The sequence below is a fragment of the Tympanuchus pallidicinctus genome, unplaced genomic scaffold (genome assembly GCF_026119805.1).
Source record: "Tympanuchus pallidicinctus isolate F22 unplaced genomic scaffold, pur_lepc_1.0 scaffold169, whole genome shotgun sequence".
Lineage (NCBI taxonomy): Eukaryota > Metazoa > Chordata > Aves > Galliformes > Phasianidae > Tympanuchus > Tympanuchus pallidicinctus.
Genome location: NW_026294689.1, coordinates 1 through 60,421, shown reverse-complemented (window position 1 = coordinate 60,421; position 60,421 = coordinate 1). Strand labels below are relative to the sequence as shown.

The 60,421-nt window shown below is 29.1% G+C and overlaps 1 long non-coding RNA gene across 38 annotated transcripts; it reads right to left on the bottom strand.

The window, feature by feature from the left end:
• Positions 1-804: 804 nt before the first annotated feature.
• LOC128078273 (uncharacterized) lies at positions 805-59,334 on the bottom strand. 38 transcript variants are annotated; one of them, XR_008205555.1, is made up of 16 exons: positions 59,158-59,334; positions 57,306-57,346; positions 54,307-54,388; positions 53,606-53,646; positions 39,046-39,414; positions 35,928-36,009; positions 32,497-32,537; positions 24,852-24,974; positions 20,704-20,785; positions 16,889-16,970; positions 10,571-10,816; positions 5,184-5,265; positions 4,198-4,279; positions 3,138-3,178; positions 1,496-1,536; positions 805-961 (listed from the first exon to the last, which is right to left on the bottom strand). It is a non-coding gene; the product is annotated as an uncharacterized LOC128078273 (long non-coding RNA). The 38 variants fall into 38 exon arrangements; XR_008205519.1 differs by lacking the exons at positions 805-961; positions 1,496-1,536; positions 3,138-3,178; ... (2 more) ...; positions 32,497-32,537; positions 35,928-36,009 and adding exons at positions 2,960-3,055; positions 4,938-5,019 and having other exon boundaries at positions 24,852-25,015; positions 39,333-39,414; positions 59,158-59,320; XR_008205518.1 differs by lacking the exons at positions 805-961; positions 1,496-1,536; positions 3,138-3,178; ... (2 more) ...; positions 32,497-32,537; positions 35,928-36,009 and adding exons at positions 2,960-3,055; positions 4,938-5,019 and having other exon boundaries at positions 39,333-39,414; positions 59,158-59,320.
• Between the last annotated feature and the right edge of the window lie 1,087 nt (positions 59,335-60,421).

Sequence of the window (60,421 nt, the reverse complement as noted above, 5' to 3'; positions counted from 1 at the left end):
AGAAATCCCTGTTTTTAACCTTAAATATCGCTTATTTTCATAGAAATCCCTGTTTTTCCCCTTAAATATCGCTTATTTTCATAGAAATCCCTGTTTTTAACCTAAAATATCGCTTATTTCCATAGAAATCCCTGTTTTTAACCTAAAATATCGCTTATTTCATAGAAATCCCTGTTTTTAACCTAAAATATCGCTTATTTTCATAGAAATCCCTGTTTTTAACCTCAAATATCGCTTATTTCCATAGAAATCCCTGTTTTTAACCTCAAATATCGCTTATTTTCATAGAAATCCCTGTTTTTAACCTCAAATATCGCTTATTTCCATAGAAATCCCTGTTTTTCCCCTCAAATATCGCTTATTTTCATAGAAATCCCTGTTTTTAACCTAAAATATCGCTTATTTCCATAGAAATCCCTGTTTTTCCCCTAAAATATCGCTTATTTTCATAGAAATCCCTGTTTTTAACCTCAAATATCGCTTATTTTCATAGAAATCCCAGTTTTTAACCTCAAATATCGCTTATTTCCATGGAAATCCCTGTTTTTAACATAAAAAATCACTTATTTTCATAGAAATCCCTGTTTTTAACCTCAAATATCGCTTATTTTCATAGAAATCCCTGTTTTTCCCCTTAAATATCGCTTATTTTCATAGAAATCCCTGTTTTTCCCCTTAAATATCGCTTATTTTCATAGAAATCCCTGTTTTTAACCTCAAATATCGCTTATTTCCATAGAAATCCCTGTTTTTCCCCTTAAATATCGCTTATTTTCATAGAAATCCCTGTTTTTAACCTCAAATATCGCTTATTTTCATAGAAATCCCTGTTTTTAACCTCAAATATCGCTTATTTTCATAGAAATCCCAGTTTTTCCCCTTAAATATCGCTTATTTTCATAGAAATCCCTGTTTTTCCCCTTAAATATCGCTTATTTTCATAGAAATCCCTGTTTTTATCCTCAAATATCGCTTATTTTCATAGAAATCCCTGTTTTTAACCTAAAATATCGCTTATTTTCATAGAAATCCCTGTTTTTAACCTAAAATATCGCTTATTTTCATAGAAATCCCTGTTTTTATCATCAAAATATCGCTTATTTTCGTAGAAATCCCTGTTTTTCCCTCAAATATCGCTTATTTTCATAGAAATCCCTGTTTTTCCCCTTAAATATCGCTTATTTTCATAGAAATCCCTGTTTTTAACCTAAAATATCGCTTATTTTCATAGAAATCCCAGTTTTCAACCTAAAATATCGCTTATTTTCATAGAAATCCCTGTTTTTCCCCTTAAATATCGCTTATTTTCCTAGAAATCCCTGTTTTTAACCTAAGATATCGCTTATTTTCCTAGAAATCCCTGTTTTTAACCTAAGATATCGCTTATTTTCATAGAAATCCCTGTTTTTATCCTAAGATATCGCTTATTTTCCATAGAAATCCCTGTTTTTAACCTCAAATATCGCTTATTTTCATAGAAATCCCTGTTTTTAACCTAAAATATCGCTTATTTTCATAGAAATCCCTGTTTTTATCCTAAGATATCGCTTATTTTCCATAGAAATCCCTGTTTTTAACCTCAAATATCGCTTTATTTTCATAGAAATCCCTGTTTTTAACCTCAAATATCGCTTATTTTCATAGAAATCCCTGTTTTTAACCTAAAATATCGCTTATTTCCATAGAAATCCCTGTTTTTAACCTAAAATATCGCTTATTTTCCTAGAAATCCCTGTTTTTCCACTTAAATATCGCTTACTTTCATAGAAATCCCTGTTTTTCCCCTTAAATATCGCTTATTTTCCTAGAAATCCCAGTTTTTAACCTAAAATATCGCTTATTTTCATAGAAATCCCTGTTTTTAACCTGAAATATTGCTTATTTCCATAGAAATCCCTGTTTTTAACCTCAAATATCGCTTATTTTCATAGAAATCCCTGTTTTTCCACTTAAATATCGCTTATTTTCATAGAAATCCCAGTTTTTAACCTCAAATATCGCTTATTTTCCTAGAAATCCCTGTTTTTAACCTCAAATATCACTTATTTTCATAGAAATCCCTGTTTTTAACCTAAAATATCGCTTATTTTCATAGAAATCCCTTTTTTTCCCCTTAAATATCGCTTATTTTCATAGAAATCCCTGTTTTTAACCTAAAATATCGCTTATTTTCATAGAAATCCCTGTTTTTAACCTAAAATATCGCTTATTTTCATAGAAATCCCAGGTTTTACCCTCAAATATCGCTTATTTTCATAGAAATCCCTGTTTTTAACCTCAAATATCGCTTATTTTCATAGAAATCCCTGTTTTTCCCCTTAAATATCGCTTATTTTCCTAGAAATCCCTGTTTTTCCCCTTAAATATCGCTTATTTTCATAGAAATCCCTGTTTTTAACCTAAAATATCGCTTATTTTCATAGAAATCCCTGTTTTTAACCTTAAATATCGCTTATTTTCATAGAAATCCCTGTTTTTCCCCTTAAATATCGCTTATTTTCATAGAAATCCCTGTTTTTAACCTCAAATATCGCTTATTTTCATAGAAATCCCTGTTTTTAACCTTAAATATCGCTTATTTTCATAGAAATCCCAGTTTTTAACCTAAAATATCGCTTATTTTCGTAGAAATCCCTGTTTTTAACCTAAAATATCGCTTATTTTCGTAGAAATCCCTGTTTTTAACCTCAAATATCGCTTATTTTCATAGAAATCCCTGTTTTTAACCTAAAATATCGCTTATTTTCATAGAAATCCCTGTTTTTCCCCTTAAATATCGCTTATTTCCATAGAAATCCCTGTTTTTAACCTCAAATATCGCTTATTTTCATAGAAATCCCTGTTTTTAACCTAAAATATCGCTTATTTCCATAGAAATCCCTGTTTTTAACCTTAAATATCACTTATTTTCATAGAAATCCCTGTTTTTAACCTAAAATATCGCTTATTTTCATAGAAATCCCTGTTTTTAACCTAAAATATCGCTTATTTTCCTAGAAATCCCTGTTTTTAACCTCAAATATCACTTATTTTCATAGAAATCCCTGTTTTTCCCCTTAAATATCCCTTATTTTCATAGAAATTCCTGTTTTTAACCTCAAATATCGCTTATTTTCATAGAAATCCCAGTTTTTAACCTGAAATATCGCTTATTTTCATAGAAATCCCTGTTTTTAACCTCAAATATCGCTTATTTTCATAGAAATCCCTGTTTTTAACCTCAAATATCGCTTATTTTCCTAGAAATCCCTGTTTTTAACCTTAAATATCGCTTATTTTCATAGAAATCCCTGTTTTTAACCTCAAATATCGCTTATTTTCATAGAAATCCCTGTTTTTAACCTCAAATATCGCTTATTTTCATAGAAATCCCTGTTTTTAACCTCAAATATCGCTTATTTTCATAGAAATCCCTGTTTTTCCCCTTAAATATCGCTTATTTCCATAGAAATCCCTGTTTTTAACCTAAAATATCGCTTATTTTCATAGAAATCCCTGTTTTTAACCTAAAATATCGCTTATTTTCATAGAAATCCCTGTTTTTCCCCTTAAATATCGCTTATTTTCATAGAAATCCCTGTTTTTAACCTAAATATCGCTTATTTTCATAGAAATCCCTGTTTTTAACCTCAAATATCGCTTATTTTCATAGAAATCCCTGTTTTTAACCTAAATATCGCTTATTTTCATAGAAATCCCTGTTTTTCCCCTTAAATATCGCTTATTTTCATAGAAATCCCTGTTTTTAACCTCAAATATCGCTTATTTTCATAGAAATCCCTGTTTTTAACCTAAATATCGCTTATTTTCATAGAAATCCCTGTTTTTAACCTAAAATATCGCTTATTTTCATAGAAATCCCTGTTTTTAACCTCAAATATCGCTTATTTTCATAGAAATCCCTGTTTTTAACCTAAAATATCGCTTATTTTCCTAGAAATCCCTGTTTTTCCCCTTAAATATCGCTTATTTTCCTAGAAATCCCTGTTTTTCCTAAATATCGCTTATTTTCATAGAAATCCCTGTTTTTAACCTCAAATATCGCTTATTTTCATAGAAATCCCTGTTTTTAACCTTAAATATCGCTTATTTTCATAGAAATCCCTGTTTTTCCCCTTAAATATCGCTTATTTTCATAGAAATCCCTGTTTTTAACCTCAAATATCGCTTATTTTCATAGAAATCCCTGTTTTTAACCTTAAATATCGCTTATTTTCATAGAAATCCCTGTTTTTAACCTTAAATATCGCTTATTTTCATAGAAATCCCTGTTTTTAACCTAAAATATCGCTTATTTTCATAGAAATCCCAGTTTTTATCCTCAAATATCGCTTATTTTCATAGAAATCCCTGTTTTTAACCTTAAATATCGCTTATTTTCATAGAAATCCCAGTTTTTCCCCTTAAATATCGCTTATTTTCATAGAAATCCCTGTTTTTAACCTAAAATATCGCTTATTTTCATAGAAATCCCTGTTTTTCCCCTTAAATATCGCTTATTTTCATAGAAATCCCTGTTTTTAACCTTAAATATCGCTTATTTTCATAGAAATCCCTGTTTTTAACCTAAAATATCGCTTATTTCCATAGAAATCCCTGTTTTTAACCTCAAATATCGCTTATTTTCATAGAAATCCCTGTTTTTCCCCTTAAATATCGCTTATTTTCATAGAAATCCCTGTTTTTAACATCTAAATATCGCTTATTTTCATAGAAATCCCTGTTTTTAACCTAAATATCGCTTATTTTCATAGAAATCCCTGTTTTTAACCTCAAATATCGCTTATTTTCATAGAAATCCCTGTTTTTAACCTTAAATATCGCTTATTTTCATAGAAATCCCTGTTTTTAACCTAAAATATCGCTTATTTTCATAGAAATCCCTGTTTTTAACCCCTTAAATATCGCTTATTTTCCTAGAAATCCCTGTTTTTAACCTCAAATATCGCTTATTTTCATAGAAATCCCTGTTTTTCCCCTTAAATATCCCTTATTTTCATAGAAATCCCTGTTTTTAACCTCAAATATCGCTTATTTTCATAGAAATCCCAGTTTTTAACCTTAAATATCGCTTATTTTCATAGAAATCCCTGTTTTTAACCTAAAATATCGCTTATTTTCCTAGAAATCCCTGTTTTTAACCTCAAATATCGCTTATTTTCATAGAAATCCCTGTTTTTAACCTTAAATATCGCTTATTTTCATAGAAATCCCTGTTTTTAACCTTAAATATCGCTTATTTTCATAGAAATCCCTGTTTTCAACCTAAAATATCGCTTATTTCCATAGAAATCCCTGTTTTTAACCTAAAATATCGCTTATTTTCATAGAAATCCCTGTTTTTAACCTCAAATATCGCTTATTTTCATAGAAATCCCTGTTTTTAACCTTAAAATATCGCTTATTTTCATAGAAATCCCTGTTTTTAACCTTAAATATCGCTTATTTTCATAGAAATCCCTGTTTTTAACCTAAAATATCGCTTATTTTCATAGAAATCCCTGTTTTTAACCTAAAATATCGCTTATTTTCATAGAAATCCCTGTTTTTAACCTCAAATATCGCTTATTTTCATAGAAATCCCTGTTTTTAACCTTAAATATCGCTTATTTTCATAGAAATCCCTGTTTTTCCCCTTAAATATCGCTTATTTTCATAGAAATCCCTGTTTTTAACCTAAATATCGCTTATTTTCATAGAAATCCCTGTTTTTAACCTAAAATATCGCTTATTTTCATAGAAATCCCTGTTTTTAACCTCAAATATCGCTTATTTTCATAGAAATCCCTGTTTTTAACCTTAAATATCGCTTATTTTCATAGAAATCCCTGTTTTTAACCTCAAATATCGCTTATTTTCATAGAAATCCCTGTTTTTAACCTAAAATATCGCTTATTTTCATAGAAATCCCTGTTTTTAACCTTAAAATATCGCTTATTTTCATAGAAATCCCTGTTTTTAACCTCAAATATCGCTTATTTTCATAGAAATCCCTGTTTTTCCCCTTAAATATCGCTTATTTTCATAGAAATCCCTGTTTTTAACCTCAAATATCGCTTATTTTCATAGAAATCCCTGTTTTTAACCTAAAATATCGCTTATTTTCATAGAAATCCCTGTTTTTAACCTTAAATATCGCTTATTTTCATAGAAATCCCTGTTTTTAACCTCAAATATCGCTTATTTTCATAGAAATCCCTGTTTTTCCCCTTAAATATCGCTTATTTTCATAGAAATCCCTGTTTTTAACCTCAAATATCGCTTATTTTCATAGAAATCCCTGTTTTTCCCCTTAAATATCGCTTATTTTCATAGAAATCCCTGTTTTTAACCTCAAATATCGCTTATTTTCATAGAAATCCCAGTTTTTAACCTTAAATATCGCTTATTTTCATAGAAATCCCTGTTTTTAACCTAAAATATCGCTTATTTTCATAGAAATCCCTGTTTTTAACCTCAAATATCGCTTATTTTCATAGAAATCCCTGTTTTTAACCTCAAATATCGCTTATTTTCATAGAAATCCCTGTTTTTAACCTTAAAATATCGCTTATTTTCATAGAAATCCCTGTTTTTAACCTTAAAATATCGCTTATTTTCATAGAAATCCCTGTTTTTAACCTAAAATATCGCTTATTTTCATAGAAATCCCAGTTTTTAACCTCAAATATCGCTTATTTTCATAGAAATCCCTGTTTTTCCCCTTAAATATCGCTTATTTTCATAGAAATCCCTGTTTTTCCCCTTAAATATCGCTTATTTTCATAGAAATCCCTGTTTTTAACCTCAAATATCGCTTATTTTCATAGAAATCCCTGTTTTTAACCTAAAATATCGCTTATTTTCATAGAAATCCCTGTTTTTAACCTCAAATATCGCTTATTTTCATAGAAATCCCTGTTTTTAACCTTAAAATATCGCTTATTTTCATAGAAATCCCTGTTTTTAACCTAAATATCGCTTATTTTCATAGAAATCCCTGTTTTTAACCCCTTAAATATCGCTTATTTTCATAGAAATCCCTGTTTTTAACCTAAAATATCGCTTATTTTCATAGAAATCCCTGTTTTTAACCTCAAATATCGCTTATTTTCATAGAAATCCCTGTTTTTAACCTAAAATATCGCTTATTTTCATAGAAATCCCTGTTTTTAACCTAAAATATCGCTTATTTTCATAGAAATCCCTGTTTTTAACCTAAAATATCGCTTATTTTCATAGAAATCCCTGTTTTTAACCTAAAATATCGCTTATTTTCATAGAAATCCCTGTTTTTAACCTCAAATATCGCTTATTTTCATAGAAATCCCTGTTTTTAACCTAAAATATCGCTTATTTTCATAGAAATCCCTGTTTTTCCCCTTAAATATCGCTTATTTTCATAGAAATCCCTGTTTTTAACCTAAAATATCGCTTATTTTCATAGAAATCCCTGTTTTTAACCTCAAATATCGCTTATTTTCATAGAAATCCCTGTTTTTAACCTTAAATATCGCTTATTTTCATAGAAATCCCTGTTTTTAACCTCAAATATCGCTTATTTTCATAGAAATCCCTGTTTTTAACCTCAAATATCGCTTATTTTCATAGAAATCCCTGTTTTTAACCTCAAATATCGCTTATTTTCATAGAAATCCCTGTTTTTAACCTTAAATATCGCTTATTTTCATAGAAATCCCTGTTTTTAACCTCAAATATCGCTTATTTTCATAGAAATCCCTGTTTTTAACCTAAAATATCGCTTATTTTCATAGAAATCCCTGTTTTTAACCCCTTAAATATCGCTTATTTTCATAGAAATCCCTGTTTTTAACCTAAATATCGCTTATTTTCATAGAAATCCCTGTTTTTCCCCTTAAATATCGCTTATTTTCATAGAAATCCCTGTTTTTAACCTCAAATATCGCTTATTTTCATAGAAATCCCTGTTTTTAACCTAAAATATCGCTTATTTTCATAGAAATCCCTGTTTTTAACCTCAAATATCGCTTATTTTCATAGAAATCCCTGTTTTTAACCTCAAATATCGCTTATTTTCATAGAAATCCCTGTTTTTAACCCCTTAAATATCGCTTATTTTCATAGAAATCCCTGTTTTTAACCTCAAATATCGCTTATTTTCATAGAAATCCCTGTTTTTCCCCTTAAATATCGCTTATTTTCATAGAAATCCCTGTTTTTAACCTCAAATATCGCTTATTTTCATAGAAATCCCTGTTTTTAACCTAAAATATCGCTTATTTTCATAGAAATCCCTGTTTTTAACCTAAAATATCGCTTATTTTCATAGAAATCCCTGTTTTTAACCTCAAATATCGCTTATTTTCATAGAAATCCCTGTTTTTAACCTCAAATATCGCTTATTTTCATAGAAATCCCTGTTTTTAACCTCAAATATCGCTTATTTTCATAGAAATCCCTGTTTTTAACCTAAAATATCGCTTATTTTCCATAGAAATCCCTGTTTTTAACCTAAAATATCGCTTATTTTCATAGAAATCCCTGTTTTTAACCTAAAATATCGCTTATTTTCATAGAAATCCCTGTTTTTCCCCTTAAATATCGCTTATTTTCATAGAAATCCCTGTTTTTCCCCTTAAATATCGCTTATTTTCATAGAAATCCCTGTTTTTAACCTCAAATATCGCTTATTTTCATAGAAATCCCTGTTTTTAACCTCAAATATCGCTTATTTTCATAGAAATCCCTGTTTTTAACCTCAAATATCGCTTATTTTCATAGAAATCCCTGTTTTTAACCTCAAATATCGCTTATTTTCATAGAAATCCCTGTTTTTAACCTCAAATATCGCTTATTTTCATAGAAATCCCTGTTTTTAACCTCAAATATCGCTTATTTTCATAGAAATCCCTGTTTTTAACCTTAAATATCGCTTATTTTCATAGAAATCCCAGTTTTTAACCTCAAATATCGCTTATTTTCATAGAAATCCCTGTTTTTAACCTTAAATATCGCTTATTTTCATAGAAATCCCTGTTTTTAACCTCAAATATCGCTTATTTTCATAGAAATCCCTGTTTTTAACCTAAAATATCGCTTATTTTCATAGAAATCCCTGTTTTTAACCAAAAATATCGCTTATTTTCATAGAAATCCCTGTTTTTAACCTAAAATATCGCTTATTTTCATAGAAATCCCTGTTTTTAACCTAAAATATCGCTTATTTTCATAGAAATCCCTGTTTTTAACCCCTTAAATATCGCTTATTTTCATAGAAATCCCTGTTTTTAACCTAAAATATCGCTTATTTTCATAGAAATCCCTGTTTTTAACCTAAAATATCGCTTATTTTCATAGAAATCCCTGTTTTTAACCCCTTAAATATCGCTTATTTTCATAGAAATCCCTGTTTTTCCCCTTAAATATCGCTTATTTTCATAGAAATCCCTGTTTTTAACCTCAAATATCGCTTATTTTCATAGAAATCCCTGTTTTTAACCTAAAATATCGCTTATTTTCATAGAAATCCCTGTTTTTAACCCCTTAAATATCGCTTATTTTCATAGAAATCCCTGTTTTTAACCTAAAATATCGCTTATTTTCATAGAAATCCCTGTTTTTAACCTCAAATATCGCTTATTTTCATAGAAATCCCTGTTTTTAACCTAAAATATCGCTTATTTTCATAGAAATCCCTGTTTTTAACCTCAAATATCGCTTATTTTCATAGAAATCCCTGTTTTTAACCTTAAAATATCGCTTATTTTCATAGAAATCCCTGTTTTTAACCTAAAATATCGCTTATTTTCATAGAAATCCCTGTTTTTAACCTAAAATATCGCTTATTTTCATAGAAATCCCTGTTTTTAACCTAAAATATCGCTTATTTTCATAGAAATCCCTGTTTTTAACCTCAAATATCGCTTATTTTCATAGAAATCCCTGTTTTTAACCTTAAATATCGCTTATTTTCATAGAAATCCCTGTTTTTCCCCTTAAATATCGCTTATTTTCATAGAAATCCCTGTTTTTAACCTAAAATATCGCTTATTTTCATAGAAATCCCTGTTTTTAACCTCAAATATCGCTTATTTTCATAGAAATCCCTGTTTTTCCCCTTAAATATCGCTTATTTTCATAGAAATCCCTGTTTTTAACCTCAAATATCGCTTATTTTCATAGAAATCCCTGTTTTTAACCTTAAATATCGCTTATTTTCATAGAAATCCCTGTTTTTAACCTCAAATATCGCTTATTTTCATAGAAATCCCTGTTTTTAACCTCAAATATCGCTTATTTTCATAGAAATCCCTGTTTTTAACCTTAAATATCGCTTATTTTCATAGAAATCCCTGTTTTTCCCCTTAAATATCGCTTATTTTCATAGAAATCCCTGTTTTTAACCTCAAATATCGCTTATTTTCATAGAAATCCCTGTTTTTAACCTAAAATATCGCTTATTTTCATAGAAATCCCTGTTTTTAACCTTAAATATCGCTTATTTTCATAGAAATCCCTGTTTTTAACCTAAAATATCGCTTATTTTCATAGAAATCCCTGTTTTTAACCTCAAATATCGCTTATTTTCATAGAAATCCCTGTTTTTAACCTCAAATATCGCTTATTTTCATAGAAATCCCTGTTTTTCCCCTTAAATATCCCTTATTTTCATAGAAATCCCTGTTTTTAACCTCAAATATCGCTTATTTTCATAGAAATCCCTGTTTTTAACCTGAAATATCGCTTATTTTCATAGAAATCCCTGTTTTTAACCTTAAATATCGCTTATTTTCATAGAAATCCCTGTTTTTAACCTCAAATATCGCTTATTTTCATAGAAATCCCTGTTTTTAACCTAAAATATCGCTTATTTTCATAGAAATCCCTGTTTTTAACCTCAAATATCGCTTATTTTCATAGAAATCCCTGTTTTTAACCTAAAATATCGCTTATTTTCATAGAAATCCCTGTTTTTAACCTCAAATATCGCTTATTTTCATAGAAATCCCTGTTTTTAACCTAAAATATCGCTTATTTTCATAGAAATCCCTGTTTTTAACCTAAAATATCGCTTATTTTCATAGAAATCCCTGTTTTTAACCTCAAATATCGCTTATTTTCATAGAAATCCCTGTTTTTCCCCTTAAATATCGCTTATTTTCATAGAAATCCCTGTTTTTAACCTCAAATATCGCTTATTTTCATAGAAATCCCTGTTTTTCCCCTTAAATATCGCTTATTTTCATAGAAATCCCTGTTTTTAACCTCAAATATCGCTTATTTTCATAGAAATCCCTGTTTTTAACCTAAAATATCGCTTATTTCCATAGAAATCCCTGTTTTTTTTACCTAAAATATCGCTTATTTTCATAGAAATCCCTGTTTTTAACCTAAAATATCGCTTATTTTCATAGAAATCCCTGTTTTTAACCTAAAATATCGCTTATTTTCATAGAAATCCCTGTTTTTAACCTCAAATATCGCTTATTTTCATAGAAATCCCTGTTTTTAACCTCAAATATCGCTTATTTTCATAGAAATCCCTGTTTTTCCCCTTAAATATCGCTTATTTTCATAGAAATCCCTGTTTTTAACCTTAAAATATCGCTTATTTTCATAGAAATCCCTGTTTTTAACCTCAAATATCGCTTATTTTCATAGAAATCCCTGTTTTTCCCCTTAAATATCGCTTATTTTCATAGAAATCCCTGTTTTTAACCTCAAATATCGCTTATTTTCATAGAAATCCCTGTTTTTAACCTAAAATATCGCTTATTTTCATAGAAATCCCTGTTTTTAACCTCAAATATCGCTTATTTTCATAGAAATCCCTGTTTTTCCCCTTAAATATCGCTTATTTTCATAGAAATCCCTGTTTTTAACCTCAAATATCGCTTATTTTCATAGAAATCCCTGTTTTTAACCTCAAATATCGCTTATTTTCATAGAAATCCCTGTTTTTAACCTAAAATATCGCTTATTTTCATAGAAATCCCTGTTTTTAACCTCAAATATCGCTTATTTTCATAGAAATCCCTGTTTTTAACCTCAAATATCGCTTATTTTCATAGAAATCCCTGTTTTTAACCTAAAATATCGCTTATTTTCATAGAAATCCCTGTTTTTCCCCTTAAATATCGCTTATTTCCATAGAAATCCCTGTTTTTAACCTAAAATATCGCTTATTTTCATAGAAATCCCTGTTTTTAACCTAAAATATCGCTTATTTTCATAGAAATCCCTGTTTTTAACCTAAAATATCGCTTATTTTCATAGAAATCCCTGTTTTTAACCTAAAATATCGCTTATTTTCATAGAAATCCCTGTTTTTAACCTCAAATATCGCTTATTTTCATAGAAATCCCTGTTTTTAACCTCAAATATCGCTTATTTTCATAGAAATCCCTGTTTTTAACCTCAAATATCGCTTATTTTCATAGAAATCCCTGTTTTTAACCTCAAATATCGCTTATTTTCATAGAAATCCCTGTTTTTAACCTCAAATATCGCTTATTTTCATAGAAATCCCTGTTTTTAACCTCAAATATCGCTTATTTTCATAGAAATCCCTGTTTTTAACCTCAAATATCGCTTATTTCCATAGAAATCCCTGTTTTTAACCTAAAATATCGCTTATTTTCATAGAAATCCCTGTTTTTAACCTCAAATATCGCTTATTTTCATAGAAATCCCTGTTTTTAACCTCAAATATCGCTTATTTTCATAGAAATCCCTGTTTTTAACCTTAAAATATCGCTTATTTTCATAGAAATCCCTGTTTTTAACCTCAAATATCGCTTATTTTCATAGAAATCCCTGTTTTTAACCTAAAATATCGCTTATTTTCCTAGAAATCCCTGTTTTTAACCTCAAATATCGCTTATTTTCATAGAAATCCCTGTTTTTCCCCTTAAATATCGCTTATTTTCATAGAAATCCCTGTTTTTAACCTCAAATATCGCTTATTTTCATAGAAATCCCTGTTTTTAACCTAAAATATCGCTTATTTTCATAGAAATCCCTGTTTTTAACCTCAAATATCGCTTATTTTCATAGAAATCCCTGTTTTTAACCTCAAATATCGCTTATTTTCATAGAAATCCCTGTTTTTAACCTCAAATATCGCTTATTTTCATAGAAATCCCTGTTTTTAACCTAAAATATCGCTTATTTTCATAGAAATCCCTGTTTTTAACCTCAAATATCGCTTATTTTCATAGAAATCCCTGTTTTTAACCTAAAATATCGCTTATTTTCATAGAAATCCCTGTTTTTAACCTCAAATATCGCTTATTTTCATAGAAATCCCTGTTTTTCCCCTTAAATATCGCTTATTTTCATAGAAATCCCTGTTTTTAACCTCAAATATCGCTTATTTTCATAGAAATCCCTGTTTTTAACCTAAAATATCGCTTATTTTCATAGAAATCCCTGTTTTTAACCTCAAATATCGCTTATTTTCATAGAAATCCCTGTTTTTAACCTCAAATATCGCTTATTTTCATAGAAATCCCTGTTTTTAACCTCAAATATCGCTTATTTTCATAGAAATCCCTGTTTTTCCCCTTAAATATCGCTTATTTTCATAGAAATCCCTGTTTTTAACCTAAATATCGCTTATTTTCATAGAAATCCCTGTTTTTAACCTAAAATATCGCTTATTTTCATAGAAATCCCTGTTTTTAACCTCAAATATCGCTTATTTTCATAGAAATCCCTGTTTTTAACCTCAAATATCGCTTATTTTCATAGAAATCCCTGTTTTTAACCTCAAATATCGCTTATTTTCATAGAAATCCCTGTTTTTCCCCTTAAATATCGCTTATTTTCATAGAAATCCCTGTTTTTAACCTCAAATATCGCTTATTTTCATAGAAATCCCTGTTTTTAACCTAAAATATCGCTTATTTTCATAGAAATCCCTGTTTTTAACCTAAAATATCGCTTATTTTCATAGAAATCCCTGTTTTTAACCTCAAATATCGCTTATTTTCATAGAAATCCCTGTTTTTAACCTAAAATATCGCTTATTTTCATAGAAATCCCTGTTTTTAACCTAAAATATCGCTTATTTTCATAGAAATCCCTGTTTTTAACCTAAAATATCGCTTATTTTCATAGAAATCCCTGTTTTTAACCTAAAATATCGCTTATTTTCATAGAAATCCCTGTTTTTAACCTCAAATATCGCTTATTTTCATAGAAATCCCTGTTTTTCCCCTTAAATATCGCTTATTTTCATAGAAATCCCTGTTTTTCCCCTTAAATATCGCTTATTTTCATAGAAATCCCTGTTTTTAACCTCAAATATCGCTTATTTTCATAGAAATCCCTGTTTTTAACCTCAAATATCGCTTATTTTCATAGAAATCCCTGTTTTTAACCTCAAATATCGCTTATTTTCATAGAAATCCCTGTTTTTAACCTCAAATATCGCTTATTTTCATAGAAATCCCTGTTTTTAACCTCAAATATCGCTTATTTTCATAGAAATCCCTGTTTTTCCCCTTAAATATCGCTTATTTTCATAGAAATCCCTGTTTTTAACCTAAATATCGCTTATTTTCATAGAAATCCCTGTTTTTAACCTCAAATATCGCTTATTTTCATAGAAATCCCTGTTTTTAACCTTAAATATCGCTTATTTTCATAGAAATCCCTGTTTTTAACCTAAAATATCGCTTATTTTCATAGAAATCCCTGTTTTTAACCTAAAATATCGCTTATTTTCGTAGAAATCCCTGTTTTTAACCTAAAATATCGCTTATTTTCATAGAAATCCCTGTTTTTAACCTCAAATATCGCTTATTTTCATAGAAATCCCTGTTTTTAACCTAAAATATCGCTTATTTTCATAGAAATCCCTGTTTTTAACCTCAAATATCGCTTATTTTCATAGAAATCCCTGTTTTTAACCTAAAATATCGCTTATTTTCATAGAAATCCCTGTTTTTAACCTAAAATATCGCTTATTTTCATAGAAATCCCTGTTTTTAACCTCAAATATCGCTTATTTTCATAGAAATCCCTGTTTTTCCCCTTAAATATCGCTTATTTTCATAGAAATCCCTGTTTTTAACCTCAAATATCGCTTATTTTCATAGAAATCCCTGTTTTTAACCTCAAATATCGCTTATTTTCATAGAAATCCCTGTTTTTCCCCTTAAATATCGCTTATTTTCATAGAAATCCCTGTTTTTAACCTCAAATATCGCTTATTTTCATAGAAATCCCTGTTTTTAACCTCAAATATCGCTTATTTTCATAGAAATCCCTGTTTTTAACCTAAAATATCGCTTATTTTCATAGAAATCCCTGTTTTTAACCTCAAATATCGCTTATTTTCATAGAAATCCCTGTTTTTAACCTCAAATATCGCTTATTTTCATAGAAATCCCTGTTTTTAACCTCAAATATCGCTTATTTTCATAGAAATCCCTGTTTTTAACCTAAAATATCGCTTATTTTCATAGAAATCCCTGTTTTTCCCCTTAAATATCGCTTATTTTCATAGAAATCCCTGTTTTTAACCTAAAATATCGCTTATTTTCATAGAAATCCCTGTTTTTAACCTCAAATATCGCTTATTTTCATAGAAATCCCTGTTTTTAACCCCTTAAAATATCGCTTATTTCCATAGAAATCCCTGTTTTTAACCTCAAATATCGCTTATTTTCATAGAAATCCCTGTTTTTAACCTCAAATATCGCTTATTTTCATAGAAATCCCTGTTTTTAACCTAAAATATCGCTTATTTTCATAGAAATCCCTGTTTTTAACCTCAAATATCGCTTATTTTCATAGAAATCCCTGTTTTTAACCTCAAATATCGCTTATTTTCATAGAAATCCCTGTTTTTCCCCTTAAATATCGCTTATTTTCATAGAAATCCCTGTTTTTAACCTAAAATATCGCTTATTTTCATAGAAATCCCTGTTTTTAACCTAAAATATCGCTTATTTTCATAGAAATCCCTGTTTTTAACCTCAAATATCGCTTATTTTCATAGAAATCCCTGTTTTTAACCTCAAATATCGCTTATTTTCATAGAAATCCCTGTTTTTAACCTCAAATATCGCTTATTTTCATAGAAATCCCTGTTTTTAACCTCAAATATCGCTTATTTTCATAGAAATCCCTGTTTTTAACCTAAAATATCGCTTATTTTCATAGAAATCCCTGTTTTTAACCTAAAATATCGCTTATTTTCATAGAAATCCCTGTTTTTAACCTCAAATATCGCTTATTTTCATAGAAATCCCTGTTTTTAACCTAAAATATCGCTTATTTTCATAGAAATCCCTGTTTTTAACCTCAAATATCGCTTATTTTCATAGAAATCCCTGTTTTTAACCTTAAAATATCGCTTATTTTCATAGAAATCCCTGTTTTTAACCTCAAATATCGCTTATTTTCATAGAAATCCCTGTTTTTAACCTCAAATATCGCTTATTTTCATAGAAATCCCTGTTTTTAACCTAAAATATCGCTTATTTTCATAGAAATCCCTGTTTTTCCCCTTAAATATCGCTTATTTTCATAGAAATCCCTGTTTTTAACCTTAAATATCGCTTATTTTCATAGAAATCCCTGTTTTTAACCTAAAATATCGCTTATTTTCATAGAAATCCCTGTTTTTAACCTCAAATATCGCTTATTTTCATAGAAATCCCTGTTTTTAACCTAAATATCGCTTATTTTCATAGAAATCCCTGTTTTTCCCCTTAAATATCGCTTATTTTCATAGAAATCCCTGTTTTTAACCTAAATATCGCTTATTTTCATAGAAATCCCTGTTTTTAACCTCAAATATCGCTTATTTTCATAGAAATCCCTGTTTTTAACCTAAAATATCGCTTATTTTCATAGAAATCCCAGTTTTTAACCTCAAATATCGCTTATTTTCATAGAAATCCCTGTTTTTAACCTTAAATATCGCTTATTTTCATAGAAATCCCTGTTTTTATCCTCAAATATCGCTTATTTTCATAGAAATCCCTGTTTTTAACCTAAAATATCGCTTATTTTCATAGAAATCCCTGTTTTTCCCCTTAAATATCGCTTATTTTCATAGAAATCCCTGTTTTTCCCCTTAAATATCGCTTATTTTCATAGAAATCCCTGTTTTTAACCTAAAATATCGCTTATTTTCCTAGAAATCCCTGTTTTTAACCTCAAATATCGCTTATTTTCATAGAAATCCCTGTTTTTCCCCTTAAATATCGCTTATTTTCATAGAAATCCCTGTTTTTAACCTCAAATATCGCTTATTTTCATAGAAATCCCTGTTTTTCCCCTTAAATATCGCTTATTTTCATAGAAATCCCTGTTTTTCCCCTTAAATATCGCTTATTTTCATAGAAATCCCTGTTTTTAACCTAAAATATCGCTTATTTCCATAGAAATCCCTGTTTTTAACCTAAAATATCGCTTATTTTCATAGAAATCCCTGTTTTTAACCTAAAATATCGCTTATTTTCATAGAAATCCCTGTTTTTAACCTAAAATATCGCTTATTTTCATAGAAATCCCTGTTTTTAACCTCAAATATCGCTTATTTTCATAGAAATCCCTGTTTTTAACCTCAAATATCGCTTATTTTCATAGAAATCCCTGTTTTTCCCCTTAAATATCGCTTATTTTCATAGAAATCCCTGTTTTTAACCTAAAATATCGCTTATTTTCATAGAAATCCCTGTTTTTAACCTCAAATATCGCTTATTTTCATAGAAATCCCTGTTTTTCCCCTTAAATATCGCTTATTTTCATAGAAATCCCTGTTTTTAACCTCAAATATCGCTTATTTTCATAGAAATCCCTGTTTTTAACCTAAAATATCGCTTATTTTCATAGAAATCCCTGTTTTTAACCTCAAATATCGCTTATTTTCATAGAAATCCCTGTTTTTAACCTTAAATATCGCTTATTTTCATAGAAATCCCTGTTTTTAACCTAAAATATCGCTTATTTTCATAGAAATCCCTGTTTTTAACCTAAAATATCGCTTATTTTCATAGAAATCCCTGTTTTTAACCTTAAAATATCGCTTATTTCCATAGAAATCCCTGTTTTTAACCTCAAATATCGCTTATTTTCATAGAAATCCCTGTTTTTAACCTAAAATATCGCTTATTTTCCTAGAAATCCCTGTTTTTAACCTCAAATATCGCTTATTTTCATAGAAATCCCTGTTTTTAACCTAAAATATCGCTTATTTTCATAGAAATCCCTGTTTTTAACCTCAAATATCGCTTATTTTCATAGAAATCCCTGTTTTTAACCTTAAATATCGCTTATTTTCATAGAAATCCCTGTTTTTAACCTAAAATATCGCTTATTTTCATAGAAATCCCTGTTTTTCCCCTTAAATATCGCTTATTTTCATAGAAATCCCTGTTTTTAACCTAAAATATCGCTTATTTTCATAGAAATCCCTGTTTTTAACCTAAAATATCGCTTATTTTCATAGAAATCCCTGTTTTTAACCTCAAATATCGCTTATTTTCATAGAAATCCCTGTTTTTAACCTCAAATATCGCTTATTTTCATAGAAATCCCTGTTTTTAACCTCAAATATCGCTTATTTTCATAGAAATCCCTGTTTTTAACCTAAAATATCGCTTATTTTCATAGAAATCCCTGTTTTTAACCTAAAATATCGCTTATTTTCATAGAAATCCCTGTTTTTAACCTCAAATATCGCTTATTTTCATAGAAATCCCTGTTTTTAACCTAAAATATCGCTTATTTTCCTAGAAATCCCTGTTTTTAACCTCAAATATCGCTTATTTTCATAGAAATCCCTGTTTTTCCCCTTAAATATCGCTTATTTTCATAGAAATCCCTGTTTTTAACCTCAAATATCGCTTATTTTCATAGAAATCCCTGTTTTTAACCTCAAATATCGCTTATTTTCATAGAAATCCCTGTTTTTAACCTCAAATATCGCTTATTTTCATAGAAATCCCTGTTTTTAACCTAAAATATCGCTTATTTTCATAGAAATCCCTGTTTTTAACCTCAAATATCGCTTATTTTCATAGAAATCCCTGTTTTTAACCTAAAATATCGCTTATTTTCATAGAAATCCCTGTTTTTAACCTCAAATATCGCTTATTTTCATAGAAATCCCTGTTTTTAACCTAAAATATCGCTTATTTTCATAGAAATCCCTGTTTTTAACCTCAAATATCGCTTATTTTCATAGAAATCCCTGTTTTTCCCCTTAAATATCGCTTATTTTCATAGAAATCCCTGTTTTTAACCTCAAATATCGCTTATTTTCATAGAAATCCCTGTTTTTAACCTTAAATATCGCTTATTTTCATAGAAATCCCTGTTTTTAACCTAAAATATCGCTTATTTTCATAGAAATCCCTGTTTTTAACCTCAAATATCGCTTATTTTCATAGAAATCCCTGTTTTTAACCTTAAATATCGCTTATTTTCATAGAAATCCCTGTTTTTCCCCTTAAATATCGCTTATTTTCATAGAAATCCCTGTTTTCCCCTTAAATATCGCTTATTTCCATAGAAATCCCTGTTTTTAACCTAAAATATCGCTTATTTTCCTAGAAATCCCTGTTTTTAACCTCAAATATCGCTTATTTTCATAGAAATCCCTGTTTTTAACCTCAAATATCGCTTATTTTCATAGAAATCCCTGTTTTTCCCCTTAAATATCGCTTATTTTCATAGAAATCCCTGTTTTTAACCTCAAATATCGCTTATTTTCATAGAAATCCCTGTTTTTAACCTAAAATATCGCTTATTTTCCTAGAAATCCCTGTTTTTAACCTCAAATATCACTTATTTTCATAGAAATCCCTGTTTTTCCCCTTAAATATCGCTTATTTTCATAGAAATCCCTGTTTTTAACCTCAAATATCGCTTATTTTCATAGAAATCCCAGTTTTTAACCTCAAATATCGCTTATTTTCATAGAAATCCCTGTTTTTAACCTCAAATATCGCTTATTTTCATAGAAATCCCTGTTTTTAACCTTAAATATCGCTTATTTTCATAGAAATCCCTGTTTTTCCCCTTAAATATCGCTTATTTTCATAGAAATCCCTGTTTTTAACCTCAAATATCGCTTATTTTCATAGAAATCCCTGTTTTTAACCTAAAATATCGCTTATTTTCATAGAAATCCCTGTTTTTAACCTCAAATATCGCTTATTTTCATAGAAATCCCTGTTTTTAACCTTAAATATCGCTTATTTTCATAGAAATCCCTGTTTTTAACCTAAAATATCGCTTATTTTCATAGAAATCCCTGTTTTTAACCTAAAATATCGCTTATTTTCATAGAAATCCCTGTTTTTAACCTCAAATATCGCTTATTTTCATAGAAATCCCTGTTTTTAACCTCAAATATCGCTTATTTTCATAGAAATCCCTGTTTTTAACCTAAAATATCGCTTATTTTCATAGAAATCCCTGTTTTTAACCTCAAATATCGCTTATTTTCATAGAAATCCCTGTTTTTAACCTAAAATATCGCTTATTTCCATAGAAATCCCTGTTTTTTTTACCTAAAATATCGCTTATTTTCATAGAAATCCCTGTTTTTAACCTAAAATATCGCTTATTTTCATAGAAATCCCTGTTTTTAACCTCAAATATCGCTTATTTTCATAGAAATCCCTGTTTTTAACCTAAAATATCGCTTATTTCCATAGAAATCCCTGTTTTTAACCTCAAATATCGCTTATTTTCATAGAAATCCCTGTTTTTAACCTTAAATATCGCTTATTTTCATAGAAATCCCTGTTTTTATCCTCAAATATCGCTTATTTTCATAGAAATCCCTGTTTTTAACCTCAAATATCGCTTATTTTCATAGAAATCCCTGTTTTTCCCCTTAAATATCGCTTATTTTCATAGAAATCCCTGTTTTTAACCCCTTAAATATCGCTTATTTTCATAGAAATCCCTGTTTTTAACCTCAAATATCGCTTATTTTCATAGAAATCCCTGTTTTTAACCTCAAATATCGCTTATTTTCATAGAAATCCCTGTTTTTCCCCTTAAATATCGCTTATTTTCATAGAAATCCCTGTTTTTAACCTCAAATATCGCTTATTTCCATAGAAATCCCTGTTTTTCCCCTTAAATATCGCTTATTTTCATAGAAATCCCTGTTTTTCCCCTTAAATATCGCTTATTTTCATAGAAATCCCTGTTTTTAACCTAAAATATCGCTTATTTCCATAGAAATCCCTGTTTTTAACCTAAAATATCGCTTATTTTCCTAGAAATCCCTGTTTTTAACCTAAAATATCGCTTATTTTCCTAGAAATCCCTGTTTTTAACCTAAAATATCGCTTATTTTCATAGAAATCCCTGTTTTTAACCTAAAATATCGCTTATTTTCATAGAAATCCCTGTTTTTAACCTCAAATATCGCTTATTTTCATAGAAATCCCTGTTTTTCCCCTTAAATATCGCTTATTTTCATAGAAATCCCTGTTTTTAACCTCAAATATCGCTTATTTTCATAGAAATCCCTGTTTTTAACCTCAAATATCGCTTATATTCCTAGAAATCCCTGTTTTTCCCCTTAAATATCGCTTATTTTCCTAGAAATCCCAGTTTTTAACCTCAAATATCGCTTATTTTCATAGAAATCCCTGTTTTTAACCTGAAATATCGCTTATTTCCATAGAAATCCCTGTTTTTAACCTCAAATATCGCTTATTTTCATAGAAATCTCTGTTTTTCCCCTTAAATATCGCTTATTTTCATAGAAATCCCAGTTTTTAACCTAAAATATCGCTTATTTTCCTAGAAATCCCTGTTTTTAACCTCAAATATCGCTTATTTTCATAGAAATCCCTGTTTTTAACCTAAAATATCGCTTATTTCCATTGAAATCCCAGTTTTTAACCTCAAATATCGCTTATTTTCATAGAAATCCCTGTTTTTAACCTAAAATATCGCTTATTTCCATAGAAATCCCTGTTTTTAACCTAAAATATCGCTTATTTTCATAGAAATCCCTGTTTTTAACCTAAAATATCGCTTATTTCCATAGAAATCCCTGTTTTTCCCCTAAAATATCGCTTATTTTCATAGAAATCCCTGTTTTTAACCTAAAATATCGCTTATTTTCATAGAAATCCCTGTTTTTCCCCTTAAATATCGCTTATTTCCATAGAAATCCCTGTTTTTAACCTAAAATATCGCTTATTTTCATAGAAATCCCTGTTTTTAACCTCAAATATCGCTTATTTTCATAGAAATCCCTGTTTTTCCCCTTAAATATCGCTTATTTTCATAGAAATCCCTGTTTTTAACCTCAAATATCGCTTATTTTCATAGAAATCCCTGTTTTTAACCTTAAATATCGCTTATTTTCATAGAAATCCCTGTTTTTCCCCTTAAATATCGCTTATTTTCATAGAAATCCCTGTTTTTAACCTAAAATATCGCTTATTTTCATAGAAATCCCTGTTTTTAACCTAAAATATCGCTTATTTTCATAGAAATCCCTGTTTTTAACCTCAAATATCGCTTATTTTCATAGAAATCCCTGTTTTTAACCTCAAATATCGCTTATTTTCATAGAAATCCCTGTTTTTCCCCTTAAATATCGCTTATTTTCATAGAAATCCCTGTTTTTAACCTCAAATATCGCTTATTTTCATAGAAATCCCTGTTTTTAACCTAAAATATCGCTTATTTTCATAGAAATCCCTGTTTTTAACCTCAAATATCGCTTATTTTCATAGAAATCCCTGTTTTTAACCTCAAATATCGCTTATTTTCATAGAAATCCCTGTTTTTAACCTCAAATATCGCTTATTTTCATAGAAATCCCTGTTTTTAACCTCAAATATCGCTTATTTTCATAGAAATCCCTGTTTTTAACCTCAAATATCGCTTATTTTCATAGAAATCCCTGTTTTTAACCTAAAATATCGCTTATTTTCATAGAAATCCCTGTTTTTAACCTTAAATATCGCTTATTTTCATAGAAATCCCTGTTTTTAACCCCTTAAATATCGCTTATTTTCATAGAAATCCCAGTTTTTAACCTAAAATATCGCTTATTTTCATAGAAATCCCTGTTTTTAACCTCAAATATCGCTTATTTTCATAGAAATCCCTGTTTTTAACCTAAAATATCGCTTATTTTCATAGAAATCCCAGTTTTTAACCTCAAATATCGCTTATTTTCATAGAAATCCCTGTTTTTAACCTCAAATATCGCTTATTTTCATAGAAATCCCTGTTTTTAACCTAAAATATCGCTTATTTTCATAGAAATCCCTGTTTTTAACCTAAAATATCGCTTATTTTCATAGAAATCCCTGTTTTTAACCTCAAATATCGCTTATTTTCATAGAAATCCCTGTTTTTAACCTCAAAATATCGCTTATTTTCATAGAAATCCCTGTTTTTAACCTCAAATATCGCTTATTTTCATAGAAATCCCTGTTTTTAACCTCAAATATCGCTTATTTTCATAGAAATCCCTGTTTTTAACCTAAAATATCGCTTATTTTCATAGAAATCCCTGTTTTTAACCTTAAAATATCGCTTATTTTCATAGAAATCCCTGTTTTTAACCTCAAATATCGCTTATTTTCATAGAAATCCCTGTTTTTAACCTAAAATATCGCTTATTTTCATAGAAATCCCTGTTTTTAACCTCAAATATCGCTTATTTTCATAGAAATCCCTGTTTTTAACCTAAAATATCGCTTATTTTCATAGAAATCCCTGTTTTTAACCTCAAATATCGCTTATTTTCATAGAAATCCCTGTTTTTAACCCCTTAAATATCGCTTATTTTCATAGAAATCCCTGTTTTTAACCTCAAATATCGCTTATTTTCATAGAAATCCCTGTTTTTAACCTCAAATATCGCTTATTTTCATAGAAATCCCTGTTTTTAACCTCAAATATCGCTTATTTTCATAGAAATCCCTGTTTTTAACCTCAAATATCGCTTATTTTCATAGAAATCCCTGTTTTTCCCCTTAAATATCGCTTATTTTCCTAGAAATCCCTGTTTTTAACCTCAAATATCGCTTATTTTCATAGAAATCCCTGTTTTTAACCTAAATATCGCTTATTTTCATAGAAATCCCTGTTTTTAACCTCAAATATCGCTTATTTTCATAGAAATCCCTGTTTTTCCCCTTAAATATCGCTTATTTCCATAGAAATCCCTGTTTTTAACCTCAAATATCGCTTATTTTCATAGAAATCCCTGTTTTTAACCTTAAATATCGCTTATTTTCATAGAAATCCCTGTTTTTAACCTAAAATATCGCTTATTTTCATAGAAATCCCTGTTTTTAACCTCAAATATCGCTTATTTTCATAGAAATCCCTGTTTTTAACCTCAAATATCGCTTATTTTCATAGAAATCCCTGTTTTTCCCCTTAAATATCGCTTATTTTCATAGAAATCCCTGTTTTTAACCTTAAATATCGCTTATTTTCATAGAAATCCCTGTTTTTAACCTAAAATATCGCTTATTTTCATAGAAATCCCTGTTTTTAACCTCAAATATCGCTTATTTTCATAGAAATCCCTGTTTTTAACCTCAAATATCGCTTATTTTCATAGAAATCCCTGTTTTTCCCCTTAAATATCGCTTATTTTCATAGAAATCCCTGTTTTTAACCTCAAATATCGCTTATTTTCATAGAAATCCCTGTTTTTAACCTAAAATATCGCTTATTTTCATAGAAATCCCTGTTTTTAACCTCAAATATCGCTTATTTTCATAGAAATCCCTGTTTTTCCCCTTAAATATCCCTTATTTTCATAGAAATCCCTGTTTTTAACCTAAAATATCGCTTATTTTCATAGAAATCCCAGTTTTTAACCTCAAATATCGCTTATTTTCATAGAAATCCCTGTTTTTAACCTCAAATATCGCTTATTTTCATAGAAATCCCTGTTTTTAACCTTAAATATCGCTTATTTTCATAGAAATCCCTGTTTTTAACCTTAAATATCGCTTATTTTCATAGAAATCCCTGTTTTTAACCTCAAATATCGCTTATTTTCATAGAAATCCCTGTTTTTAACCTAAAATATCGCTTATTTTCATAGAAATCCCTGTTTTTAACCTCAAATATCGCTTATTTTCATAGAAATCCCTGTTTTTAACCTAAATATCGCTTATTTTCATAGAAATCCCTGTTTTTAACCTCAAATATCGCTTATTTTCATAGAAATCCCTGTTTTTAACCTAAAATATCGCTTATTTTCATAGAAATCCCTGTTTTTAACCTTAAATATCGCTTATTTTCATAGAAATCCCTGTTTTTAACCTCAAATATCGCTTATTTTCATAGAAATCCCTGTTTTTAACCTAAAATATCGCTTATTTTCCTAGAAATCCCAGTTTTTAACCTCAAATATCGCTTATTTTCATAGAAATCCCTGTTTTTAACCTAAAATATCGCTTATTTCCATAGAAATCCCTGTTTTTAACCTCAAAATATCGCTTATTTTCATAGAAATCCCTGTTTTTAACCTAAAATATCGCTTATTTTCATAGAAATCCCTGTTTTTAACCTCAAATATCGCTTATTTTCATAGAAATCCCTGTTTTTAACCTAAAATATCGCTTATTTTCATAGAAATCCCTGTTTTTAACCTCAAATATCGCTTATTTTCATAGAAATCCCTGTTTTTAACCTTAAATATCGCTTATTTTCATAGAAATCCCTGTTTTTCCCCTTAAATATCGCTTATTTTCATAGAAATCCCTGTTTTTAACCTCAAATATCGCTTATTTTCATAGAAATCCCTGTTTTTAACCTCAAATATCGCTTATTTTCATAGAAATCCCTGTTTTTCCCCTTAAATATCGCTTATTTTCATAGAAATCCCTGTTTTTAACCTCAAATATCGCTTATTTTCATAGAAATCCCTGTTTTTAACCTCAAATATCGCTTATTTTCATAGAAATCCCTGTTTTTCCTTAAATATCGCTTATTTTCATAGAAATCCCTGTTTTTAACCTCAAATATCGCTTATTTTCATAGAAATCCCTGTTTTTCCCCTTAAATATCGCTTATTTTCATAGAAATCCCTGTTTTTCCCCTTAAATATCGCTTATTTTCATAGAAATCCCTGTTTTTAACCTAAAATATCGCTTATTTCCATAGAAATCCCTGTTTTTAACCTAAAATATCGCTTATTTTCCTAGAAATCCCTGTTTTTAACCTAAAATATCGCTTATTTTCATAGAAATCCCTGTTTTTAACCTAAAATATCGCTTATTTTCATAGAAATCCCTGTTTTTAACCTCAAATATCGCTTATTTTCATAGAAATCCCTGTTTTTCCCCTTAAATATCGCTTATTTTCATAGAAATCCCTGTTTTTAACCTCAAATATCGCTTATTTTCATAGAAATCCCTGTTTTTAACCTCAAATATCGCTTATATTCCTAGAAATCCCTGTTTTTCCCCTTAAATATCGCTTATTTTCCTAGAAATCCCTGTTTTTAACCTAAAATATCGCTTATTTTCATAGAAATCCCTGTTTTTAACCTGAAATATCGCTTATTTCCATAGAAATCCCTGTTTTTAACCTCAAATATCGCTTATTTTCATAGAAATCCCTGTTTTTAACCTAAATATCGCTTATTTTCATAGAAATCCCAGTTTTTAACCTAAAATATCGCTTATTTTCCTAGAAATCCCTGTTTTTAACCTCAAATATCGCTTATTTTCATAGAAATCCCTGTTTTTAACCTAAAATATCACTTATTTTCATAGAAATCCCAGTTTTTAACCTCAAATATCGCTTATTTTCATAGAAATCCCTGTTTTTAACCTAAAATATCGCTTATTTCCATAGAAATCCCTGTTTTTAACCTCAAATATCGCTTATTTTCATAGAAATCCCTGTTTTTAACCTAAAATATCGCTTATTTTCATAGAAATCCCTGTTTTTCCCCTAAAATATCGCTTATTTTCCTAGAAATCCCTGTTTTTAACCTAAAATATCGCTTATTTTCATAGAAATCCCTGTTTTTCCCCTTAAATATCGCTTATTTCCATAGAAATCCCTGTTTTTAACCTAAAATATCGCTTATTTTCATAGAAATCCCTGTTTTTAACCTAAAATATCGCTTATTTTCATAGAAATCCCTGTTTTTCCCCTTAAATATCGCTTATTTTCATAGAAATCCCTGTTTTTAACCTCAAATATCGCTTATTTTCATAGAAATCCCTGTTTTTAACCTCAAATATCGCTTATTTTCATAGAAATCCCTGTTTTTCCCCTTAAATATCGCTTATTTTCATAGAAATCCCTGTTTTTAACCTAAAATATCGCTTATTTTCATAGAAATCCCTGTTTTTAACCTAAAATATCGCTTATTTCCGTAGAAATCCCTGTTTTTAACCTCAAATATCGCTTATTTTCATAGAAATCCCTGTTTTTAACCTCAAATATCGCTTATTTTCATAGAAATCCCTGTTTTTCCCCTTAAATATCGCTTATTTTCATAGAAATCCCTGTTTTTAACCTCAAAATATCGCTTATTTCCATAGAAATCCCTGTTTTTAACCTAAAATATCGCTTATTTTCCTAGAAATCCCTGTTTTTAACCTCAAATATCGCTTATTTTCATAGAAATCCCTGTTTTTAACCTCAAATATCGCTTATTTTCATAGAAATCCCTGTTTTTAACCTCAAATATCGCTTATTTTCATAGAAATCCCTGTTTTTAACCTTAAAATATCGCTTATTTTCATAGAAATCCCAGTTTTTAACCTCAAATATCGCTTATTTTCATAGAAATCCCTGTTTTTAACCTAAAATATCGCTTATTTTCATAGAAATCCCTGTTTTTAACCTCAAATATCGCTTATTTTCATAGAAATCCCTGTTTTTCCCCTTAAATATCGCTTATTTTCATAGAAATCCCTGTTTTTAACCTAAAATATCGCTTATTTTCATAGAAATCCCTGTTTTTAACCTCAAATATCGCTTATTTTCATAGAAATCCCTGTTTTTAACCTAAAATATCGCTTATTTTCCATAGAAATCCCAGTTTTTAACCTCAAATATCGCTTATTTTCATAGAAATCCCTGTTTTTAACCTTAAATATCGCTTATTTCCATAGAAATCCCTGTTTTTAACCTAAAATATCGCTTATTTTCATAGAAATCCCTGTTTTTCCCCTTAAATATCGCTTATTTTCATAGAAATCCCTGTTTTTAACCTTAAATATCGCTTATTTTCATAGAAATCCCTGTTTTTAACCTAAAATATCGCTTATTTTCATAGAAATCCCTGTTTTTAACCCCTTAAATATCGCTTATTTCCATAGAAATCCCTGTTTTTAACCTCAAATATCGCTTATTTTCATAGAAATCCCTGTTTTTAACCTTAAATATCGCTTATTTTCCTAGAAATCCCTGTTTTTCCCCTCAAATATCGCTTATTTTCATAGAAATCCCTGTTTTTAACCTAAAATATCGCTTATTTTCATAGAAATCCCTGTTTTTCCCCTTAAATATCGCTTATTTTCCTAGAAATCCCTGTTTTTAACCCCTAAAATATCGCTTATTTCCATAGAAATCCCTGTTTTTAACCTCAAATATCGCTTATTTTCATAGAAATCCCTGTTTTTAACCTTAAATATCGCTTATTTTCATAGAAATCCCTGTTTTTAACCTAAAATATCGCTTATTTTCATAGAAATCCCTGTTTTTAACCTAAAATATCGCTTATTTTCGTAGAAATCCCTGTTTTTAACCTCAAATATCGCTTATTTCCGTAGAAATCCCTGTTTTTAACCTCAAATATCGCTTATTTCCGTAGAAATCCCTGTTTTTAACCTCAAATATCGCTTATTTTCATAGAAATCCCTGTTTTTCCCCTTAAATATCGCTTATTTTCATAGAAATCCCTGTTTTCAACCTAAAATATCGTTTATTTCCATAGAAATCCCTGTTTTTAACCTAAAATATCGCTTATTTTCATAGAAATCCCTGTTTTTAACCTCAAATATCGCTTATTTTCATAGAAATCCCTGTTTTTAACCTCAAATATCGCTTATTTTCATAGAAATCCCTGTTTTTGAAATCCCTGATTTTAACCTAAAATATCGCTTATTTTCATAGAAATCCCAGTTTTTAACCTCAAATATCGCTTATTTTCATAGAAATCCCTGTTTTTAACCTAAAATATCGCTTATTTTCATAGAAATCCCTGTTTTTAACCTCAAATATCGCTTATTTTCATAGAAATCCCTGTTTTTAACCTCAAATATCGCTTATTTTCATAGAAATCCCTGTTTTTCCCCTTAAATATCGCTTATTTTCATAGAAATCCCTGTTTTTAACCTCAAATATCGCTTATTTTCATAGAAATCCCTGTTTTTAACCTCAAATATCGCTTATATTCCTAGAAATCCCTGTTTTTCCCCTTAAATATCGCTTATTTTCCTAGAAATCCCAGTTTTTAACCTAAAATATCGCTTATTTTCATAGAAATCCCTGTTTTTAACCTGAAATATCGCTTATTTCCATAGAAATCCCTGTTTTTAACCTCAAATATCGCTTATTTTCATAGAAATCCCTGTTTTTCCCCTTAAATATCGCTTATTTTCATAGAAATCCCAGTTTTTAACCTAAAATATCGCTTATTTTCCTAGAAATCCCTGTTTTTAACCTCAAATATCGCTTATTTTCATAGAAATCCCTGTTTTTAACCTAAAATATCGCTTATTTTCATAGAAATCCCAGTTTTTAACCTCAAATATCGCTTATTTTCCTAGAAATCCCTGTTTTTAACCTTAAATATCGCTTATTTCCATAGAAATCCCAGTTTTTAACCTAAAATATCGCTTATTTTCATAGAAATCCCTGTTTTTAACCTAAAATATCGCTTATTTCCATAGAAATCCCTGTTTTTCCCCTAAAATATCTCTTATTTTCCTAGAAATCCCTGTTTTTAACCTAAAATATCGCTTATTTTCATAGAAATCCCTGTTTTTCCCCTTAAATATCGCTTATTTCCATAGAAATCCCTGTTTTTAACCTCAAATATCGCTTATTTTCATAGAAATCCCTGTTTTTAACCTCAAATATCGCTTATTTTCATAGAAATCCCTGTTTTTAACCTCAAATATCGCTTATTTTCATAGAAATCCCTGTTTTTAACCTCAAATATCGCTTATTTTCATAGAAATCCCTGTTTTTCCCCTTAAATATCGCTTATTTTCATAGAAATCCCTGTTTTTCCCCTTAAATATCGCTTATTTTCATAGAAATCCCTGTTTTTAACCTCAAATATCGCTTATTTTCATAGAAATCCCTGTTTTTCCCCTTAAATATCGCTTATTTTCATAGAAATCCCTGTTTTTAACCTCAAATATCGCTTATTTTCATAGAAATCCCTGTTTTTAACCTTAAATATCGCTTATTTTCATAGAAATCCCTGTTTTTAACCTCAAATATCGCTTATTTTCATAGAAATCCCTGTTTTTAACCTTAAATATCGCTTATTTTCATAGAAATCCCTGTTTTTCCCCTTAAATATCGCTTATTTTCATAGAAATCCCTGTTTTTAACCTAAAATATCGCTTATTTTCATAGAAATCCCTGTTTTTAACCTCAAATATCGCTTATTTTCATAGAAATCCCTGTTTTTAACCTCAAATATCGCTTATTTCCGTAGAAATCCCTGTTTTTAACCTCAAATATCGCTTATTTTCATAGAAATCCCTGTTTTTCCCCTTAAATATCGCTTATTTTCATAGAAATCCCTGTTTTCAACCTAAAATATCGCTTATTTCCATAGAAATCCCTGTTTTTAACCTAAAATATCGCTTATTTTCCTAGAAATCCCTGTTTTTAACCTCAAATATCGCTTATTTTCATAGAAATCCCTGTTTTTAACCTCAAATATCGCTTATTTTCATAGAAATCCCTGTTTTTAACCTCAAATATCGCTTATTTTCATAGAAATCCCTGTTTTTAACCTAAAATATCGCTTATTTTCATAGAAATCCCTGTTTTTAACCTCAAATATCGCTTATTTTCATAGAAATCCCTGTTTTTAACCTAAAATATCGCTTATTTCCATAGAAATCCCTGTTTTTAACCTCAAATATCGCTTATTTTCATAGAAATCCCTGTTTTTAACCTAAAATATCGCTTATTTTCATAGAAATCCCTGTTTTTAACCTCAAATATCGCTTATTTCCATAGAAATCCCAGTTTTTAACCTAAAATATCGCTTATTTTCATAGAAATCCCTGTTTTTATCATAAAATATCGCTTATTTTCATAGAAATCCCTGTTTTTAACCTAAAATATCGCTTATTTTCATAGAAATCCCTGTTTTTAACATAAAATATCGCTTATTTTCATAGAAATCCCTGTTTTTAACCTAAAATATCGCTTATTTTCCTAGAAATCCCTGTTTTTAACCTCAAATATCGCTTATTTTCATAGAAATCCCTGTTTTTAACCTCAAATATCGCTTATTTTCATAGAAATCCCTGTTTTTCCCCTTAAATATCGCTTATTTTCATAGAAATCCCTGTTTTTAACCTCAAATATCGCTTATTTTCATAGAAATCCCTGTTTTTAACCTTAAATATCGCTTATTTTCATAGAAATCCCTGTTTTTAACCTCAAATATCGCTTATTTTCATAGAAATCCCTGTTTTTAACCTAAAATATCGCTTATTTTCATAGAAATCCCTGTTTTTAACCTAAAATATCGCTTATTTTCATAGAAATCCCTGTTTTTAACCTCAAATATCGCTTATTTTCATAGAAATCCCTGTTTTTAACCTCAAATATCGCTTATTTTCATAGAAATCCCTGTTTTTAACCTAAAATATCGCTTATTTTCATAGAAATCCCTGTTTTTCCCCTTAAATATCGCTTATTTTCATAGAAATCCCTGTTTTTAACCTAAAATATCGCTTATTTCCATAGAAATCCCTGTTTTTAACCTAAAATATCGCTTATTTTCATAGAAATCCCTGTTTTTAACCTCAAATATCGCTTATTTTCATAGAAATCCCTGTTTTTAACCTCAAATATCGCTTATTTTCATAGAAATCCCTGTTTTTAACCTCAAATATCGCTTATTTTCATAGAAATCCCTGTTTTTAACCTAAAATATCGCTTATTTTCATAGAAATCCCAGTTTTTAACCTCAAATATCGCTTATTTTCATAGAAATCCCTGTTTTTAACCTAAAATATCGCTTATTTTCATAGAAATCCCTGTTTTTAACCTCAAATATCGCTTATTTTCATAGAAATCCCTGTTTTTCCCCTTAAATATCGCTTATTTTCATAGAAATCCCTGTTTTTAACCTAAAATATCGCTTATTTTCATAGAAATCCCTGTTTTTAACCTCAAATATCGCTTATTTTCATAGAAATCCCTGTTTTTAACCTAAAATATCGCTTATTTTCATAGAAATCCCTGTTTTTAACCTCAAATATCGCTTATTTTCATAGAAATCCCTGTTTTTAACCTTAAATATCGCTTATTTTCATAGAAATCCCTGTTTTTAACCTAAAATATCGCTTATTTTCATAGAAATCCCTGTTTTTCCCCTTAAATATCGCTTATTTTCATAGAAATCCCTGTTTTTCCCCTTAAATATCGCTTATTTTCATAGAAATCCCTGTTTTTAACCTTAAATATCGCTTATTTTCATAGAAATCCCTGTTTTTCCCCTTAAATATCGCTTATTTTCCTAGAAATCCCTGTTTTTAACCTCAAATATCGCTTATTTTCATAGAAATCCCTGTTTTTAACCTCAAATATCGCTTATTTTCATAGAAATCCCTGTTTTTAACCTCAAATATCGCTTATTTTCATAGAAATCCCTGTTTTTAACCTCAAATATCGCTTATTTTCATAGAAATCCCTGTTTTTAACCTAAAATATCGCTTATTTTCATAGAAATCCCTGTTTTTCCCCTTAAATATCGCTTATTTTCATAGAAATCCCTGTTTTTAACCTAAAATATCGCTTATTTTCATAGAAATCCCTGTTTTTAACCTAAAATATCGCTTATTTTCATAGAAATCCCTGTTTTTAACCTAAAATATCGCTTATTTTCATAGAAATCCCTGTTTTTAACCTAAAATATCGCTTATTTTCATAGAAATCCCTGTTTTTAACCTCAAATATCGCTTATTTCCGTAGAAATCCCTGTTTTTAACCTCAAATATCGCTTATTTTCATAGAAATCCCTGTTTTTAACCTCAAATATCGCTTATTTTCATAGAAATCCCTGTTTTTCCCCTTAAATATCGCTTATTTTCATAGAAATCCCTGTTTTTAACCTCAAATATCGCTTATTTTCATAGAAATCCCTGTTTTTAACCTAAAATATCGCTTATTTTCATAGAAATCCCTGTTTTTAACCTCAAATATCGCTTATTTTCATAGAAATCCCTGTTTTTAACCTCAAATATCGCTTATTTTCATAGAAATCCCTGTTTTTAACCTCAAATATCGCTTATTTTCATAGAAATCCCTGTTTTTAACCTAAAATATCGCTTATTTTCATAGAAATCCCTGTTTTTAACCTCAAATATCGCTTATTTTCATAGAAATCCCTGTTTTTAACCTAAAATATCGCTTATTTTCATAGAAATCCCTGTTTTTAACCTCAAATATCGCTTATTTTCATAGAAATCCCTGTTTTTCCCCTTAAATATCGCTTATTTTCATAGAAATCCCTGTTTTTAACCTCAAATATCGCTTATTTTCATAGAAATCCCTGTTTTTAACCTCAAATATCGCTTATTTTCATAGAAATCCCTGTTTTTAACCTCAAATATCGCTTATTTTCATAGAAATCCCTGTTTTTCCCCTTAAATATCGCTTATTTTCATAGAAATCCCTGTTTTTAACCTCAAATATCGCTTATTTTCATAGAAATCCCTGTTTTTAACCTCAAATATCGCTTATTTTCATAGAAATCCCTGTTTTTAACCTAAAATATCGCTTATTTTCATAGAAATCCCTGTTTTTAACCTCAAATATCGCTTATTTTCATAGAAATCCCTGTTTTTAACCTTAAATATCGCTTATTTTCATAGAAATCCCTGTTTTTAACCTTAAAATATCGCTTATTTTCATAGAAATCCCTGTTTTTAACCTCAAATATCGCTTATTTTCATAGAAATCCCTGTTTTTAACCTAAATATCGCTTATTTTCATAGAAATCCCTGTTTTTAACCTAAAATATCGCTTATTTTCATAGAAATCCCTGTTTTTAACCTTAAATATCGCTTATTTTCATAGAAATCCCTGTTTTTAACCTCAAATATCGCTTATTTTCATAGAAATCCCTGTTTTTAACCTAAAATATCGCTTATTTTCATAGAAATCCCTGTTTTTAACCTCAAATATCGCTTATTTTCATAGAAATCCCTGTTTTTCCCCTTAAATATCGCTTATTTTCATAGAAATCCCTGTTTTTAACCTCAAATATCGCTTATTTTCATAGAAATCCCTGTTTTTAACCTCAAATATCGCTTATTTTCATAGAAATCCCTGTTTTTCCCCTTAAATATCGCTTATTTTCATAGAAATCCATATCGCTTATTTTCATAGAAATCCCTGTTTTTAACCTAAAATATCGCTTATTTTCATAGAAATCCCTGTTTTTAACCTCAAATATCGCTTATTTTCATAGAAATCCCTGTTTTTAACCTAAAATATCGCTTATTTTCATAGAAATCCCTGTTTTTAACCTTAAATATCGCTTATTTTCATAGAAATCCCTGTTTTTAACCTCAAATATCGCTTATTTTCATAGAAATCCCTGTTTTTAACCTAAAATATCGCTTATTTTCCTAGAAATCCCTGTTTTTAACCTCAAATATCGCTTATTTTCATAGAAATCCCTGTTTTTCCCCTTAAATATCGCTTATTTTCATAGAAATCCCTGTTTTTAACCTCAAATATCGCTTATTTTCATAGAAATCCCTGTTTTTAACCCCTTAAAATATCGCTTATTTTCATAGAAATCCCTGTTTTTAACCTCAAATATCGCTTATTTTCATAGAAATCCCTGTTTTTAACCTCAAATATCGCTTATTTTCATAGAAATCCCTGTTTTTCCCCTTAAATATCGCTTATTTCCATAGAAATCCCTGTTTTTAACCTCAAATATCGCTTATTTTCATAGAAATCCCTGTTTTTAACCTCAAATATCGCTTATTTTCATAGAAATCCCTGTTTTTAACCTCAAATATCGCTTATTTTCATAGAAATCCCTGTTTTTAACCTCAAATATCGCTTATTTTCATAGAAATCCCTGTTTTTAACCTAAAATATCGCTTATTTTCATAGAAATCCCTGTTTTTAACCTCAAATATCGCTTATTTTCATAGAAATCCCTGTTTTTAACCTAAAATATCGCTTATTTTCCTAGAAATCCCTGTTTTTAACCTCAAATATCGCTTATTTTCATAGAAATCCCTGTTTTTAACCTTAAATATCGCTTATTTTCATAGAAATCCCTGTTTTTAACCTCAAATATCGCTTATTTTCATAGAAATCCCTGTTTTTAACCTCAAATATCGCTTATTTTCATAGAAATCCCTGTTTTTAACCTAAAATATCGCTTATTTTCATAGAAATCCCTGTTTTTAACCTCAAATATCGCTTATTTTCATAGAAATCCCTGTTTTTAACCTTAAATATCGCTTATTTCCATAGAAATCCCTGTTTTTAACCTAAAATATCGCTTATTTTCATAGAAATCCCTGTTTTTAACCTAAAATATCGCTTATTTTCATAGAAATCCCTGTTTTTCCCCTAAAATATCGCTTATTTTCCTAGAAATCCCTGTTTTTAACCTAAAATATCGCTTATTTTCATAGAAATCCCTGTTTTTCCCCTTAAATATCGCTTATTTTCATAGAAATCCCTGTTTTTAACCTAAAATATCGCTTATTTTCATAGAAATCCCTGTTTTTAACCTCAAATATCGCTTATTTTCATAGAAATCCCTGTTTTTCCCCTCAAATATCGCTTATTTTCATAGAAATCCCTGTTTTTAACCTAAAATATCGCTTATTTTCATAGAAATCCCTGTTTTTCCCCTTAAATATCGCTTATTTTCCTAGAAATCCCTGTTTTTCCCCTTAAATATCGCTTATTTTCATAGAAATCCCTGTTTTTAACCTAAAATATCGCTTATTTTCATAGAAATCCCTGTTTTTCCCCTTAAATATCGCTTATTTCCATAGAAATCCCTGTTTTTAACCTCAAATATCGCTTATTTTCATAGAAATCCCTGTTTTTAACCTTAAATATCGCTTATTTTCATAGAAATCCCTGTTTTTCCCCTTAAATATCGCTTATTTTCATAGAAATCCCTGTTTTTAACCTCAAATATCGCTTATTTTCATAGAAATCCCTGTTTTTAACCTAAAATATCGCTTATTTTCATAGAAATCCCTGTTTTTAACCTCAAATATCGCTTATTTTCATAGAAATCCCTGTTTTTAACCTCAAATATCGCTTATTTTCATAGAAATCCCTGTTTTTCCCCTTAAATATCGCTTATTTTCATAGAAATCCCTGTTTTTAACCTCAAATATCGCTTATTTTCATAGAAATCCCTGTTTTTAACCTAAAATATCGCTTATTTTCATAGAAATCCCTGTTTTTAACCTCAAATATCGCTTATTTTCATAGAAATCCCTGTTTTTAACCTCAAATATCGCTTATTTTCATAGAAATCCCTGTTTTTAACCTAAAATATCGCTTATTTTCATAGAAATCCCTGTTTTTAACCTAAAATATCACTTATTTTCATAGAAATCCCAGTTTTTAACCTCAAATATCGCTTATTTTCATAGAAATCCCTGTTTTTAACCTAAAATATCGCTTATTTTCATAGAAATCCCTGTTTTTAACCTCAAATATCGCTTATTTTCATAGAAATCCCTGTTTTTCCCCTTAAATATCGCTTATTTTCATAGAAATCCCTGTTTTTAACCTCAAATATCGCTTATTTTCATAGAAATCCCTGTTTTTAACCTCAAATATCGCTTATTTTCATAGAAATCCCTGTTTTTAACCTCAAATATCGCTTATTTTCATAGAAATCCCTGTTTTTAACCCCTTAAATATCGCTTATTTTCATAGAAATCCCTGTTTTTAACCTCAAATATCGCTTATTTTCATAGAAATCCCTGTTTTTAACCTAAAATATCGCTTATTTTCATAGAAATCCCTGTTTTTAACCTAAAATATCGCTTATTTTCATAGAAATCCCTGTTTTTAACCTAAAATATCGCTTATTTTCATAGAAATCCCTGTTTTTAACCTCAAATATCGCTTATTTTCATAGAAATCCCTGTTTTTAACCTCAAATATCGCTTATTTTCATAGAAATCCCTGTTTTTAACCTCAAATATCGCTTATTTTCATAGAAATCCCTGTTTTTCCCCTTAAATATCGCTTATTTTCATAGAAATCCCTGTTTTCCCCTTAAATATCGCTTATTTTCATAGAAATCCCTGTTTTTAACCTCAAATATCGCTTATTTTCATAGAAATCCCTGTTTTTAACCTCAAATATCGCTTATTTTCATAGAAATCCCTGTTTTTAACCTAAAATATCGCTTATTTTCATAGAAATCCCTGTTTTTAACCTTAAATATCGCTTATTTTCATAGAAATCCCTGTTTTTAACCTCAAATATCGCTTATTTTCATAGAAATCCCTGTTTTTAACCTAAAATATCGCTTATTTTCATAGAAATCCCTGTTTTTAACCTCAAATATCGCTTATTTTCATAGAAATCCCTGTTTTTCCCCTTAAATATCGCTTATTTTCATAGAAATCCCTGTTTTTAACCTCAAATATCGCTTATTTTCATAGAAATCCCTGTTTTTAACCTTAAATATCGCTTATTTTCATAGAAATCCCTGTTTTTCCCCTTAAATATCGCTTATTTTCATAGAAATCCCTGTTTTTCCCCTTAAATATCGCTTATTTTCATAGAAATCCCTGTTTTTAACCTCAAATATCGCTTATTTTCATAGAAATCCCTGTTTTTAACCTCAAATATCGCTTATTTTCATAGAAATCCCTGTTTTTAACCTAAAATATCGCTTATTTTCATAGAAATCCCTGTTTTTAACCTTAAAATATCGCTTATTTTCATAGAAATCCCTGTTTTTAACCTCAAATATCGCTTATTTTCATAGAAATCCCTGTTTTTAACCTAAAATATCGCTTATTTTCATAGAAATCCCTGTTTTTAACCTTAAATATCGCTTATTTTCATAGAAATCCCTGTTTTTCCCCTTAAATATCGCTTATTTTCATAGAAATCCCTGTTTTTAACCTCAAATATCGCTTATTTTCATAGAAATCCCTGTTTTTAACCTCAAATATCGCTTATTTTCATAGAAATCCCTGTTTTTAACCTAAAATATCGCTTATTTTCATAGAAATCCCTGTTTTTAACCTCAAATATCGCTTATTTTCATAGAAATCCCTGTTTTTCCCCTTAAATATCGCTTATTTTCATAGAAATCCCTGTTTTTAACCTCAAATATCGCTTATTTTCATAGAAATCCCTGTTTTTAACCTTAAATATCGCTTATTTTCATAGAAATCCCTGTTTTTCCCCTTAAATATCGCTTATTTTCATAGAAATCCCTGTTTTTAACCTAAAATATCGCTTATTTTCGTAGAAATCCCTGTTTTTAACCTAAAATATCGCTTATTTTCATAGAAATCCCTGTTTTTAACCTCAAATATCGCTTATTTTCATAGAAATCCCTGTTTTTAACCTCAAATATCGCTTATTTTCATAGAAATCCCTGTTTTTAACCTCAAATATCGCTTATTTTCATAGAAATCCCTGTTTTTCCCCTTAAATATCGCTTATTTTCATAGAAATCCCTGTTTTTAACCTAAAATATCGCTTATTTTCATAGAAATCCCTGTTTTTAACCTAAAATATCGCTTATTTTCATAGAAATCCCTGTTTTTAACCTCAAATATCGCTTATTTTCATAGAAATCCCTGTTTTTAACCTCAAATATCGCTTATTTTCATAGAAATCCCTGTTTTTAACCTAAAATATCGCTTATTTTCATAGAAATCCCTGTTTTTAACCTAAAATATCGCTTATTTTCATAGAAATCCCTGTTTTTAACCTCAAATATCGCTTATTTTCATAGAAATCCCTGTTTTTAACCTAAAATATCGCTTATTTTCATAGAAATCCCTGTTTTTAACCTCAAATATCGCTTATTTTCATAGAAATCCCTGTTTTTCCCCTTAAATATCGCTTATTTTCATAGAAATCCCTGTTTTTAACCTCAAATATCGCTTATTTTCATAGAAATCCCTGTTTTTAACCTGAAATATCGCTTATTTTCATAGAAATCCCTGTTTTTAACCTCAAATATCGCTTATTTTCATAGAAATCCCTGTTTTTCCCCTTAAATATCGCTTATTTTCATAGAAATCCCTGTTTTTAACCTCAAATATCGCTTATTTTCATAGAAATCCCTGTTTTTAACCTAAATATCGCTTATTTTCATAGAAATCCCTGTTTTTAACCTAAAATATCGCTTATTTTCATAGAAATCCCTGTTTTTAACCTCAAATATCGCTTATTTTCATAGAAATCCCTGTTTTTAACCTCAAATATCGCTTATTTTCATAGAAATCCCTGTTTTTAACCCCTTAAATATCGCTTATTTTCATAGAAATCCCTGTTTTTAACCTTAAAATATCGCTTATTTTCATAGAAATCCCTGTTTTTAACCTAAAATATCGCTTATTTTCATAGAAATCCCTGTTTTTAACCTCAAATATCGCTTATTTTCATAGAAATCCCTGTTTTTAACCTCAAATATCGCTTATTTTCATAGAAATCCCTGTTTTTAACCTCAAATATCGCTTATTTTCATAGAAATCCCTGTTTTTAACCTAAATATCGCTTATTTTCATAGAAATCCCTGTTTTTAACCTCAAATATCGCTTATTTTCATAGAAATCCCTGTTTTTAACCTCAAATATCGCTTATTTTCATAGAAATCCCTGTTTTTAACCTCAAATATCGCTTATTTTCATAGAAATCCCTGTTTTTCCCCTTAAATATCGCTTATTTTCATAGAAATCCCTGTTTTTAACCTCAAATATCGCTTATTTTCATAGAAATCCCTGTTTTTAACCTAAATATCGCTTATTTTCATAGAAATCCCTGTTTTTAACCTCAAATATCGCTTATTTTCATAGAAATCCCTGTTTTTAACCTTAAATATCGCTTATTTTCATAGAAATCCCTGTTTTTAACCTAAATATCGCTTATTTTCATAGAAATCCCTGTTTTTAACCTCAAATATCGCTTATTTTCATAGAAATCCCTGTTTTTAACCTCAAATATCGCTTATTTTCATAGAAATCCCTGTTTTTAACCTAAATATCGCTTATTTTCATAGAAATCCCTGTTTTTAACCTAAAATATCGCTTATTTTCATAGAAATCCCTGTTTTTAACCTCAAATATCGCTTATTTTCATAGAAATCCCTGTTTTTCCCCTTAAATATCGCTTATTTTCATAGAAATCCCTGTTTTTAACCTCAAATATCGCTTATTTTCATAGAAATCCCTGTTTTTAACCTCAAATATCGCTTATTTTCATAGAAATCCCTGTTTTTAACCTCAAATATCGCTTATTTTCATAGAAATCCCTGTTTTTAACCTTAAAATATCGCTTATTTTCATAGAAATCCCTGTTTTTAACCTCAAATATCGCTTATTTTCATAGAAATCCCTGTTTTTAACCTAAAATATCGCTTATTTTCATAGAAATCCCTGTTTTTAACCTAAAATATCGCTTATTTTCATAGAAATCCCTGTTTTTAACCTAAAATATCGCTTATTTTCATAGAAATCCCTGTTTTTAACCTCAAATATCGCTTATTTTCATAGAAATCCCTGTTTTTAACCCCTTAAATATCGCTTATTTTCATAGAAATCCCTGTTTTTAACCTCAAATATCGCTTATTTTCATAGAAATCCCTGTTTTTAACCTTAAATATCGCTTATTTTCATAGAAATCCCTGTTTTTAACCTCAAATATCGCTTATTTTCATAGAAATCCCTGTTTTTAACCTAAAATATCGCTTATTTTCATAGAAATCCCTGTTTTTAACCTCAAATATCGCTTATTTTCATAGAAATCCCTGTTTTTAACCTCAAATATCGCTTATTTTCATAGAAATCCCTGTTTTTAACCTTAAATATCGCTTATTTTCATAGAAATCCCTGTTTTTAACCTCAAATATCGCTTATTTTCATAGAAATCCCTGTTTTTCCCCTTAAATATCGCTTATTTTCATAGAAATCCCTGTTTTTAACCTCAAATATCGCTTATTTCCATAGAAATCCCTGTTTTTAACCTAAAATATCGCTTATTTTCATAGAAATCCCTGTTTTTAACCTCAAATATCGCTTATTTTCATAGAAATCCCTGTTTTTAACCTAAAATATCGCTTATTTTCATAGAAATCCCTGTTTTTAACCTCAAATATCGCTTATTTTCATAGAAATCCCTGTTTTTAACCTCAAATATCGCTTATTTTCATAGAAATCCCTGTTTTTAACCTCAAATATCGCTTATTTTCATAGAAATCCCTGTTTTTAACCTCAAATATCGCTTATTTTCATAGAAATCCCTGTTTTTCCCCTTAAATATCGCTTATTTTCATAGAAATCCCTGTTTTTCCCCTTAAATATCGCTTATTTTCATAGAAATCCCTGTTTTTAACCTCAAATATCGCTTATTTTCATAGAAATCCCTGTTTTTAACCTAAAATATCGCTTATTTTCATAGAAATCCCTGTTTTCCCCCATAAATATCGCTTATTTTCATAGAAATCCCTGTTTTTAACCTAAAATATCGCTTATTTTCATAGAAATCCCTGTTTTTAACCTCAAATATCGCTTATTTTCATAGAAATCCCTGTTTTTCCCCTTAAATATCGCTTATTTTCATAGAAATCCCTGTTTTTAACCTCAAATATCGCTTATTTTCATAGAAATCCCTGTTTTTAACCTCAAATATCGCTTATTTTCATAGAAATCCCTGTTTTTAACCTAAATATCGCTTATTTTCATAGAAATCCCTGTTTTTAACCTAAAATATCGCTTATTTTCATAGAAATCCCTGTTTTTAACCTCAAATATCGCTTATTTTCATAGAAATCCCTGTTTTTAACCTCAAATATCGCTTATTTTCATAGAAATCCCTGTTTTTAACCTCAAATATCGCTTATTTTCATAGAAATCCCTGTTTTTCCCCTTAAATATCGCTTATTTTCATAGAAATCCCTGTTTTTAACCTAAAATATCGCTTATTTTCATAGAAATCCCTGTTTTTAACCTCAAATATCGCTTATTTCCATAGAAATCCCTGTTTTTAACCCTCAAATATCGCTTATTTTCATAGAAATCCCTGTTTTTAACCCCCATAAATATCGCTTATTTTCATAGAAATCCCTGTTTTTAACCTAAAATATCGCTTATTTTCATAGAAATCCCTGTTTTTAACCTAAAATATCGCTTATTTTCATAGAAATCCCTGTTTTTCCCCTTAAATATCGCTTATTTTCATAGAAATCCCTGTTTTTAACCTCAAATATCGCTTATTTTCATAGAAATCCCTGTTTTTAACCTTAAATATCGCTTATTTTCATAGAAATCCCTGTTTTTCCCCTTAAATATCGCTTATTTTCATAGAAATCCCTGTTTTTAACCTAAAATATCGCTTATTTTCATAGAAATCCCTGTTTTTAACCTAAAATATCGCTTATTTTCATAGAAATCCCTGTTTTTAACCTCAAATATCGCTTATTTTCATAGAAATCCCTGTTTTTAACCTAAAATATCGCTTATTTTCATAGAAATCCCTGTTTTTAACCTTAAATATCGCTTATTTTCATAGAAATCCCTGTTTTTAACCTCAAATATCGCTTATTTTCATAGAAATCCCTGTTTTTAACCTAAAATATCGCTTATTTTCATAGAAATCCCTGTTTTTAACCTCAAATATCGCTTATTTTCATAGAAATCCCTGTTTTTCCCCTTAAATATCGCTTATTTTCATAGAAATCCCTGTTTTTAACCTAAATATCGCTTATTTTCATAGAAATCCCAGTTTTTAACCTCAAATATCGCTTATTTTCATAGAAATCCCTGTTTTTAACCTCAAATATCGCTTATTTTCATAGAAATCCCTGTTTTTAACCTCAAATATCGCTTATTTTCATAGAAATCCCTGTTTTTAACCTAAAATATCGCTTATTTTCATAGAAATCCCTGTTTTTAACCTCAAATATCGCTTATTTTCATAGAAATCCCTGTTTTTAACCTTAAATATCGCTTATTTTCATAGAAATCCCTGTTTTTAACCTCAAATATCGCTTATTTTCATAGAAATCCCTGTTTTTAACCTAAAATATCGCTTATTTTCATAGAAATCCCTGTTTTTAACCTCAAATATCGCTTATTTTCATAGAAATCCCTGTTTTTAACCTCAAATATCGCTTATTTTCATAGAAATCCCTGTTTTTAACCTCAAATATCGCTTATTTTCATAGAAATCCCTGTTTTTAACCTCAAATATCGCTTATTTTCATAGAAATCCCTGTTTTTCCCCTTAAATATCGCTTATTTTCATAGAAATCCCTGTTTTCAACCTAAAATATCGCTTATTTTCATAGAAATCCCTGTTTTTAACCTAAAATATCGCTTATTTTCCTAGAAATCCCTGTTTTTAACCTCAAATATCGCTTATTTTCATAGAAATCCCTGTTTTTAACCTCAAATATCGCTTATTTTCATAGAAATCCCTGTTTTTAACCTAAAATATCGCTCATTTCCATAGAAATCCCTGATTTTAACCTAAAATATCGCTTATTTTCATAGAAATCCCAGTTTTTAACCTCAAATATCGCTTATTTTCATAGAAATCCCTGTTTTTAACCTAAAATATCGCTTATTTTCATAGAAATCCCTGTTTTTAACCTCAAATATCGCTTATTTTCATAGAAATCCCTGTTTTTCCCCTTAAATATCCCTTATTTTCATAGAAATCCCTGTTTTTAACCTCAAATATCGCTTATTTTCATAGAAATCCCTGTTTTTAACCTCAAATATCGCTTATTTTCATAGAAATCCCTGTTTTTAACCTCAAATATCGCTTATTTTCATAGAAATCCCTGTTTTTCCCCTTAAATATCGCTTATTTTCATAGAAATCCCTGTTTTTAACCTCAAATATCGCTTATTTTCATAGAAATCCCTGTTTTTAACCTTAAATATCGCTTATTTTCATAGAAATCCCTGTTTTTAACCTAAAATATCGCTTATTTTCATAGAAATCCCTGTTTTTAACCTCAAATATCGCTTATTTTCATAGAAATCCCTGTTTTTAACCTCAAATATCGCTTATTTTCATAGAAATCCCTGTTTTTAACCCCTTAAATATCGCTTATTTTCATAGAAATCCCTGTTTTTCCCCTTAAATATCGCTTATTTTCATAGAAATCCCTGTTTTTAACCTAAAATATCGCTTATTTTCATAGAAATCCCTGTTTTTAACCTCAAATATCGCTTATTTTCATAGAAATCCCTGTTTTTAACCTCAAATATCGCTTATTTTCATAGAAATCCCTGTTTTTAACCTCAAATATCGCTTATTTTCATAGAAATCCCTGTTTTTAACCTTAAATATCGCTTATTTTCATAGAAATCCCTGTTTTTAACCTCAAATATCGCTTATTTTCATAGAAATCCCTGTTTTTAACCTCAAATATCGCTTATTTTCATAGAAATCCCTGTTTTTAACCTCAAATATCGCTTATTTTCATAGAAATCCCTGTTTTTCCCCTTAAATATCGCTTATTTTCATAGAAATCCCTGTTTTTAACCTCAAATATCGCTTATTTTCATAGAAATCCCTGTTTTTAACCTCAAATATCGCTTATTTTCATAGAAATCCCTGTTTTTAACCTCAAATATCGCTTATTTTCATAGAAATCCCTGTTTTTAACCTAAATATCGCTTATTTTCATAGAAATCCCTGTTTTTAACCTAAAATATCGCTTATTTTCATAGAAATCCCTGTTTTTAACCTCAAATATCGCTTATTTTCATAGAAATCCCTGTTTTTAACCTCAAATATCGCTTATTTTCATAGAAATCCCTGTTTTTAACCTCAAATATCGCTTATTTTCATAGAAATCCCTGTTTTTAACCTAAAATATCGCTTATTTTCATAGAAATCCCTGTTTTTAACCTCAAATATCGCTTATTTTCATAGAAATCCCTGTTTTTCCCCTTAAATATCGCTTATTTTCATAGAAATCCCTGTTTTTAACCTAAAATATCGCTTATTTTCATAGAAATCCCTGTTTTTAACCTCAAATATCGCTTATTTTCATAGAAATCCCTGTTTTTAACCTAAAATATCGCTTATTTTCATAGAAATCCCTGTTTTTAACCTAAAATATCGCTTATTTTCATAGAAATCCCTGTTTTTAACCTAAAATATCGCTTATTTTCATAGAAATCCCAGTTTTTAACCTAAATATCGCTTATTTTCATAGAAATCCCTGTTTTTAACCTAAAATATCGCTTATTTTCATAGAAATCCCTGTTTTTAACCTCAAATATCGCTTATTTTCATAGAAATCCCTGTTTTTAACCTAAAATATCGCTTATTTCCATAGAAATCCCTGTTTTTAACCTCAAATATCGCTTATTTTCATAGAAATCCCAGTTTTTAACCTAAAATATCGCTTATTTTCATAGAAATCCCTGTTTTTAACCTAAAATATCGCTTATTTTCATAGAAATCCCTGTTTTTAACCTAAAATATCGCTTATTTTCATAGAAATCCCTGTTTTTAACCTAAAATATCGCTTATTTTCATAGAAATCCCTGTTTTTAACCTCAAATATCGCTTATTTTCATAGAAATCCCTGTTTTTAACCTCAAATATCGCTTATTTTCATAGAAATCCCTGTTTTTAACCTCAAATATCGCTTATTTTCATAGAAATCCCTGTTTTTAACCTCAAATATCGCTTATTTTCATAGAAATCCCTGTTTTTCCCCTTAAATATCGCTTATTTTCATAGAAATCCCTGTTTTTAACCTAAAATATCGCTTATTTCCATAGAAATCCCTGTTTTTAACCTCAAATATCGCTTATTTTCATAGAAATCCCTGTTTTTAACCTCAAATATCGCTTATTTTCATAGAAATCCCTGTTTTTAACCTAAAATATCGCTTATTTTCATAGAAATCCCTGTTTTTAACCTCAAATATCGCTTATTTTCATAGAAATCCCTGTTTTTCCCCTTAAATATCGCTTATTTTCATAGAAATCCCTGTTTTTCCCCTCAAATATCGCTTATTTTCATAGAAATCCCTGTTTTTAACCTAAGATATCGCTTATTTTCATAGAAATCCCTGTTTTTCCCCTTAAATATCGCTTATTTTCATAGAAATCCCTGTATTTCCCCTTAAATATCGCTTATTTTCATAGAAATCCCTGTTTTTAACCTCAAATATCGCTTATTTTCATAGAAATCCCTGTTTTTAACCTAAAATATCGCTTATTTTCATAGAAATCCCTGTTTTCCCCCATAAATATCGCTTATTTTCATAGAAATCCCTGTTTTTAACCTAAAATATCGCTTATTTCCATAGAAATCCCTGTTTTTAACCTCAAATATCGCTTATTTTCATAGAAATCCCTGTTTTTCCCCTTAAATATCGCTTATTTTCATAGAAATCCCTGTTTTTAACCTCAAATATCGCTTATTTTCATAGAAATCCCTGTTTTTAACCTCAAATATCGCTTATTTTCATAGAAATCCCAGTTTTTCCCCTTAAATATCGCTTATTTTCATAGAAATCCCTGTTTTTAACCTAAAATATCGCTTATTTTCATAGAAATCCCTGTTTTTATCCTCAAATATCGCTTATTTTCATAGAAATCCCTGTTTTTAACCTCAAATACCGCTTATTTTCATAGAAATCCCAGTTCTCAACCTCAAATATCGCTTATTTTCATAGAAATCCCAGTTTTTCCCCTTAAATATCGCTTATTTTCATAGAAATCCCTGTTTTTAACCTAAAATATCGCTTATTTCCATAGAAATCCCTGTTTTTAACCTCAAATATCGCTTATTTCCATAGAAATCCCTGTTTTTCCCTCAAATATCGCTTATTTTCATAGAAATCCCTGTTTTCCCCCATAAATATCGCTTATTTTCATAGAAATCCCAGTTTTTAACCTAAAATATCGCTTATTTTCATAGAAATCCCAGTTTTCAACCTAAAATATCGCTTATTTTCATAGAAATCCCTGTTTTTCCCCTTAAATATCGCTTATTTTCCTAGAAATCCCTGTTTTTAACCTCAAATATCGCTTATTTTCATAGAAATCCCTGTTTTTAACCTCAAATATCGCTTATTTTCATAGAAATCCCTGTTTTTCCCCTTAAATATCGCTTATTTTCATAGAAATCCCAGTTTTTCCCCTAAAATATCGCTTATTTTCATAGATATCCCTGTTTTTAACCTCAAATATCGCTTATTTTCATAGAAATCCCAGTTTTTCCCCTTAAATATCGCTTATTTTCATAGAAATCCCTGTTTTTAACCTAAAATATCGCTTATTTTCATAGAAATCCCTGTTTTTAACCTTAAATATCGCTTATTTTCATAGAAATCCCAGTTTTTAACCTAAAATATCGCTTATTTTCATAGAAATCCCAGTTTTCAACCTAAAATATCGCTTATTTCCATAGAAATCCCTGTTTTTATCATCAAAATATCGCTTATTTTCGTAGAAATCCCAGTTTTTAACCTAAAATATCGCTTATTTTCATAGAAATCCCTGTTTTCCCCCATAAATATAGCTTATTTTCATAGAAATCCCTGTTTTAAACCTCAAATATCGCTTATTTTCATAGAAATCCCTGTTTTTAACCTAAAATATCGCTTATTTTCATAGAAACCCCAGTTTTTAACCTCAAATATCGCTTATTTTCATAGAAATCCCTGTTTTTAACCTCAAATATCGCTTATTTTCATAGAAATCCCTGTTTTTCCACTTAAATATCGCTTATTTTCATCGAAATCCCTGTTTTTAACCTCAAATATCGCTTATTTTCCTAGAAATCCCTGTTTTTCCCCTTAAATATCGCTTATTTTCATAGAAATCCCTGTTTTTCCCCTTAAATATCGCTTATTTTCATAGAAATCCCTGTTTTTAACCTCAAATATCGCTTATTTTCATAGAAATCCCTGTTTTTATCCTCAAATATCGCTTATTTTCATAGAAATCCCTGTTTTTAACCTCAAATATCGCTTATTTTCCTAGAAATCCCTGTTTTTATCCTCAAATATCGCTTATTTTCATAGAAATCCCTGTTTTTAACCTAAAATATCGCTTATTTTCATAGAAATCCCAGTTTTCAACCTTAAATATTGCTTATTTTCATAGAAATCCCTGTTTTTCCCCTTAAATATCGCTTATTTTCCTAGCAATCCCTGTTTTTCCCCTCAAATATCGCTTATTTTCCTAGAAATCCCTGTTTTTAACCTCAAATATCGCTTATTTTCATAGAAATCCCTGTTTTTAACCTAAGATATCGCTTATTTTCATAGAAATCCCTGTTTTTCCCCTTAAATATCGCTTATTTTCATAGAAATCCCTGTTTTTAACCTTAAAATATCGCTTATTTCCATAGAAATCCCTGTTTTTAACCTCAAATATCGCTTATTTTCATAGAAATCCCTGTTTTTCCCCTTAAATATCGCTTATTTTCATAGAAATCCCTGTTTTTAACCTCAAATATCGCTTATTTTCATAGAAATCCCTGTTTTTAACCTCAAATATCGCTTATTTTCATAGAAATCCCTGTTTTTAACCTCAAATATCGCTTATTTTCATAGAAATCCCTGTTTTTCCCCTTAAATATCGCTTATTTTCATAGAAATCCCTGTTTTTAACCTTAAATATCGCTTATTTTCATAGAAATCCCTGTTTTTAACCTAAATATCGCTTATTTTCATAGAAATCCCTGTTTTTAACCTCAAATATCGCTTATTTCCATAGAAATCCCTGTTTTTAACCTCAAATATCGCTTATTTTCATAGAAATCCCTGTTTTTAACCTCAAATATCGCTTATTTTCATAGAAATCCCTGTTTTTAACCTAAATATCGCTTATTTTCATAGAAATCCCTGTTTTTAACCTAAATATCGCTTATTTTCATAGAAATCCCTGTTTTTAACCTCAAATATCGCTTATTTTCATAGAAATCCCTGTTTTTAACCTCAAATATCGCTTATTTTCATAGAAATCCCTGTTTTTAACCTCAAATATCGCTTATTTTCATAGAAATCCCTGTTTTTAACCCCTTAAATATCGCTTATTTTCATAGAAATCCCTGTTTTTCCCCTAAATATCGCTTATTTTCATAGAAATCCCAGTTTTTCCCCTAAAATATCGCTTATTTTCATAGAAATCCCTGTTTTTAACCTAAAATATCGCTTATTTTCATAGAAATCCCAGTTTTTAACCTAAAATATCGCTTATTTTCATAGAAATCCCAGTTTTCAACCTAAAATATCGCTTATTTCCATAGAAATCCCTGTTTTTATCATCAAAATATCGCTTATTTTCGTAGAAATCCCAGTTTTTAACCTAAAATATCGCTTATTTTCATAGAAATCGCTGTTTTTAACCCCATAAATATCGCTTATTTTCATAGAAATCCCTGTTTTAAACCTCAAATATCGCTTATTTTCATAGAAATCCCTGTTTTTAACCTAAAATATCGCTTATTTTCATAGAAACCCCAGTTTTTAACCTCAAATATCGCTTATTTTCATAGAAATCCCTGTTTTTAACCTCAAATATCGCTTATTTTCATAGAAATCCCTGTTTTTCCCCTTAAATATCGCTTATTTTCATCGAAATCCCTGTTTTTAACCTCAAATATCGCTTATTTTCATAGAAATCCCTGTTTTTCCCCTTAAATATCGCTTATTTTCATAGAAATCCCTGTTTTTCCCCTTAAATATCGCTTATTTTCATAGAAATCCCTGTTTTTAACCTCAAATATCGCTTATTTTCATAGAAATCCCAGTTTTTATCCTCAAATATCGCTTATTTTCATAGAAATCCCTGTTTTTAACCTCAAATATCGCTTATTTCCATAGAAATCCCTGTTTTTAACCTAAAATATCGCTTATTTCCATAGAAATCCCTGTTTTTAACCTAAAATATCGCTTATTTTCATAGAAATCCCAGTTTTCAACCTTAAATATCGCTTATTTTCATAGAAATCCCTGTTTTTCCCCTTAAATATCGCTTATTTTCCTAGCAATCCCTGTTTTTCCCCTCAAATATCGCTTATTTTCATAGAAATCCCTGTTTTTAACCTCAAATATCGCTTATTTTCATAGAAATCCCTGTTTTTAACCTAAGATATCGCTTATTTTCATAGAAATCCCTGTTTTTCCCCTTAAATATCGCTTATTTTCATAGAAATCCCTGTTTTTAACCTTAAATATCGCTTATTTTCATAGAAATCCCTGTTTTTAACCTAAAATATCGCTTATTTTCATAGAAATCCCTGTTTTCCCCCATAAATATCGCTTATTTTCATAGAAATCCCTGTTTTTAACCTAAAATATCGCTTATTTCCATAGAAATCCCTGTTTTTAACCTCAAATATCGCTTATTTTCATAGAAATCCCTGTTTTTAACCTCAAATATCGCTTATTTCCATAGAAATCCCTGTTTTTCCCCTCAAATATCGCTTATTTTCATAGAAATCCCTGTTTTTAACCTAAAATATCGCTTATTTCCATAGAAATCCCAGTTTTTAACCTAAATATCGCTTATTTTCATAGAAATCCCTGTTTTTAACCTCAAATATCGCTTATTTTCATAGAAATCCCAGTTTTTAACCTCAAATATCGCTTATTTCCATGGAAATCCCTGTTTTTAACATAAAAAATCACTTATTTTCATAGAAATCCCTGTTTTTAACCTCAAATATCGCTTATTTTCATAGAAATCCCTGTTTTTCCCCTTAAATATCGCTTATTTTCATAGAAATCCCTGTTTTTAACCTAAAATATCGCTTATTTTCATAGAAATCCCTGTTTTTAACCTCAAATATCGCTTATTTTCCTAGAAATCCCTGTTTTTCCCCTTAAATATCGCTTATTTTCATAGATATCCCTGTTTTTAACCTCAAATATCGCTTATTTTCCTAGAAATCCCTGTTTTTAACCTCAAATATCGCTTATTTTCATAGAAATCCCAGTTTTTCCCCTTAAATATCGCTTATTTTCATAGAAATCCCTGTTTTTCCCCTTAAATATCGCTTATTTTCATAGAAATCCCTGTTTTTATCCTCAAATATCGCTTATTTTCATAGAAATCCCTGCTTTTAACCTAAAATATCGCTTATTTTCCTAGAAATCCCTGTTTTTAACCTAAAATATCGCTTATTTCCATAGAAATCCCTGTTTTTATCATCAAAATATCGCTTATTTTCGTAGAAATCCCTGTTTTTCCCTCAAATATCGCTTATTTTCATAGAAATCCCTGTTTTTCCCCTTAAATATCGCTTATTTTCATAGAAATCCCAGTTTTTAACCTAAAATATCGCTTATTTTCATAGAAATCCCAGTTTTCAACCTAAAATATCGCTTATTTTCATAGAAATCCCTGTTTTTCCCCTTAAATATCGCTTATTTTCCTAGAAATCCCTGTTTTTAACCTAAGATATCGCTTATTTTCCTAGAAATCCCTGTTTTTAACCTAAGATATCGCTTATTTTCATAGAAATCCCTGTTTTTATCCTAAGATATCGCTTATTTTCCATAGAAATCCCTGTTTTTAACCTCAAATATCGCTTATTTTCATAGAAATCCCTGTTTTTAACCTAAAATATCGCTTATTTTCATAGAAATCCCTGTTTTTATCCTAAGATATCGCTTATTTTCCATAGAAATCCCTGTTTTTAACCTCAAATATCGCTTTATTTTCATAGAAATCCCTGTTTTTAACCTCAAATATCGCTTATTTTCATAGAAATCCCTGTTTTTAACCTAAAATATCGCTTATTTCCATAGAAATCCCTGTTTTTAACCTAAAATATCGCTTATTTTCCTAGAAATCCCTGTTTTTCCACTTAAATATCGCTTATTTTCATAGAAATCCCTGTTTTTCCCCTTAAATATCGCTTATTTTCATAGAAATCCCTGTTTTTAACCTAAAATATCGCTTATTTTCATAGAAATCCCTGTTTTTAACCTGAAATATTGCTTATTTCCATAGAAATCCCTGTTTTTAACCTCAAATATCGCTTATTTTCATAGAAATCTCTGTTTTTCCACTTAAATATCGCTTATTTTCATAGAAATCCCAGTTTTTAACCTCAAATATCGCTTATTTTCCTAGAAATCCCTGTTTTTAACCTCAAATATCACTTATTTTCATAGAAATCCCTGTTTTTAACCTAAAATATCACTTATTTTCATAGAAATCCCTTTTTTTCCCCTTAAATATCGCTTATTTTCCTAGAAATCCCTGTTTTTAACCTAAAATATCGCTTATTTTCATAGAAATCCCTGTTTTTAACCTAAAATATCGCTTATTTTCATAGAAATCCCAGGTTTTACCCTCAAATATCGCTTATTTTCATAGAAATCCCTGTTTTTAACCTCAAATATCGCTTATTTTCATAGAAATCCCTGTTTTTCCTCAAATATCGCTTATTTTCCTAGAAATCCCTGTTTTTCCCCTTAAATATCGCTTATTTTCATAGAAATCCCTGTTTTTAACCTAAAATATCGCTTATTTTCATAGAAATCCCTGTTTTTAACCTTAAATATCGCTTATTTTCATAGAAATCCCTGTTTTTCCCCTTAAATATCGCTTATTTTCATAGAAATCCCTGTTTTTAACCTCAAATATCGCTTATTTTCATAGAAATCCCTGTTTTTAACCTTAAATATCGCTTATTTTCATAGAAATCCCAGTTTTTAACCTAAAATATCACTTATTTTCGTAGAAATCCCTGTTTTTAACCTAAAATATCGCTTATTTTCGTAGAAATCCCTGTTTTTAACCTCAAATATCGCTTATTTTCATAGAAATCCCTGTTTTTAACCTTAAATATCGCTTATTTTCATAGAAATCCCTGTTTTTCCCCTTAAATATCGCTTATTTCCATAGAAATCCCTGTTTTTAACCTCAAATATCGCTTATTTTCATAGAAATCCCTGTTTTTAACCTAAAATATCGCTTATTTTCATAGAAATCCCTGTTTTTAACCTTAAATATCACTTATTTTCATAGAAATCCCTGTTTTTAACCTAAAATATCGCTTATTTTCATAGAAATCCCTGTTTTTAACCTAAAATATCGCTTATTTTCCTAGAAATCCCTGTTTTTAACCTCAAATATCACTTATTTTCATAGAAATCCCTGTTTTTAACCTCAAATATCGCTTATTTTCATAGAAATCCCTGTTTTTAACCTCAAATATCGCTTATTTTCATAGAAATCCCAGTTTTTAACCTGAAATATCGCTTATTTTCATAGAAATCCCTGTTTTTAACCTCAAATATCGCTTATTTTCATAGAAATCCCTGTTTTTAACCTCAAATATCGCTTATTTTCCTAGAAATCCCTGTTTTTAACCTTAAATATCGCTTATTTTCATAGAAATCCCTGTTTTTAACCTCAAATATCGCTTATTTTCATAGAAATCCCTGTTTTTATCATCTAAATATCGCTTATTTTCATAGAAATCCCTGTTTTTAACCTCAAATATCGCTTATTTTCATAGAAATCCCTGTTTTTAACCTTAAGTATCGCTTATTTCCATAGAAATCCCTGTTTTTAACCTAAAATATCACTTATTTTCATAGAAATCCCTGTTTTTAACCTAAGATATCGCTTATTTCCATAGAAATCCCTGTTTTTCCCCTTAAATATCGCTTATTTTCATAGAAATCCCTGTTTTTAACCCCTTAAAATATCGCTTATTTTCATAGAAATCCCTGTTTTTAACCTCAAATATCGCTTATTTTCCTAGAAATCCCAGTTTTAAACCTAAAATATCGCTTATTTTCATAGAAATCCCTGTTTTTCCCCTTAAATATCGCTGATTTTCATAGAAATCCCTGTTTTTAACCTCAAATATCGCTTATTTTCATAGAAATCCCTGTTTTCAACCTAAAATATCGCTTATATTCCTAGAAATCCCTGTTTTTAACCTAAAATATCGCTTATTTTCATAGAAATCCCTGTTTTTATCCTCAAATATCGCTTATTTTCATAGAAATCCCTGTTTTTAACCTAAGATATCGCTTATTTTCCTAGAAATCCCTGTTTTTAACCTCAAATATCGCTTATTTTCCTAGAAATCCCTGTTTTTCCCCATAAATATCGCTTATTTCCATAGAAATCCCTGTTTTTAACCTCAAATATCGCTTATTTTCATAGAAATCCCTGTTTTTAACCTTAAATATCGCTTATTTTCATAGAAATCCCTGTTTTTCCCCTTAAATATCGCTTATTTTCATAGAAATCCCAGTTTTTATCCTCAAATATCGCTTATTTTCATAGAAATCCCTGTTTTTAACCTTAAATATCGCTTATTTTCATAGAAATCCCAGTTTTTCCCATTAAATATCGCTTATTTTCATAGAAATCCCTGTTTTTAACCTAAAATATCGCTTATTTTCATAGAAATCCCAGTTTTTATCCTCAAATATCGCTTATTTTCATAGAAATCCCTGTTTTTAACCTTAAATATCGCTTATTTTCATAGAAATCCCAGTTTTTCCCCTTAAATATCGCTTATTTTCATAGAAATCCCTGTTTTTAACCTCAAATATCGCTTATTTTCATAGAAATCCCTGTTTTTCCCCTTAAATATTGCTTATTTTCATAGAAATCCCTGTTTTTCCCATTAAATATCGCTTATTTTCATAGAAATCCCTGTTTTTAACCTAAAATATCGCTTATTTCCATAGAAATCCCTGTTTTTAACCTCAAATATCGCTTATTTTCCTAGAAATCCCTGTTTTTCCCCTTAAATATCGCTTATTTTCATAGAAATCCCTGTTTTTATCATCTAAATATCGCTTATTTTCATAGAAATCCCTGTTTTTCCCCATAAATATCGCTTATTTCCATAGAAATCCCAGTTTTTAACCTCAAATATCGCTTATTTTCATAGAAATCCCTGTTTTTAACCTTAAATATCGCTTATTTTCATAGAAATCCCTGTTTTTAACCTAAAATATCGCTTATTTTCGTAGAAGTCCCTGTTTTTCCCCTTAAATATCGCTTATTTTCCTAGAAATCCCTGTTTTTAACCTCAAATATCGCTTATTTTCATGGAAATCCCTGTTTTTAACCTTAAATATCCCTTATTTTCATAGAAATCCGTGTTTTTAACCTCAAATATCGCTTATTTTCATAGAAATCCCAGTTTTTAACCTTAAATATCGCTTATTTTCATAGAAATCCCTGTTTTTAACCTAAAATATCGCTTATTTTCCTAGAAATCCCTGTTTTTAACCTCAAATATCACTTATTTTCATAGAAATCCCTGTTTTTAACCTTAAATATCGCTTATTTTCATAGAAATCCCTGTTTTTCCCCTTAAATATCGCTTATTTTCATAGAAATCCCTGTTTTCAACCTAAAATATCGCTTATTTCCATAGAAATCCCTGTTTTTAACCTAAAATATCACTTATTTTCCTAGAAATCCCTGTTTTTAACCTCAAATATCGCTTATTTTCATAGAAATCCCTGTTTTTAACCTAAAATATCGCTTATTTTCGTAGAAATCCCTGTTTTTAACCTTAAATATCGCTTATTTTCATAGAAATCCCTGTTTTTAACCTAAAATATCGCTTATTTTCATAGAAATCCCTGTTTTTAACCTAAAATATCGCTTATTTTCATAGAAATCCCTGTTTTTAACCTCAAATATCACTTATTTTCATAGAAATCCCTGTTTTTAACCTTAAATATCGCTTATTTTCATAGAAATCCCTGTTTTTCCCCTTAAATATCGCTTATTTTCATAGAAATCCCTGTTTTTAACCTAAAATTTCGCTTATTTCCATAGAAATCCCTGTTTTTAACCTCAAATATCGCTTATTTTCCTAGAAATCCCTGTTTTTAACCTCAAATATCGCTTATTTTCATAGAAATCCCTGTTTTTAACCCCTTAAATATCGCTTATTTTCATAGAAATCCCTGTTTTTAACCTCAAATATCGCTTATTTTCATAGAAATCCCTGTTTTTAACCTAAAATATCGCTTATTTTCATAGAAATCCCTGTTTTTAACCTCAAATATCGCTTATTTTCATAGAAATCCCTGTTTTTAACCCCTCAAATATCGCTTATTTTCATAGAAATCCCTGTTTTTCCCCTTAAATATCCCTTATTTTCATAGAAATCCGTGTTTTTAACCTCAAATATCGCTTATTTTCATAGAAATCCCTGTTTTTAACCTAAAATATCACTTATTTTCATAGAAATCCCTGTTTTTAACCTTAAATATCACTTATTTTCATAGAAATCCCAGTTTTTATCCTCAAATATCGCTTATTTTCATAGAAATCCCTGTTTTTCCCCTTAAATATCGCTTATTTTCCTAGAAATCCCTGTTTTTAACCTCAAATATCGCTTATTTTCATAGAAATCCCTGTTTTTCCCCTTAAATATCCCTTATTTTCATAGAAATCCGTGTTTTTAACCTCAAATATCGCTTATTTTCATAGAAATCCCTGTTTTTAACCTTAAATATCACTTATTTTCATAGAAATCCCTGTTTTTAACCTAAAATATCGCTTATTTTCCTAGAAATCCCTGTTTTTAACCTCAAATATCGCTTATTTTCCTAGAAATCCCTGTTTTTAACCTCAAATATCGCTTATTTTCATAGAAATCCCTGTTTTTATCATCTAAATATTGCTTATTTTCATAGAAATCCCTGTTTTTCCCATTAAAAATCGCTTATTTCCATAGAAATCCCTGTTTTTAACCTAAAATATGACTTATTTTCATAGAAATCCCAGTTTTTAACCTAAGATATCGCTTATTTTCATAGAAATCCCTGTTTTTCCCCTTAAATATCGCTTATTTTCATAGAAATCCCTGTTTTTCCCCTTAAAAATCGCTTATTTTCATAGAAATCCCTGTTTTTAACCTCAAATATCGCTTATATTCCTAGAAATCCCTGTTTTTAACCTAAAATATCGCTTATTTTCATAGAAATCCCTGTTTTTATCCTCAAATATCGCTTATTTTCATAGAAATCCCTGTTTTTAACCCCTTAAATATCGCTTATTTTCATAGAAATCCCTGTTTTTAACCTCAAATATCGCTTATTTTCATAGAAATCCCAGTTTTTAACCTTAAATATCGCTTATTTTCATAGAAATCCCTGTTTTTAACCTAAAATATCGCTTATTTTCCTAGAAATCCCTGTTTTTAACCTCAAATATCGCTTATTTTCATAGAAATCCCTGTTTTTAACCTTAAATATCGCTTATTTTCATAGAAATCCCTGTTTTTCCCCTTAAATATCGCTTATTTTCATAGAAATCCCTGTTTTCAACCTAAAATATCGCTTATTTCCATAGAAATCCCTGTTTTTAACCTAAAATATCACTTATTTTCCTAGAAATCCCTGTTTTTAACCTCAAATATCGCTTATTTTCATAGAAATCCCTGTTTTTAACCTAAAATATCGCTTATTTTCGTAGAAATCCCTGTTTTTAACCTTAAATATCGCTTATTTTCATAGAAATCCCTGTTTTTAACCTAAAATATCGCTTATTTTCATAGAAATCCCTGTTTTTAACCTAAAATATCGCTTATTTTCCTAGAAATCCCTGTTTTTAACCCCTTAAATATCGCTTATTTTCATAGAAATCCCTGTTTTTAACCTAAAATTTCGCTTATTTCCATAGAAATCCCTGTTTTTAACCTAAAATATCGCTTATTTTCATAGAAATCCCTGTTTTTAACCTCAAATATCGCTTATTTTCATAGAAATCCCTGTTTTTCCCCTTAAATATCGCTTATTTTCATAGAAATCCCTGTTTTTAACCTCAAATATCGCTTATTTTCATAGAAATCCCTGTTTTTAACCTAAAATATCGCTTATTTTCATAGAAATCCCTGTTTTTCCCCTTAAATATCGCTTATTTTCATAGAAATCCCTGTTTTTATCATCTAAATATCGCTTATTTTCATAGAAATCCCTGTTTTTCCCCTTAAATATCCCTTATTTTCATAGAAATCCGTGTTTTTAACCTCAAATATCGCTTATTTTCATAGAAATCCCTGTTTTTAACCTAAAATATCACTTATTTTCATAGAAATCCCTGTTTTTAACCTTAAATATCACTTATTTTCATAGAAATCCCAGTTTTTATCCTCAAATATCGCTTATTTTCATAGAAATCCCTGTTTTTTCCCCTTAAATATCGCTTATTTTCCTAGAAATCCCTGTTTTTAACCTCAAATATCGCTTATTTTCATAGAAATCCCTGTTTTTCCCCTTAAATATCCCTTATTTTCATAGAAATCCGTGTTTTTAACCTCAAATATCGCTTATTTTCATAGAAATCCCTGTTTTTAACCTAAAATATCACTTATTTTCATAGAAATCCCTGTTTTTAACCTAAAATATCGCTTATTTTCCTAGAAATCCCTGTTTTTAACCTCAAATATCGCTTATTTTCCTAGAAATCCCTGTTTTTAACCTCAAATATCGCTTATTTTCATAGAAATCCCAGTTTTTATCATCTAAATATTGCTTATTTTCATAGAAATCCCTGTTTTTCCCATTAAAAATCGCTTATTTCCATAGAAATCCCTGTTTTTAACCTAAAATATGACTTATTTTCATAGAAATCCCAGTTTTTAACCTAAGATATCGCTTATTTTCATAGAAATCCCTGTTTTTCCCCTTAAATATCGCTTATTTTCATAGAAATCCCTGTTTTTCCCCTTAAATATCGCTTATTTTCATAGAAATCCCTGTTTTTAACCTCAAATATCGCTTATATTCCTAGAAATCCCTGTTTTTAACCTCAAATATCGCTTATTTTCATAGAAATCCCTGTTTTTATCCTCAAATATCGCTTATTTTCATAGAAATCCCTGTTTTTATCCTCAAATATCGCTTATTTTCATAGAAATCCCTGTTTTTAACCTAAGATATCGCTTATTTTCATAGAAATCCCTGTTTTTCCCCTTAAATATCGCTTATTTTCCTAGAAATCCCTGTTTTTCCCCATAAATATCGCTTATTTCCATAGAAATCCCAGTTTTTAACCTCAAATATCGCTTATTTTCATAGAAATCCCTGTTTTTAACCTTAAATATCGCTTATTTTCATAGAAATCCCTGTTTTTAACCTAAAATATCGCTTATTTTCGTAGAAGTCCCTGTTTTTAACCTAAAATATCGCTTATTTTCGTAGAAATCCCTGTTTTTAACCAAAAATATCGCTTATTTTCATAGAAATCCCTGTTTTTAACCTCACATATCGCTTATTTTCATAGAAATCCCTGTAGTTATCCTCAAATATCGCTTATTTTCATAGAAATCCCTGTTTTTCCCCTTAAATATCGCTTATTTTCATAGAAATCCCTGTTTTTAACCTAAAATATCGCTTATTTCCATAGAAATCCCTGTTTTTAACCTAAAATATCGCTTATTTTCCTAGAAATCCCTGTTTTTCCACTTAAATATCGCTTACTTTCATAGAAATCCCTGTTTTTCCCCTTAAATATCGCTTATTTTCATAGAAATCCCAGTTTTTAACCTCAAATATCGCTTATTTTCATAGAAATCCCTGTTTTTAACCTCAAATATCGCTTATTTTCATAGAAATCTCTGTTTTTCCACTTAAATATCGCTTATTTTCATAGAAATCCCTGTTTTTAACCTAAAATATCGCTTATTTTCATAGAAATCCCTGTTTTTAACCTCAAATATCGCTTATTTTCATAGAAATCCCTGTTTTTAACCTAAAATATCGCTTATTTTCCTAGAAATCCCTGTTTTTAACCTCAAATATCGCTTATTTTCATAGAAATCCCTGTTTTTAACCTAAAATATCGCTTATTTTCATAGAAATCCCAGTTTTTAACCTAAAATATCGCTTATTTTCATAGAAATCCCTGTTTTTAACCTCAAATATCGCTTATTTTCATAGAAATCCCTGTTTTTCCCCTTAAATATCGCTTATTTTCCTAGAAATCCCTGTTTTTCCCCTTAAATATCGCTTATTTTCATAGAAATCCCTGTTTTTAACCTAAAATATCGCTTATTTTCCTAGAAATCCCTGT